General features: G+C 41.0%; 1 protein-coding gene across 1 annotated transcript; it reads right to left on the reverse strand.

The window, feature by feature from the left end:
- Positions 1–8,409: 8,409 nt before the first annotated feature.
- On the reverse strand, positions 8,410–54,626 carry Stam (signal transducing adaptor molecule). The gene is made up of 14 exons (XM_032884261.1): positions 54,362–54,626; positions 41,288–41,372; positions 30,585–30,660; positions 30,404–30,499; positions 28,889–29,035; positions 25,979–26,069; positions 25,372–25,564; positions 23,294–23,388; positions 19,984–20,078; positions 17,038–17,125; positions 16,566–16,620; positions 15,684–15,825; positions 14,099–14,274; positions 8,410–10,211 (listed from the first exon to the last, which is right to left on the reverse strand). Exons 1-14 carry the CDS (start codon positions 54,399–54,401, stop codon positions 9,956–9,958), a joined length of 1,635 nt encoding a protein of 544 aa, XP_032740152.1. The 5' UTR covers positions 54,402–54,626; the 3' UTR covers positions 8,410–9,955.
- Positions 54,627–64,046: the final 9,420 nt, after the last annotated feature.

The raw sequence follows: 64,046 nt of genomic DNA on the forward strand, positions 1-64,046 counted from the left end.
CACTTGGCCCAGGTCAAGAGGCTTGCAACACCCTTTCACTCCAAGGGTATTCAATATGTATGGCTTCCATGGGCTTATATGTTAAACTTTTCAATGCAAGAAGTCATGTTTTTCTGGTAAATTGTGTGTGTGTGTGTGTGTGTGTGTGTGTGTGTGTGTGTGTGTGTGTGTGTGTGTGTTTCTGTATTTTTCCCGATTCTAAGTTAGACTAAGGGCAGAGTGGGAGCTAGCTTACCATGGTGCTTCTAAGCCACATGTTGATTCACGAAGTTATTGTGAGCAGCTGAGCAGCTTCCATTATAAACATGGGTGCACAGATATATCAACTGCGTGCTGACTTGATTTTTCTGGAGGGATGGAGATATATAGATATATATATCTCCATATCCAGGAGTGTAAGAGTTGGATTAAATGGTACTGCTATTTTGAATTTACTAGGAACCTCCATATTGGTTTCCATAGTGGCTGGATCAATTTATATTCCCAACTAGAAATGGAGAAAGACTCCTTCTGCCCTGCCACACTTTTAACACTTGATATGACTCTCATAGCCATTCTGCCTGAGGTAAAATGCAACCAAGTCACTGTTCATAACAGTCATGAAAGCTATGGAATCAGCCAGGTGTCCACTGACCAGAGGCCAGTCAACACATGAATGGATAAACATTCTATAGAGACGTCTGTCCAATTAAGAATATAAACATGTTGTTTGCAGGAAAATGAGTTTCTGGAAAGTATGGTAACGCAAAATAAGCTAGACGCAGAACATCATGTTTTCTCTCATGTGTGTAGAAACCCAAAAGTAGAGCTTAGCTGTCAAGGTTTCTTTGGCTCAAGCTTCGTACTCCAATCACATAAGACAGGCTGCCAATCATTCACAATCATCAAATGGACCAAGTAATGAGTGTGATGTGAAACTTCCAAATAAGGCAGGTGGATACGTCTCTGGGAGCCAACAAGGACAGCCGGCCCATCTAGATTATGCCTAGTGGGTATTGGAGATGGGGCATCATGAACTGTTGGTGAGCATTGGGGGATGGACTGCTGGCAAGCCAGTTTGGACTGGAAATGCATCTTTTCATGAAGTACCTATGGTGTATACATTCCTCACATCATTTAGGAGTGCTACACTTTGCTCATACCTGGATTCTACACAACGGACTGCAGCCTGGTGCCTTCACCTCTAGGTTTTGTAATTTGCCTCCATACTGTGAATACATTCCTAACATTCCTGACAGGAAACAAACAGGGATGAGCTTTACTTTGTTTCAGAGGACACAGTTTGAGAGGACACAGTTCCTCATGGTGGGTGGCTTGATGGCACAGGAGCACAAGGGAGCTGCTTGTTTTGTGACAGCCGGCAAGGAGTAGAGAAATTCGAACAATGCAGGGCAAGTCCTGACCCCTAGCACCCCACTTCCTCCAACTAGACCTGACAGAAGCACAACCTCCCGAAATAGCCACGAGAGAGCAATTTATTCAAACATGTGAGCTTGTATGTGATTGTCACACATTCCAAGCATAGCAACATCATTACTAAACATCCAAAACTATACTGAAAACAACGTGCTTCAGGAACACCAGATCCAGAGACTTTTGTAAAAACATCTCAGTGTATACTATGTAAGATTTGGGGTAGATTACTTTCAGTACTAATGTTCTACTAACCTAATGACATGGGTTCAAACTGTCTGCAGATATGCAACTATGAAAATACATTTCTTTAGACTGTTAATAAACCTTGAAAATCCTGTGCTCATCGTTCTAGTCAACCAAATGAAGAACAGTTACAAAATTAAAGTAACAGCATAACAAACATTCTTATACCTGACTAAGCAGGAACCAAAAAAACCTAATTTTCTGATTTTCTTCTGTTCAATCCTTTTGGTGGGGGGGGACAGTACTTATGGGTATTATTTCTCCAAGACTATAGACAAAACAAAAAGTAATTCTTTGAGCTGTCCATGTTCTAACTAAACATTTATTATCTGCTAAGAGGAAAGAACATTTTCAATCACAGAGGTTATTTGTAATCCATATCGGTTACTTAAACAGATAAAGGACATTGTCCCAAAGTAGTAAATATGTGGGAAGGAGGCACTCCTTCTGGCCCCACATGACCTTTGGGGTCAGTATTGCTGTTGTATTTGGTTAAAACCATGCTTGTTCCAGGAAGCCAACACATGTTGGGACTGTATGAACAAAATGCAAATCTGCATTTGCTTATCCATGACTTCAACACGTGGGAAACCACAGCTATCATTAGAGTCCATGAAACACGCCTATAACACACTTTGAACCCTTACCAGTGACCTCTGATCCAGGAGGGCTTAGTCATATTCACCCCTAGCTGGGTCACTTCTCTCCTCTCGGCTGACTTCTCCCACATAAAGCACAGCTGTGACCCTTGCTGTGCTCATTTCCATGGCACAGGTCTGCTCTTTCCAGGGGTAGAGTGCTGTATTTGTTGTTGGTGTCATCTATTTCCACCTGAGCCATTTAACACGTGTGAGTCTGACCTGGTTCACTCACTGCTCATGTTTTTGAATACTGTGTTTCTAGCTTAATTTCACTAAAAATCCTCAGGGTCTTTTTATTGTGTCATTGTCCCTACAACAGTGACTTTTAGGACACACGGTGTGCACTACAGCAGAATGCACTGCATCATCAACCATTCAACACAACTGTAGGAATCAAAAGGCAATCCACGATATCTTGCTGCCAGAAAGGACCACCACTGTCTAAGTTCCTCTTCAGATGGTTGTAACCATTCTAGGGAGCACTGTATGTTTCTCAGAAGACAGCTCTGGAATTAACCAGGAGAAACTAAGGAGGTACATATAGCACTTGATTTGTAAGTCACAAATAAGTAAAAAGGGAATACTTAAAATAACATTAAGAAGACACCAAATACACTGTGCATAGAGCTACTCAACTTTAATTTAGTGGTTTGTCTTAGTCAAGAATGGGCATCAGCATTGCAGCCCTCCGGATGCTCAATCCTTGGGATGCTGGCATCTGACAGAGCATGTCTCTGTCATGTCTCTGGAACGTAGCTTCTTTCACTCATCGCCCTTTTGGGGGGTTGGTTTTTAAAACAATTTTACCATTTTGAGTTATACATAAAACTAATGTGAACTGAATATTTCATTTAAATTTTCCCACAAACAAAATAAACATAATCACATTTCAATATTCCTCAGAAAGTTTAAGGTGGTATTTCTTTGTATCACAAAGGTACAAATCGGTATAAATCATTATAAACGCTAGATGAACATCAGAAACAGAATTTGCTCGCATCGTGTACTCGTCCATTTTATCTACCCTCAGCAAACAGTGAAACCTGGATCTACTGCCTAAGAGAGGTCTGTTCATTAGATAGCTCCTCCACTTCAAATGCGTGAGATCAACTTGAGAGAATCCATGGGGAGAATCCCCTTATCTCACCATTTCAATTTGTATTTGGCAACTACATAAATAAAAGATGGCCCTGCATTTATATTGATAATAAAATATCTAAATTTTATTAGAGTATGAGTTGTTTTTAAAGAAAAAGAAGCAAATGCAAAGCCAGTATTTACTGTGACACAGACGTATTTCGCCATTGAAAGGGGAAAAAAGGGTATTTCACTTATTCTGGCGCCATTTCTGAAAGATGTTATAATGAGAAAAGGAAAAAAGGGGGTGAGGTGGGGTGCTGGCCTAGGGATGGAATGATGAGGCACAAGTTCAAGGCCAGCCTGGGTTACAAAATCTTCCCCAAATCAACAGCTTACCAAGAGAAAACATGCATGCCGGCGCACGCAAATATGCACGTACACGTATATTCTTTTTTTTTTTTTTTTGGTTTTTTTTTTTGGAGCTGGGGATCGAACCCAGGGCCTTGCGCTTCCTAGGCAAGCGCTCTACCACTGAGCTAAATCCCCAACCCCTATGCACGTATATTCTGTACTTGAAGTAAGCCATTTGTTTATCTAATCTCCTAAAGTCAAGCATAAATATATTTTATCCTTACAATTATTTTATGTACCTATAATAATAAAACAGTTTTAAAAAGATGACAAGAACATAGACAAGAGTTGTGGGGGGGTGGCGGGGGGAGGAGAGTAATGGAGAATGACTATGACCAAGGTACAAACATGCAAGTATGACAATGTCACAAAAGAACCCCAGTATTTTGTTTTGTTTTGTTTTTTCTCTTTTTTTTTTGTTTTGTTTTGTTTTGTTTTTTCTCTTTTTTTGGAGCTGGGGACCGAACCCAGGGCCTTGCGCTTGCTAGGCAAGCGCTCTACCACTGAGCTAAATCCCCAACCCCAGAACCCCAGTATTTTGTATGATTATTGTGAGACACGAATGACACCAGCTAACATAATAGATAACGTTATGTAGTAGTAACTTGGGACTAAATGAGACAGACTGGTATTTTTCTTGGCTATTTAGGATGGTACCTTTTACCTCTCTAGAATATTTTCAAGACATTCTTAACCAGCACCAAGGACAAAAACTACAATGTCATAGTACTGCAGTATCTGAGCAGTTTGCTTGCCAATGAGAAGATACAAGAGTTATAACAAAAAGATTCACTGCCTCCAGTTTGCTTAAGGACCAAAATACCACACCATACAGTAGAACTCAGAGAACAGTAAAACCTCAGTCTCATGATTGATATCTATATATAGAGATATACTATATATGTATCTATATCTATATCTTTATATATTTATATCCCAACTTCTTACTCCCATCTCCAATGCAAAATACTATCACTATCATCAAGCACTTCCTTCCTAAGAAATCTTTAGGACAACTGACAGATTTATAATGAAAGTTAATTCCATGATTTTACCTTGTGCTATGCAATTATATGTGTGAACATGTTATTAAGAAGCCTCTTAAAGGCAAATTTGTATATGTTTACTTCTTCAGTTTTAGCAACTCCTTTGGACATGTGTTCATTAGTTTTTCAGTAATTTTGGTTTGGAGAAAAAAAAGTAGTCATATCTCATATGTTTTGTATAATTTTCCATCTGGGATGCGACCTACCTTGCAGATACGATAGACCATCTCCAGTATCTATCATGTTTGTCTTTAAGACACACAGTAGTCTAGGATCAGGGCCCGTCCATCCTTCTCAGAAACAATACATTAGCAGTATTTGATAAACCCCATCAACCAGCTGAGGTAGGACTGGTCCAACAGTGATCACTGCTGCATCTTGCGTGTCTCTAACGTGAAACTCCGCTTTACTCAGTCCGACTCCAATCTGGCAGTCAGATGGGGGAAATTAACAACTCTCATTTTAAAAGAAAGAAATAATTGCCCTTTCAGCATCTTGGTATTGTATTGACAAGAGGTAAGGAGAAATCTTTACAAGCAAACCAAATGTACCTGAAACTATAGTCCTTCTACAGTATAGCACTTCTGGAATTACCTCCACGCTCCCCACCCTGAATGGACGTGTGAATCACTGAGACAAGCTCACTTTGGTGAGAATAGGGGAAAGCAGCTAATTGTTTTTAACAATTTCTTAAAACAAAACTGCAGTGCCCTCTTCTGGCCTCAGTGACCACAGATTAATCAGTTAAATGCAGCAGATAAAAACTGCAAGGGAAACCAAGTTTATTTGTATGTGTAGTTTCTGAAACAAGCCTAAAAATTAGTCTCACTACTTTCATGCACGTCTGTGTGGTCTACACGCAGTCCACACACCCACACCCACACCCACACTCGTCCCTATGCGTACTCAAGTGAAGCCAGACAACATCAATCAAGTGTACTGCTCTATCATGCAGTGCTGTGTCATGCCCTTAAGACCTGGTCTCACACTGAAACTGGACATAAGCAGGTTTGATCCTGCTCATGCAACGTCTCATAGTTCTGCTACATCTAGTGTTTATATGGGTGCTAGTGATCTCAACTCAGGTCCTCGGGCTTGTGTGACAAATGCTCTTACCTGCCAAGACATCTTCTAGCCTGTAGTTCCATTACTTCTGGAAACAGTCATGTGGGTTCTGATTTACGTATCTCTTAGGCAGAAGAGTCACTTTAATGAGAACGGATGTTCGGATTTGAGTGGTGGATTATGAAATGCATATGAAAGTGCGGAAAGTGTAAAATCCAGCAGAAGCTGTGCAGCTTCTGTTCTGAATGCCTATTCTAACTGAAAGAATGTGGTTGCATAATCTTTTTTTCTGGTTAATCTTAGTGTGTGCTTTTTATTCACAATTTTTAGTATAAAAATAAAATAAGAATTTTCATTGAGCATAAAAAATTAAGTTAAAGGTTAATACAAAGAAAGAAAGAAAAGACCCAGAATATAGGAAATTCTATGATATATTCTGAATCTTAAAGAGCCAACGTAAGAGTAGAAAAAGATGGTAATGGGGATTAATCTAGATTAATCTAGCAGAGTAAGGGGACATTATACAAGTGGCATGTGTTCCTGGAAATGTATCCTCGACTTAAGAGAGAGAGAGTGAGGAGACAGAGAGAGAGAGAGAGAGAGAGAGAGAGAGAGAGAGAGAGAGAGTGTGTGTAAATATGTGTCTATTTAAGACAGTCTGGAGGACAGTTGATGGTTATAACATCTGAAGAATCCTGTCAGCTTTCCGGGACGACAGTGGTTTAGGTTGTATGGGAGGCTGCTCTTACCTTTACAGGAAGCATCAAGTAGTCAGGCACAGGGTTCCTACCCACAGCATGTTTATCCATTCAGAAGTAGGTGTGTGTGTGCACACGTAAATCTACATCCAAGTACACATGCACATCAATGTGCGTAAAGGATGGAGCAAGTGTGAGTAACTGGTGAATTTAGACGAAGAATATCTTGTGTGGCTGATGTTTGCAGGCTTCAAACTTCTCTGAGCAGACAGCTGTCACTCAACGGCAGCCACAACGGCAGCCAACTTGGCGGTTCCTACTCCCCTTCCAAGGAAAGATCACTGAAAGTAAGACCTTAGAGAGTGAAAACCAAGGCTAGCTCCTTTATGTAGTCTTTATACTAAGAGATACGAGCAGCTATCAAGCCAGACAAACCAAAGACAACAAAAATTAAAAACCTAACAAATTGATGGGAAAAGACAAATGACTCAAAATTTTCACCCTCAGTTTTGTTATTAACCTAGAAAGGAGCTGTACAGGAAGCTATTATTATTACAATACAATGGGTAAGTAAAACAAAGTAATAAGTAAAAAAATAAAACAATGATTGTACCGTATGTGTGAAAATGCGCCCAATCGTACCGATGAGCCTCTTACTAGACAGTAATTTCTGCAGTTTGTTAGGGCTGCACGGGGTACAGGACATTCATCTAAGGCAAACTTCAGCTTGGGACAAAGACTATTTTCAGGTTCCATGAGGCAGACGTCATGCTGATTTATTGACCACTTTGAGTATTAAAGGGAAAGAGGGAAAAAAAATGTCCCAGAAGTAACTAAGGAAGAAGTAAGAAAGACGGACATGTCTGGGGACATATCAGAAAATGTCCCTAGTCAAGCAGGGGTGACAGGGAACAGTCAGGAAGGTGGCAGGGTCAGAGAGTTTATAAAACCCTATCAGCACCCAGCACAGACCACAACTACTGACCTGGCACTGACATACCATCACACCCAACACTGCACGGGGACCGCAGCACAGGACTCTGCGGCATTCTGTCTCCTTTAGGACTGTTTTATAAAAACACTTCTCAAACCGTACAAAGGAATAAACCAAACATTTCCTTCACAGATGTTTACTCTATAGAGGCGTTTTTAAAAACAGTCTGGTTATCAAATTATGGATGGCTGTCAGTGATAGTCTGGTGTTGCTGTTTGGTTTTTGAGACCTTGTTTCGCTCACTATGTAGTCTGGCTGGCCTCGAACTCACAGATCCGACTGCATTCTCCTCCTGAGAGCTGGGATTAAACACGTGCAGCAGCAGCAGCAGCAGCAGCAGCAGCAGCAGCAGAGTCAGCGTCGTCGTCATCCCCAGCAAAGATTTCCTTGAAGTGCAACTTGCACAGGACTTAGAACAGAACTAGTAGCACTCCCCATTAGCCCCGGCTTCCACCCTTGTCATGCCCCTGAAGTCGACAGGTCAGTGCTTTGGTGACCCGAGTGAAGTCACGAGCGGAATCCACACCAGGCACACTCATTCACCTCTCTAAATGCTTGGCAGTCTGATGTGTGACAAGAAAGAGTTATGCACTGTAACGTGGTGGCTTCTCTTTTCTCATCTCACCCCTGAGGACTTAGAGAGTAAGATGCATATAGAGATTATTTTGTTGGTATTTTTTTTAACATGAAGGTATCAAAATTAAAATGGGAATAGAGTTGTAAACAGGAACGTATAAAAATATGAGGAAAATACAGTATGACTTAAAGAAAAGTATATCACGTATACCATAATATTTAACTTGGAACAAAAATGATTATAATCTAACTGCTTATGAGGTTTTATTTAAAAACTTAAAATGTGACAGCTGAATTAAAATCTAAACATTACTATTTGATGGTGACACACTTTAAACTCAAGTAAACTTACGAGTGAAGGAGCTGTAGATATGAACTGAGTTAGTCACCCTCAGACTATTTGCCAAAGCGGAAGGCATTTGTCAGAAGGAGGACAAGTCAGCAACGCAAAGCTAACATGCACTCACAAGAGGGACGCTCAGTTCTAGTGAGCATGATACGCAAATTCTAGGTTATTTAAATAACAGTATAGCACAACCAGGGGAATTGTAAATATTTATGACTAAAATGTCAATGGAATTTTTATATGAATTACAATAATTCATTAAAATTACTCCTAAATAAGCAAAAATAATTCTATTAGAACTTCAAGTGAGACAAAGAGGGAAAAACTTAGACTCCAGTTTGTAGCAACAATAAATATATACACTATTAAACAAAATCAGAATATAAATTACTTTGAAACACCTATTTATATCCATTTTAATGAGAATTAAAAGATACAATGTGTCAACGACATTAAAAAAAAAACAAAAAACTAGTGGGGTAAGACAGGAGAATCAGATCTTGTTTATAGCCTACGCGTTACAAGAGACTTTGACATTGTAGTGTTAGTTCATCGCTCCCCACTGAACGATCCCCGTGTGCATCGTCTCTGTCTTTGGTGTCACTGCTACCAATAAACACAGTACACGGCTTTAAAACCTAATCACACTCAACTAGGAAAAAGTAAATCAACGTCACCTTTTTCAAAATAAAATACAAGGACTAATTTTTGTCTCATGGTCCACAATACCTGGAACATCATGCCAAAATATAAAAGGTTAAAGGGAACATTATTCTCCTCTAATTGCACCAAAAATGTGGCTACTGTATGCTGGTGTGATGACAACCAGTGGGCAGAAGCTACACAAAGATATAACGTACATGTTTTGTTCACAATTAGTAAAAGAAAGGTTCAATTTAATGTGACACGATAACAGGACAATGCCTTCAGGTCAATGTGCTACAAGTTGCTTCTCTTGTAGCTTAAAAAGATAGTGTACTTATCTTAAATTTACACAAAACATTAGCAAACAGAGTTGTTCATGATTAAAATAAAACAATGTAAATTAATTTAACAGTGTTAAATATATTCACATGATCACCATTGTAATTCAAATGGTCACTAATGAAGTTACACGTCAATATATGTACATAACATTTGCCACAGCAGTTTTTGATCATTTGAGTGTTGCAGACCAGGTAATTTTACAAGACAATAATCTTGTAACAATTCTTCATATTATGAAAGGAAATAAATGTTGTAAGTAGTTTCATTCCTCGGGGGAGGGGCATTCCTCTAAAAAGTCAGTGCAGATTGAAGCAGTTCTACCTTCTTGAGTCTTTGAACTTGACCAAGATAGACTCTCACAGCTGAGGGAAACAAATCTCAGGATGGTAATGAATTTCCTAACACTGTCAGTGGCACTCAGCAGAGATACGCCACCCAGAGAGCATCAAGTCCTATAGCAGAGCCTTCTGAGAATATGCTTGCTGTGGCTGAGGTGGCTGTTGGCTGCCTCCTGTGTGAGGCAGGGTCGATGACGTTAAGGTATAGTTTGACACCTGGGACATGTTAGGTCCTGGATTCTGGTAGATGGTGACATCAGCAGGCACAGGCACTGCAGTGACAGCGACAGCGGCAGCAGCAGCAGGAGGAGGACTGTATATTGAAGCCTGGCTGGGATACGAATTTCCTTGAACAGAACTAACCATTGCACTGCAGAGGGAGGAAAACACTGAATTAGCTAAATAATGAATTATGTATCCAATTCAGAGATGAACAGGAAAATTATTAAACAGTTCATCTGACAATTTATTAAATAAGTGCAAAGTATCAAACACTGTTATTTAAGCACTGGGATGCTATCAAGAAAGAAAATGAGTAGCTATCATTACAGAGCTTACATTCTGGTGGGAGAAAAAAAGATAGCTAATAAATTTAAAGGATGCCAATGCTTAAAATCTCAGTAAAGAAAAACAGGGATCGGCAAATACCAGAAGTCTGGTAACCAGATTCTCGCTTATGTAGGGTGTTAGAGGGAGGCCTTTCAGACAAGGCTTCATGCAAGGAAAGGTCTTGAGAAAGCAGAGGAACTCCATCAACAGTCTAGGAAAGGCACACAGTAGGCTAAAAGAAAAAAAAAAAAAAAAGAAGCCTTTGAGGTTTTGTAATGCCATGTTCAAAGAACAAAAAGGAGGCCAAGGCATTCATACAACGTGCCCAGAAAGCACATGTGGTATAAGAGATAAAGGAGCTGTTAGGAGGGCTACAGAAGGTCCAACAAGTTCCTTAGAAGCCACAGGGTTGTGCATGTGAGTCAAGTGAAACAAGCACTGGGTGGTGTCTGAGGAGAAAGGTAATGAGATAGGACTTATATTTTTGACAGGCTCACATGGGAACAGGAACAGATGTGAGAGCTGGCAAGTGCCCAGAGCCATAGTGGAGACAGGAGAGAAGGGTCACACCCTACTTTGAAAAAAGAGCCATTGAAATTTGATAATGGACCAAGTAGTTTAGTATGCCTGGTTTTGTAACTGATAAAAATAACTGGAATGACCACTTACTAAAAGGAGAAAACTACACTTGGGACTACAGCTGACTGGAACAAGAGAGGCATGGGCAGGCAGAGCCAACAGTTTTGGACACCTCAAGTGAGATGTCCAGAAGACACGTAAGAAAACACGTGCAACCTGGTGTCCCAGGGGAGACAGGAGTGGAAACAGACACTAAGAGTCCTCATTCAGAAACACGGGGCTGAATGAAGTCCTCCGAAAGTGATGAAGAGAGCGGAGCAGTGCATGAGAGTGCTCCACTCTCTGACGTCAGGAACAGAAAGGTGGACCCGGCAATGGCACGTGAGGAGCAGTAACCAGAAGAGAAAGCCTGACCGAGCCTGAGCCGGCCTGACCAGGAACACGCACCAAGAACGAACAGGAAAGAGACTCACTGTAAGGAGGTGGGCCTGGGGCTTGAGCAGAGGGTCTGGACGTCGGCACATCCTGACAGAATCATCTCAATGGATAGTGAGTGAAAGCATGGCTGCCTGTTATCTCCCTAAAGGTTTAGGCTAAGGACATCCTACACACCCCCACCCTGGCCACACCTACCCCTACCTGGAACTGTAACTGGCTGTTCTGGTTGGCGCCTGTGTCTAATGTGCCCGGCCTGCATGCAGTGGAACACTGACGTCACCTCGAAGGGAACACCTGTCCCTTCCGTACTTTCTGTGAGGTACGTCCTTAAATGTCTGGCCTTCTTGGCTGGTCTCCTCTCTGTTCTCTGGTTAGTTCTTGGCGCGACGTCATTTTGTCTAGGACACCCCTGCTGTCCTTCGTCTCTATTGCTCTTGGGTACCAGCAGATTCAACGACGTGCTCTCCTACCAGTTTCCTTGGGTGGCTCCCTTCCTGTGTCTATGCCTATAAGACTACAGCAGTTTCAAGAGCCAGGACCCTTTTTACAGCCATCTCTTAGGACATGACTTACAGCAGGAGCTCAGTGACTGATGAGAAAGCGCCAGTGCCCACAATTCCAAAGTCTACATTAGGACAGAGGTGAGGCAACGGCTTTCAATCCCTTGAAAGACTCCGAGGTAATCTGAGAATTGATATATATTTGTACATGTATAAAAACAAGTATCTGCTTAGGAGAAGAAATAATTGCAAGTGCGGGCAGAGGAAATGGAGGATCTGGAAAGGAAAATGAAGGAAACCAAGGCCTGGTGTGAGTCAGGAGTGCTGTGTATGTGAGCTTTCGGCTGTAATTCAAGGCCATGCAGATTTTCACCAATTCACTGGCAGGTTGTCCCGGCCCTGGAAGGTTATTTCCTTTTTGTCTTTTTAAAAATTTTTATACACTTTAATTAAAATAAAATTATATCTCTGTCCCTCTTTCCTCCCACCAACCCCTCCTATGGACCTCTCTCTCAAGTTGATAGCTTCCTTTTCTCTGACTATTGTTATATACGTGTGTGTGTGTGTGTGTGTGTGTGTGTGTGTAGGCACAAATACATAAATACAGCCTACTCAGGAGTGCGCTTTTGTTCTTTGTTTGCGCATGGTTTAGGGCTGACACCTCTGTGTAAAGAAGCAACAGGGAATGCACGAGAGCCTGTTTTCTCTTCCTCTTCACACAGCTTTAATCCGAGAAGCAAGCACTTTACAGACATCTGTCCCCAGGACATACGGAAGGAAGGCGCTCACTCAAGAGCCAGTACGCAGGTAATGTTCTAAGCTACCTACCGTGGGGACAGTATTTTGAGAAGAGAGAAAGGATGAAGCCACCATAACTTACAGATCTATTATCACTGATTTGGTTTGAACAGATGTTTAAGGATTTAATGAGAAATGAGATATAAAATGGCGGTAGAACACTGGCTTCACATACAAGGTTCTAGGCTTGATCCTAGCACTGTGAAAATGTGAGGCTGGGGGGTGGACATGGACAAAAGCAGCTTCTTTAGACTATGAGCTTTTCTATTTGACATGGGCTAGTCAAGAAAGGTCTCACTAAGAGAAGGGAGGAACTGACATAGGTAAGTACTTCCAAAGTCAGGGGAAAAGGGTAGATATTTTTGTACGCCATTAGTACAGTTACTGAGGGGTTAAAGTAGATGGCAGGATCAGAAAGAAACACCACAGAGACACTGGTGAGGAGGACCGAAGAATGAATGGACCAATCTGAGTTGATGAGAACTGCAGTAATTGGATAAACTCATTTATAAGGACAAAAAAACTGTGCAGCCATGGTGATTAGGTAAGAAATGATTAGAATCCAACTGTAAGTGTATTATGGTATTTCTCTGAAAGACTTGGACATGGTAAATAATTACATATTAGTTGTCGTGGTAGACAATGCAGAGGAGAGAGAAGCAGTCTGTGTGAACGGCAGGGGTTAGCCTCAGCTGACTCTGGGAGGAGATGAGGAGTGGAGCGTACGAGACAGCAGGCACTGGACAGAATATTTAGCCCCGAGCACACTAATGCTCTGCAGCCACCACCACCATTCCAAATGCTGCACTGGGAGAAAGGAAGCTAAATCTCAGTGTCTGGCCTCAGGCCTGGTTCTGGATCTTAGCTAAGTGGGACCTTAGTTTGCATATCAGTTTCCCATTAACAAAATGGAGTGCCAATGTTACCTCTCATAGCTATTACAGAGGGTCAGTTGGTTAGCGTGTGTTAAACAGAAGCACAGCACTTGGTCCGTGCATGCAGTATCAGGCTTCTTCTTCACTATCTTCCTTGAAGTCATGTTAACATCTGAGACATCACAACATAACAATGTCCTTAAAAGCTCACCCACTCTTTGTGGATGGGCACGCCAATAGCGAGGTACACACAGGACATTACTGACACTGCTGCTTTCTGAATGTGCCTGTGTTACCCAGAAACACTATGCTGGTGAGCTCGTGAAAGCCTTCCCTTACTTGCCTCAAGGAAAAGACTTTGCCCGCATTCTTACAACGCTCACTCTACATAAACAGGGCAGTCTGAACAGAGATGCCTACCTCCTGTTTTTCTTATCCAGATTTATGATCACAGACCACTGTAACCAATAAAAAAAAATTTAACGTTAACCCTAAACAACCATCAATAATGAAATTACTTCGGGTAAGAAGCCTGGGCCTGCTGATTAGGAAGGGCTGGGGTTGCAGAGGGAGGAACTGCTCCTTGGCTGATGGAAGCCAGCTGCTCCGGGGGAAGGCTGTAGCTCTGGAGATGGGTCATCTGGCCACTCCCTGCAACCAGATAGGCTCCGCTCTGAGCAGGCCCTGGGTATACCTACAAGAGACGACACGGACACACTCCATTAGACAAGTGTAATGTATACTCCAAAGTTACTCAGCAGAGGCATTCAGTTACGAAAACAGGGATACTGTTCTTTAGAACTTCCTTTAAAAGTAGCTTCTATCAATTGGAATTTTATAAAAGGCACTTTATATGTTTGCATGAATGTGGATGCATGTATGCATATGTTGGAGCATGTGGGCCAAGGGTCAAGTGTCTTCCTGGATTATTTCCCACCAAATCTATTCAACCAGGGTCTCTTACTGAACCCAAAGCTCACCTATTTGGCCACTATAGCTGGCCAACCTGCTCTGGGGATCCCTTCTGGATCTCCCTGTGCTGGGATTAGCTACCATGCCCAACTAGCATTTACAAGAGAGCTAGGAATCCAAACTCCGGCCTGGCAAGCACTTTATGCTCTGAGCCATCTTCCTAGTCCGAAGTGTTATTTTTACGGATTATATGAGCAGACTTTACTTTCATATAGAAGCATCCCTATTGCCAATTCCTATATCCAAAAGCTGTTCTTTCTGATGTTGAAATACATTTTACACTAACATAATTTCTACACTCAACTTATGATGTACTTTCCATGTTGGTCTTTTAAGAGCATTTGTTAAATTCCCATTTGTTTGTTTGTCTGCAAGTTTATTTGGGGGTGGGGGCTGTGGTTGTGGGGGTATGGAGACGAGAGGATCTGGAAGGAGTTGGGGAAGGGAAACCATGATCAGATTGTATGAAAAATAGTTTTTTCAATTTGTCTCTCCCCTTCTTCCTTCCTCCTCTCAGAAATGTATTTTGTTTTATAGCCCTAGACTATATTCATAATTCACATTTCTAAACTGCAACGGAAAGAACGGAGAACGCACTAACTTCCTAGGGTTAAGGTGCAGTGTCTGTGGTAAGCACTCAATTCTATAGGCTTAGAATGCAGTCTGCACAAAGCAGAAACAAACGGGGCAGCTGTGAGGCAAATGGAGTGGCTGTGTGCACTTCATACAAACAGGCAGCTAGATTTGCTTGTCAATCCCCATATCTAAGCTGTTCCTCCTGTGGATGCTGGGTTAAATTTAAAAAGACAGAGTCCCTTTTCTCTGAGGTCAGTTCCCAGCACCCACATCACACACTTCAAAACGTTGTAAATCCAGCTCCAGGAAATCCAACGTCTTCTTCTGGCAACCAAGGGGAATAGTACACACATGTAGTACATAGTACACACATGTAGTATACACTAGCAAGCACAGATACATATGCACACATTTTAGAAAAACTCAAGATGTTCCAAATAATGTCAACTACATTCAAGGATTTGCACAATGCCCGTCAGCTTTACAAAGCATACCTGGGGAGCAGGCCCGGCAGAGGCCTGCACATAGTCCTGCTGACTCTGGGACTTTGCATACCTGGGGAGCGGACTGCACGTAATACTGCTGACTCTGTGACTTGGCGTACACAGAGTACACGGGGTCTTCATTCATTAGCTTCGTATACAGTGAGAGAGCCTCCATCACCTTCACATTCAGTTCTGAGAGTTCTGAGTGTTTTCTGAAACATTACACAGAATTTGGTTGTTAAATGATACATTGCTCTAATTATGACTCATCAAAATAACAAAGAGTAATCAACAGGTAAGGCAGAAAGGCCTTCTGCTCACCCCTGAGGCAACAAAAACTGTTTCAGGTTAGGATTCCCTGCTGGAGTCCTTGACTTTACCTGAGACGTCTAGATTTCCTCATTTATCAACAGCCAGCCAGCCTGTGGGCTCTGACAATGCTGCCTATGTGAGCATGATTAGAGAGCAAAGAGGAAGACACTGAAGGCCTCTGGGAAGCCTGCTTTTCAAGAACAGGCAAATGAAGCCAAATCCTCACTCCTGGCAGAGTAAACTGCATAAAGACTGGTTCTTTGAAGCACTGTCTGTGTATGTGGTCCATGTAACAGCTTCATGCACATGGAGGGCCTGAGACAGTGTGGATGTCTGTCGTCTACAGCTCGCTACCTTTCGTTTTAAGACAGAGGAAGCTGAAGCTCATCCAGAGCCCGTGGCTGGCAGCGGACTCAGGGACCTGTACCACACCTTTCTTTCTCCTGCCGCACCTCCTCGGTTGGGTTTACAGACAAGCACCACAGCCTGCTTCTTACGTGGGCTTAAGGATCCAAACTCAGGTCCTCGGCAGTTGTATGGGAGCCATCTCCGCAGTCTGCAGCACCTTTTTAAAAGGTGGTTTACTAAAATGGTTTCAAAGAGAAAGATACACAATCTAAATAGAGCTCAAGTTCCTTACCTATCGATGTCCTCCAGCTTTTCATCAATGAGAGGTCCCATCTGGTGACACATCGCTAAGGTGACAATTTTTGAAGAAATAAGAAAACACAACAAAAGAAAGTAAACTTCTGAAAAATATTCATATAAAGAAATGAAAAGCTTAATGTGAAGTAATAAAAATTATCAATTATCCTTCATCAATACAACTTAAAATATTTTCTTAAAATATAAAATGGTGACAATTTAAAATACTGACTTCAAAATACTTTTTTCATTGTACAAGATTAAGATGTTGAATAAAATAATTTGTATAATAAGGCTTTTTCAACTTCTACACAAGATTTAAACAGCACATGACAGGTGAAAAAGGAACAGGAAGAATGTGTAATGTTCCATTTCTAAGATTACTCTCAAAGCCCATTCTGGAGCAGTAGAGGAAGAAAGGTCTCAGTTTACTCTCTGCTTGTAATGTAGACAGAAAATGAGGTTACCTTCAAGATGAAGTAGCTCTGGTAAGTCTGGCTGATTATCGCTGGGATCTGTACTTTGCAACATCTGTAGCAACTGGTCCATTTTATCCTACAGAAGTTAAATGGTTAATGTCGAAAGCAGCCAATCTCTATGAAACCTTATGCTCTCCTAACTCAGTCGTGGCCAGATGATTCTCACAATTCAGAGTGAGGAAGGCTAATTTCCCGTTTATGCTTTCAGCATCTTATGTATTCCTTTAGTACCATGAGAAACACTATCCTCAGGTCTTTTTCAAACTGTCCTAATTAGAACAGGACCATCCACAGGAACTCACAGAGTGTAACCTCTCCAATTTCTTACGTCACGTTCAGGAATGTCACTTTGCTTTGGAGCGGCTGTAGTTTAGCCACACAGCAGTCAGGACGTCCCTCAGAACGGCCTGCTATGCTAATAGCTTAGTCTGACTTCTCTCTGGCAGTGAGGATGACAGCTGTTCCTCTAAGGACTGACTCTGTTCTCTTCCCATCAACATTTCAGTTTCTCATAAAAGAAAAGAAATTTGTACTTTATTCCTTTTTGTTGGAAATGATAGCTAGATTATATCCACTTACTTGAGTCTATTTCAAAATCCTTTAATACTTAGGATGGAAAGAACTAAAAAAGACCGTTGCATAAAAACACCACGCATTATATAAGATGTAGCTTTTCATTTGCCAAATTCTATGAACATTATTACAAACTTCTGAGACATTTTCTACACAGTAATGCTATTATACATAGGTATAGGGCTAATATATTAAAAACTACAAATTCAAAGTAAGACTGCTATGTCAAACAAAGACTGTTTAAGAGATGAATTAATTGTCAGATTGGAAGCAGAGGAAATCTCCTCTCTGGGCAAATTAATTCTGTATTTTAAAATGGATACTCTTTCGGGTAAAAGATTCACATTAATTTAAGACATTTAAAAAGACAGTAGAAACAGTTGTCTCTTGTTAACACAACATGCTTTCTCCATGGCCACAGCCGAGTACTCATTCAATTCCCTCTGTGAGGCAATCTGGCCGAGCAGAACACTCCCTGAACTAGCCAGATTCCGTAGTCTTAGCACTCTTCCACTCTCTTGCTTCTCTCAAACAGAAAGCAGCAGCACCATTTAGACCAGGCTGGAGCTATGGCTCAACAGACCACTTGCCTGCCATGTACTAGACTTTGGGTTCTATCTCTAGGACTGCAAAACAAACAACCGTTCTTTAAATCAGTAATTCTAAACTGATTTTCTCCTTAATATCATTATACTATCTCCTACAAAACGTTACCTAACTGTACTTTAAAGTCTTCTAGAAGACTATGTCAAACCTCTTTGCAATAAAATGTGTGAAGTGTAGCAATACTCTTGTGTGTAAAATTCATCTGTATGCATTCATGATTTCTACCAGTATATAAATGGGCTGAGGTAAGAAAGCTCGAATTTAAGAAGCGGAAACGAGTCAGGATTCATGGTCATTCACATCCCTACTTGATGACGCTATAGATGAAACTGATGGGAACTTGTTTACATAGTTCAAGCTCCTAGCCTTATCATTAAACATCGCTTTTAGGGGCTGAAGAGCTGACTCAGCAGTTGCGAACACTGCAGCTCTTCCCGAGGACTCCCAGTGCCCATACGGCAGCTTGCAACACCCTGTTCTTCCAATTCTGGGGAAACCCAATGCCCTTTCTAGCCACTTATATACCAGGCATATAAGTAGTACACAGACATGAATCCAGGCAAAATATCCATACAAGTGAAGTAAAATAAAATTTTAAAAATTTAAAAATTATATTTAATAATCTACTAGCTGGCAATTCACTGTACTCATTTTTTTATTATTACAAAATGTATGAAACCATTGGAATTGTGCTACCCAGTCATTACCAGCACCAATATGTGGAACTGCCCCTAGAGCTCAGTGCGCTGCAGCAAGCTCAGGATGGGCACAGGATGAGGCTTTTATTGTAGAGTGGAGAAAGTGTAAAAGAGAAGAGAAAGAAATGGGAAGTGATGGTAGGAGTGTTCTCATGCACACCAACTGCAAGACTTAGTACAAGAAATGAAGTCCAGAAAAGGCTGTTGTACACTGGTCTCTACCAGGAGCCAGAAATTACGCACAGGACTCCACAGTCTATTTGGTAACTTCAGCACAAAGGCATCACAAAGTACATAAAAGAGTCTAGTGGGACTTCAAATTTCATCTGCTGGGACAGCATCCTGCATGGCTTGCTAACTCCATCATTCATACTTTACTGTAAAGTAAATTTTAGTGGATTAATATTTAGTTTTTACTGATCCAATACAATATTGATACTGTGATTCAAAACAATACTATTAATATGTGGGAATAAAATTTAATAGCTGTTGAATACATGGAAAAGCAAGTATTTTCACCGAGCAGTAACAAAACTAGAAAATCTCCCTTCTGTTCAACAATTTCACAGCAGTTATTAACATGAAAAAGACACAGATCCTTCAGTCTGGAAGTTCCAGTCCTGGATATCTTAGCTAAGAAAGTTAAACTAAATGTTAAGAAGAAAACAAACGAAACCCTCACTAGAATACTCTTTGTGACAGCAATTAAAACTGGAAACTGCCTAGGTGCCTAATAATTAGATGCAGCAATGTAAATCCATGGAATCCATAAAATACGAGACAGGAATGCATACTCATTCTTACCTTATTACCCCTTCTTCCTCTCTCCATGGCACTGGAGATCAATGCAGAGTCCCACACATGCTACACAAATGTTCAACTACTGAGCTATATCCTCAACCCTTCCTTAGCAGAATAAAAATTAACATTTTTGTACGGCAGACGAGAAGCCCGAGAAGCTGTGGCGACGACGCTCGCTTGGTCTTCTCTAACATTCTCAGAACAAGTGACTCGGCTTCCACGCAAAGGGCCTGCCGCTGTGAACAAGAGCACGCACCTCGTCAATGAAGGCCGGTTCCGGTTCTGGTTCTGGTTCTATTGTCTCTATCTGAACATCGTCACTGAATTGTACCGTCTTCTTCTCTGTCTTAACTGAAAAGAGAGATAAAAATTATATTCCCCTCAAAATAGACCTAAAAGTTTAAGTCCTTAATAGAGAATATGGACTTTGGAGACTATAGAAGGAATAACTGAGCTGCAGACAGCTTAGACAACAGGGAACAGAACTTGATAAAACTGTCTAGATTTTCTAATTCCCTCCTGCAAAACTCTTTCCTATCAGAGATGTTACTAAAACTAAGTTATGTTTCTGAAATTAAAAATTACCTACTTCAGAATTAAAAGTTTAATACTCACATATGTAAGTTCTATAATTTAAAGCAATTGTTTTTAAATGACCAGACAATTCAAAAGAAATATTGCCTTTGATAGAAAAACCATGTCACGGCAGTATAGTGAACTGGAAAATCATTACGTCCCCTGGCAAGGCACCGGGTTTTGTACGCAGAGAGTAGCATCACGGCTCATGGAAAAACTGTGTACATGACCTCAGCAGGAATCTGCACTGGCCAGCACATAAGCCTGACTTTCTAGGTTCATTGTTCTTACAAGTGAAATGTGACCAATAAGATTCGGCGAACTGGCCATATGCACATATTTCTCTTGCTCACCAAAGCTTAAATGTAGCTAAAAATATAAGACTATGTTCATATGGTAACCTCCAAGTAACACAAAAAAGACAGTTCTAGAGAAGGAAATACTAGGAATAAAGATGAAAATGGAGACGTCACAGTAGAAGACCTATGGACAGAAATAATACTCATTATGTAACTCAGTGATGAGATATAATTTTGATCAAACAGTAAATTTGCTCTGATGACTTTCCAAACAATCCTATATAGAGTGATTATGTTAAGAAAGTAGTTTAGAAAGATTAAAGTCTCTTGGACAAAAGAAAACTAACAACTGGAACAGCCGGATCTGATTGTCAACTGCTCTTGTCTTTTAGTCCTACAACTGGAATCTGGCTTGTGGCTTTGAAAAGAAGTTGTTATGTATTATGGGCTTGGGTATTGTCTCTTCAGTCGCAAAGGTAAGAAACGCATTCATTACATTCAAGTCACCATAAAGCAAAATTCTACATAGCATAAAAACAGTCTGGCTGATTCATTTCCCCACAGGGAAAGCAGACATCTGCTACAGACATTCCGCTCGCTATGTTGCACTATTAACAAGTAGAAAACTGAAACAGCTCTGTATTCATTGCTGTTACCCGAAAGCAAACACATGGCAGACTTCACAGAACCAGTAAGACATGAGTTTGCAATCCCCTTTATCATAGGAACTAATCCTGAATGTGTATGATATGCTATTCACACACAGTGGCATATTTTCACAATATCATGTCTCCCAAATCACACAAATGAGGCCTATGTGTGCATGTGACAGGTCAAGTGAGACTGGCTTCTGTTTCCTATAAAAGAATGATGCTACCCATATTCTGCTAGCATATTCTTTGAGGCCTATGACTGAATTATGTAAGTTCTGATTTTCCTGTTTCTCTTACACTGTCCTGAGTAAAGCATATAAAAATCAGAAAACTCATAGTAAAGCAGCATTGTCAGATGAAAGACAAAGATTAAATGACTGCCTATCAGACATACGATCTTGGCTCTCATCTTGAACAGAAGTCCAAAGAAGTTCTAAGCTTGCCAAGAGCTGACACTAAAAAAAGCCCAAAATACAACAAAAACCTCCAGCAGACCCGATTATTAAAAAACATGACACATTATGCAAGGCCATTCAAATCGGCTTATAATAGGCTTTTTAATATACTTTTAAAATCTATGCACACATGTCCATCTGTGTGTCAGAGTGTGCATGTAAGTGCAGGTACCCTAGACGGGCAAAGACATTTGATCCCCTGGAGTTATAGATAGTTGTAAACCATTCAAAGTGGGCACTGGGAAACAAACTTGGGTCCTCTGTGTTCTTAACCACCAATGTATCTTTCCAGTCCAAGTTTATACAATATTTAGTTTTCAATGACGTTTTAGTTCTAACAATAGAAAACTGAATAAAAGATGGGTATCAAGATCTGCCTCAAAAGCTGATGAGGACAACTCGGTACAGGTCTGCAGTTTCAGACTTGGGAGTAAACAGGAAAAGCGTTCTTCTTCACTGCTAACACGCATATTCATGGCACATAGTCTGGGAATGTGTACATAGTATATATTGGGCTTGAGATTCAATAGCAGGTGCAAACAGCTAAGACAAAGATCCCTCCTTCAATTCTTTGTCAGCTAAAGAGGAACTACACACCTTGTGGCATTTAACTAATTTTGAATCCTTCTGCCTATTATTACAGAAAGAAAAGGTGAGATAGCCTGGCAGATAAGAACAGCTTAGCAATTTATAAATAAAAGTTCAAAAGTTCTTTTACGATCTTGAACCTTTCAGTCACTAACAGAAATCTTCCCATACTTAACATGTTTTTCTGCTTTCCTAAGAAACAGAGTATTTTGATTTTCCCATTTCTCTGATGATTCTTAACATGAAGATTTATCACAGCACAGCTACCTACGGACTCTATAGTCAGGACACAGCACTGTTCAAGGGCCTGGCAATGCTATCTTCTACTTATGTTACAGCTGCCATTACCACTGCTTTTCTCTATGATCACACTTGTCTTCTTTGCAATTTAGCAAGGATTTGAAATCAAACACAAAGTCTCTGTGTGATTAAGATTTTTACCTGGCTTCTGCAGATTTTACCATACTTCTGACAGAGGTGGCCATTATGTGGCTTACAGGCTCTACTGAAAAAATCTAAGACGCCAGAAAATGGCCCCACATTTGGAAAGCACTGTACTTGCCACCCTTCATTGGCTGATAAGAAAGAATTCACAGTGCACATGAGCCCACAACACTTCTTCATGTGTCTGTGTCTTGGATGGCACCTACTCTGTCAGATATAAACCAAAGTCGGGCAGTGTACACAGGATTTTAATTCTTACATTATTTCTGTCTTGGATTTTTATTTGATTTATTTGGTTTATATAAACAAGGTGTCAGAAAGTAGCTCTTCTGAGGCCTTCACTTGGCCGTGTGGCATCACTCCTCCACATGCTGGACCTGCGGGAGTGTTAGGATTACAAGCATGACCACGATGTGCACCTTGGAATTTCATTGTTAAAAACACCTAGAGACAAAACCACCTAAGTCATTTGCCTATAAAGCTGAGTTTACTCAACTTTCACCAAGAATATGGATTTTCTATCATCCACCAACAGACTGAAAAGTACTTACTCATTTCCGGTTCAGCAGTAAGATCTGCAGTTACAAAATTAGAAGGAAAAAGCCCCATGCCTTGATGCGTTTCACCTTTCCACCAGTTAGGATCACTGTGACAAACAGAGAAAGCATGTTTCATCATGAAGAAGGACTTACTCCTGTACTCCTAGTACTTATCCTGCATTATCACCAGACTGGAATCCTGCAACAATTGAGTAAAGGAGAGAGCAGCCTATCCTCTCTGTGAGGAGCTCCAACGACACCATCAGTTAGTGTGAGGGTCTAATGCAAAAAGGGAATGAGCCCCTCCAACAGAAGCTTTTAAAGCCACAGTCCTCTCCCCCAGTCAGTAAATCCTCTGAGAAGCCAATAAAAAAGCTATGAACAGTGTAGTATTAGAATTTGCCATGCATTCCTGATACTATTATGGTCTTGTATGGATTCCTAACAATACAGCAGACACTCAAATGCTGGTTTTTAATTGTCTTACATTTTGTTGCTGTTCTCATAAGGACCTGAAAAATGTTTCAGTTTGTCAAATCATATGTGTAATGTTCATATGTAAGCCTTCACATGTCAATCTCTACTGAGCTCCTGGCTATAGGCAGCCTCCCCTCCCCCGCCCCCCAGGGGTTTTAATTTTCTCAGAATAAAATAGTCTATTCAGCCTTTAATGCTCGGGGTGTGCATTACCCATTTTTCTCATTCCCAGTTTTGACACATGTTAACAGAGTAAGTCAAACAGGGTAGAGAAATGTTTAATAGTGTTTACTCCCTTCAGAATGTTTTAAATAGTGCGGATCCGAGGCATTTATCTTTCCAACATAAACAGGTTGCATCATTCTCAACTTCAAAACATAAGAACCTGAACAAACAAATGAAAACCAAACTATAAACTCTTTCCCTGCAAAGGGGCCGTTAGGCTTAAAGCCATGCCTGTCAGGTAGTCACTTGGGCACCTACGTAAGAGCACTTCCTAATATGACGCGTGCTTAGCCAAATCTGCACTCCTTCAACACTACTCCTGCGTGCACCCACTGAGAACTGCTTTCTCCTCCCACAGATACCTACAGAAGTTGACGCTACCCGCAGTACAAACATGAAACTAAACTGTCCCCAGTGCCTACTGCAGAAAAAGCCAGCACGAGTTTAATGAACGCTTTTCCAAAGAATGAACGACCAAGTGCAATGTCAGCTAACCAGGTCAGGTTCTACATAGCCTTGGCTTCCTCATGAAAATACTAACGGTCTGAATGTCCATCTTCCTCAAGTCCCCGCACCGCATCTTGTCAGTGTCAGAAGGGAAGCTTTGGAAGGTGATTAACTCATGGAGGCAGAACTTTCTTGAACGGAACTGGTGACCTTATAGAAGAGATTCCTGGCCTTTTCTTCGCTCCTGCTGTCACATGTGAATGCGGTGAGCACATAGTTGACTGATCAGAAAGGACCCTCGCCATGCACCAAGTCTGCTAGAGCTTGGCCTTTCAGTCTCAGAACTCAGAGAAGTAAATTTCTGTTGTTTAAATACTATAGCAATAAAATTTTTAAAAAGCCTATAAAAATAACCTTTATCAATCCAAATTCATTTTTAAATTACACTTACAAATTCTAACTTCATGATTCACTTCACATAAACATCATATGGATAAACTCTAAGAAGCTGACACTGTGTAGTTCTACCATGGCACCACAGCATAAGGTTATTGTGTCTTATGGATACACGGCTCTGCATGGACACTTACAGCACAGCATAAGGTTATTGTGTCTTATGGATACACGGTTCTGCGTGGACACTTACAGCAGATCATGAATCCTTTCAAATTAATCCACCATATTTTCTAAAACTCTAACCTTTTAAAAAATTTAACAATTTACTGGATGAAACAAAACAGCACAGGTTTCCAAAACGAAAACTATTTCAGTATCATAAATTAGGGGGAAATTATATATAAAATGAGCCTTTATAGTATGAGGCGAGCAAGTTAACCATCATCTAAAACGTCTAGTCAATACTTTGATCATGTTTGATAGTCACATTCAATGAGGTATAAAGCCAGGCCATGTGACTCTGTCTTCACAGGAGTGACTCTCACCTGTCGTCAAGCACTGTGATGATCTCTCCGGCTTTAAAGGTGAGCTCATTGTCCTCTGCAGCCTCAAAGTCATACACGGCGCGGACTTTCCTGCCTTCATGTTGGTGGTTAGTGAGGAGACTGGATGTGCTTGGGTACAACGTGGAGAGGGGGGCTGCCTGCTGCCTTTGCTCCTTGAGCGACAACTCAATAGCTGCAAACCGTGAGAGGTTAAACCCCAAAGGTTAAAGCGGCCAACAATGCACTGAAGTGTTATTCTTCCACAGTCTAGCAGGAGACACGGCACCCACACACGGTAACAACGATACACCGGAAGTGTTATTCTTCCACAGTCTAGCAGGAGACCATGGCACACCCACACACGGTACCAAACAGTCAGCAGTTCTACACATTCACTCGGTACTGAAAAAACAAACTTTTTAAGTATTTATGGCATTTTAACTGAAAAAGTACAATTAAAGTTATTCTAGGTAATACAAAGACTCCATTCAAAACATAGAGCAGCTCGCTTTACCTGAAGACATTGCTTTATCTGTAAATAGCTAAGAAACACCCTTCAGTCAGAGACCTGTCTTCTTCCCTCCCCTTCCGGGATTCACAAACTCACCTTTGGCTAAATCTTCTTCTTCCTTTTTGGTAGCCACAGTGCCAGGGTCCTTGGCTACCAGAGCCGGGCTTGCTTTCGCTTGTTCTGCAGCCTAACACACACAAAAAAGGGCGTGGGCGGGCGTCATTCTCAAACCGTCTTACGTGTCCATCAAACCAAAAATCTCCCAAGAACCCTCTCGTTCCTCTGCTACAGATTTCTCAAGAAGAAAGCCCATGCAATCGGAAAGACTTTCTATTTGAAAGAGGAAGGAGCATCAGAAATAAAAAGTAAAAGTCTACTGGAGTAGACCACCTGCATTCTCCAGATCAATACAAAGACAATAAACTAAAAATACGTATGTAAGACAGAAAAAAAATGAAAACAAAAATAGTATTTATAATTTTAAAAAATTCTAGAACCAAAAGAGGAGTTGTGAGAGGAAATCAGAGAACTATTTTAAAAACAGCTTTGGAAATTTTTAATACAAATTTAATAGTTGTATTTTACTGTTTGTTTCAGGTGAAAAGGCAGAAAGTAATCTCTTTGTGCTAATATTTATAAATAACAATATAGTTAGTCTTAGAACTACATTTTATTAATGAAAATACACGCTCCTCTGGCAGTGTGCTAATGCTTACCATTAATTATATTGTAAACAAAACAATGTGAGGATAAAAACGTGGGCGAAGTCACAGGTATGGAATCGGAAGCTTGGAAAGCTCATGGCCTTCATGGCCTTGTGGAATTTGCATACCATCATCACAGATCAGAATGTGGCCTATCCTGCTAACCTCCGGTTCAGTCTCCAGTGCCCAGAAGCTGACAGTGGCTGCTGAGCAGAATGCACACTACAGCTAGTATACCTAGGGCCTGCATGTGCTTCTAGTCAGAGAGCTCCCTTGGTTCATTACGCTCCATCACTCTGTTGTCATTGATCCCTACTGAGTCCCAACAACCAGTCAATCAGTAGCTAAGAATCACTTGCTCAAGCCCCCAGTTAAGTACCCTTGTTAACCTCTGGTACCTAAACAAGGATTTGAACAAGGTAGTATAAGATGGGTGACTAAAATTACAAGTTAAGGATCAAGGCAAATGTGGATTCAAATTCCACATGTCCCATACTAGCCATATGCTATCAGGTGTCCCTAGCCTTACAGCGCTCTTCATACAACATGCTCAGGGGCCTGGGCTAGCATGTACAGCTTCTAAAGCCAGATGAGAAGAGGGTCATTCTGGGTTCAAAGCAGAAGGATACCACTGAGGCTTTTCCACATTTGGGGTAACTTCTAAGCACAAGTGCATCCAGTCGATGCTCTCAGAAAACAAGAGTAGGTGGTGTAAAATCTCTGGACTGAATTATCCAGTCTGTGGTGTCCTTCCTCTGGTGACTCTCAAAATCAGTTCTTCACATGCAAAACGAAGGGACTGCATTAGGAAGCCCTGAAGCTGCTCCCATAACTATCTAAGAATCTACATAATGGCGGAGGCTCCATGTCAAGCACATCCCTAGGTCTCCTTCTCTCACAAGGGCAATCCCATCTACACTGAGTTGTTTACACTCGCACTAGGCTGGGCTCCAGAGCAGAGATCTCAGTGCTGTGTGCACACGGGAAAGCGTCTTAGTAACGGAGACAGTGAGTCCACAGGAGTCATGGCATCTCAAAGGCTGCAGTCCTGATAATCCTTCCAGTGATCCTGATGATAATGGTCAATGGATCACAGTCTGAGTAACAACTTCTAGAACAAGTACAGAAAATGCAATTCTAAGTCTGTTCTGTATGTCCCTCCAGTGCATTCACTCTGTGATAGACATTGCTTCTCTCTCGTGCCAAAAATTTATAGCAGCTGTGATTGTTCTGCATAAAATCAAACATTAGTTTTAAATTTTCAAAATTACTAATAAAATCTGGCTATTAATTATGAATGAATACTAAGATGTATTACCATAGACTTAGTTTAAAAACCCATTTTTTAAAGCAAAAAGAAAATAATCCACACACTTCCTTTCTCTCATATTCATATATATATATATATATTTCTCTAGGCCTTCACATCTAAAGAACACTCAGATTGGCCTGGAGAAAAATCTAGACAATTGTATATGATTTAATATAACTGCTTAAAGCAGTCAACAGTCAGAAGGTATGCTCTTCATGGAAAGGCTGGTTTGTTCATAGTCTCATATAATTTGCTAGAGCTTGTCCAATCCAAAAGCAGGAAATGAGAACACACTACTCTGCGCTTTAGTCAGTCTGCGTCGGTTAAACGCCCCTAAGGATGGCTACAGAATAGAAAAGACTGTAAAAGCCCGCTGATTTTTTTCCTATAAGACACAAACCAGAAACCCACTGCATAACAGACACAGGGGTGTGTGAGAGGAAAGTTAACCCCGCAGCAGTCAGACTTTTTAGAAAGCAGAAGACTCAGGCTCTACTTAGCTCTTCATAACAAACAAACAAACAAACAAACGAACGAACAGTCATTTATTTCATTTGCTTTTTTTCCCACTGACCACTCCATATTTCCTCATTTTAAATAAAGGCACTCATACACTTCTCAATAAAAAGACACACAGATTTTTAAGCTATCATTCTTTGTAGATAAGTACTAGCATTAACAAACAGCATTAATGAGATTGTCCATTGCTATCTGAGCCAATGCCATTTTGTCAGAGTCAAACTGGATAAAGAAGTTAAACTGTAAGACACTGAAGCCATTGCTTTCTGAAGGAGAGGAGGTGGTGGGAAAGGCACACTAGTCTTCTACTTCAGCTTGTTGGGGGGGGGGACAGGGAGGGGTCTCTAAATAAAATGTTATCAGCAAACCACACTATAGCACTAAAAGCTAACTATAAATGAGAAAAACATCAACAGACATAGCTACTTTAGAAGAAAAATTAAACTGTAACATACATAACTTCACAAATACCTGAGAGCCGATGGCTGGGAATGTTACACCCTGTTCCTTGAGGTTCTTAATCATTGCCGATATCAGACTAAGCTGTGGGTCATTCTTAAATTCATCTGTCCATTCAACCATAAGAGCCTTTAATTTTTCACATACTTTAGGATGGCCCTAAGGAGCGAGAAAGAAAAAATAATGATAAAGCACCAGTTTTCTGGTACAGTTTTGAAATATATTTCTTTTCTATTGCAACAGACTATATACGTGAAAATAAAACATCTATAAATTAAGATTACTTTCTTACCATAAAAAAAAGAAAAATATTATTGCCTATATATCACTTAACTGATACATTAAATGTGTAATAATTATTTTGGAGATCAGAATGACAGGACTTTTCAGTATGATTTACAATTTTACATGCTTTATACATTGGTACAACAAAGAATAATTATGTATTTCCATTGCTATTTATATTTTTAAAAAACTGCAAAGCGAATATAAATCACTAACAAGTGCTAACATGAGCTAATATCCCTGAAACTGAGTGCTTCTTAGTTTAGAATCACAACCAGCCCAGTCTTGGCTTGGGGGCAGTCCCCAGAAAGAACGTCTCTGCCACCACATTAGGGGGGACTCCATCTAAAGGTCTGGCCCAACAGAATAGTAATACAGGAGGAAAACCCAGTGATGGCCAGTCACATAGTATCCCTGATCACGTAAGACAAAGACTTAATAGGACCTTAAATTCTAGCAGTTCCCTCTGAAGGAGTCTACATTAGGGAAATGCCTTTGTGGATACAAAAATGGTAAATAATAATAATAATAATAATAATAATAATAATAATAATGAAGAAGAAAATACTTAAAGTAGAGTGGTATTTCATTAAATAATGGAGAGACTTGAAGCAATTCCACTATAATCAGGAACAAGACAAGGCTGCCCACTGTCTCCCTTCCTACTCAATATAGTACTCGAAGTTCTACCCAGAGCAATAAGACAAATAAGCAAAGGAGATCAAGGAGATACAAATTGGCAAAGAAGTTGTCAAAATTGGCAGATGACATGATAGTATACATAAGCAACCCCAAAATTCTACCAGAGAATTTCTACAGCTGATAACAACTTCAGCAAAGTGGCCAGTTAAAAAATTAACTCAAACAAATCAGTAGTCTTCCTTTATACAAATGATAAACGGGCTGAGGAAGAAAATAGGGAAACAACACTCTTCGCAAGTCACAAATAATATAAAATATCTTGGGGTAATTCTAACCAGGAATGTATCTTTTCTTATCAAATGAAAATATAGAAATCCTAAACCTACTACAATGTGGCTTGCAGAAGAACCAATGTAAAATTTCATGTAGTCTTTTCAAGTAAACACAGTTCTCATAATCTAGGAACACACACACACACACACACACACACACACACACACACACACACGATCTTTGGAATTTAACATGGGAAAAACTTAACAATAAAAACCACAAAGAAAGAACGAAGACGTCCTTGTATCTGGACATAAGGTTCCTTACCTTATTTAACACATTGCTTACTTCGCTAGCAAAATCCCTTGAACACACTTCTAAGTGAAAAATTTTGCCACAGTTTGATACACATGCTCCTAGAAGCTGTAAGGACAGAGTGAGAAATTAAAAGGGTTCCGTGCTGAAAGGTAATGAAGTAGTGCTGCTGACTTAAAACGAAGCTACTTACAGTTAAAGCCTGCATAGCAACATGGGGGTCTTTATGGTTCACTCTTCTCATAATAGAACGAAGACAATCTTTAGGTCTAAAAAACGACAAGTTTAACAGTTAATAATACGTCTAGCCCCCTGCACTTAGTGTGTAAAGGGAAGCTAGTGCCCAACGGTTTGACTGTTACAATGTGCCAGTTCCCTAAGCTCTCGTGTTCTTGCTTAGCAGACACAGGTGAGGCATTTCAAGCGATTTCTGCAATAAGAACTGAGGAAAATGGAAGGCTAAGACATCTCAAGTCTGACAAAATAAACGCAGCAAGATTTATATTCCCACTATAAAAAATTACAAAACTAGAAAATACACATTGAGAAATGTTGCCCCGTAGTTTGGGTAGTGACAGGAGCTCCTGGCCCACGCAGAGCCAGCTTGACCTGCTCTACACGACTGTGAGTGAGGGAAAGGTGATGATCAAAAGCAGACAGGTCCAAGGAGATGCAACAGGAATCGGTGAAGTATTGCAATCAGGCAAGGAGAATAATTGTGGCGTTCCTCGGAAAGAGCGCTGTAGCCTATGTCTCATTACAGTAGTGCAGGAGTGGTCATGGCCTTCCTCATGAGGACAAGTGCAGAAAGGGATAAGAGGTGTGACCTCCTAGAAAGAAGCACCGTGTCATGGAAAGGAACCTCAGGAGCTGTGACACAAGAAACACACTGAAGCTTTTTGTACCTGGGCTAAATGGCCAATTTTCCACTCAAAGCTGCTGATAACGACTGTGTCACAAACTCAGTGACCTACCAAAAAAGAATTTTAGGCTAACTACCTCATAACAGAGACAGATATCATCAGGCATCCAGACCAACATTTAATACTTGGAGTTTAATTATGGACGGCAGTTCTGGTGATGGAGCAATGACAGGACAGATGGCCTTTGCTTTCCGTCTCAGAGGTGCTGGACTGACCCTGTAGGACATGTATGATGCAGGGAAGCACTCTATCACTGAGATACAGCCCCATTCTACATTTGCATTTACTTTCTATTCTATATTTCTCTGCCTCATCTTTTCTCTCAATCCATTATTTATAAAACTACTGTAAATAAAAATAAGCAGATGTGTGTGTAGGTCAATGACAGAGTGCCTAGCAAGCCCTGAGTTTGACCCCCATCACTGCAAACTAATCAGTTAATACATATGGAGGTATTTGGGGACATAAGACCAGGCAGTAATAAATACTAATTCGCAAAAAGAAAACAAGTCAGATAAGCCAAGTTTGTTTCAACTTTCTGCCTCCAGATGCTTTTCACACTTTTACTTAAAACAGTTTCTAGATTTCAGAACAAGGAAGGTGATTCTGAAAATAAGAGTACATCACTGACTCAAGCAGAAATGTATTAAAACCAGGAAGCCTATGAAATCTAGAAATCATGGGATGGAATAGAAAGAATTCTAGAATTTGAGAGATGATCTAGTCCACAGGGCACCTGCCACACATGCATGAAGCCCTGAGCTCAATGACCCAGCCAGCCTAGCAAATGTGCTCAACTCTGGATTCAGTAAGGACCTGTCTTAGAAAACAAGGTAGAAAATGCCTAGAGAAGATACCCAACACCAACTTCTGGCCTCCACAGACATGCCCACATTTATGCATCATATATATGTGAACACACATGTACAATGCACACACAAACTATAAAAGATTAAAGAATTATCTTAAATAAATTAGATTTCTCAATCTGCTACAATGTGAGCTGCTTCACTCTGACCCTAGCATGATGAACTGAAACTATGAAATTATGAACCTATGAAATTAGAAATGGGGTTGTTGCTATGAGTTTGCTGATATGATTCAGAACTCCAGAACAGATCTGTGGGAGAAATTTGAAAAAGCTTACAGATACAAGAGAGCTCTGCAGTGCTGTCAGCAGAGCTCACTGGCGAGCTCAGGTGCGAGCTCAGAATGCTAGCAGAATACAGACAGCACAGGCTGTGCTCAAGAGGCTTCACAGAGGACTAAGGACTCCACAGAGTATGCAGTCAGAGGCCATTTGTGTTACACTCTGGCAAAGAACTTGCTACATTTTGTCTTGTTCTGAGGCTTTACGGAAGGCTGAACTTCAAAGGGTGGAGTACTTAATCTGCTTGAGGATATTTCAAGCCAGGCCACCATTCAGGCTGTAGCATGATTACTGGCCCTTTTAGCCAAATTTACATAGAAACACGACAGAAAGGCCTGGAAAGTTTGCAGTTTGCTCAGAAAGGAACTGTGAGCAAAGTTGAGGCCAGAAAGCTATGGTTACTGAAGAGAGACAAATACCCTACACCATCAGTACAGTAGGAGAGCTACTTAATGGACTCTGAAGAAGTCACGCCCTAGTTCTAGGGCATCCGGCTCCCAGAAAGCAGTACAGTGAACCTCACCAGATACATGCACTCTGTGCCTATGGCCTAGGGGATCCAATCACTCCGTTAGCTGGCGACATTCCTTGGCATGGTTCACATTGGTGCTAGCTTTGCAAAGAACTAAATCTGAGAATTATATGGTCACAGGAGCTTCCCTCCAGATTTCAAAGAACTGCTTGAGAAGCCAGGGAAAGGGCCAAGAGTCCTGCAGCACTAAGACTATAATTCGTGCATCTGTGACAATGGGAACGGAATGAGAGCAATGTAGATCCTAGGAAGTAAAAAATGCTGGGAATGTGGGTTACCCACATGCAGTAAGTGAAGTCAACCCAAGGGAGAGGCCATGGAGGCAGTAAAGCAAAGGCCACGGGTGAGGCTTACCACTGAATGGGAGAAAATAGTTTCTAGTTATACATCTGACACAAGATTAGTAAACAGAATATACAAGAAATTCAGAAAAACTAAACATTAAGAAAACAAACAAGCTGATTAAAATGCAGTATGAAACTAAATAAAGAGTTCTCATGAGAAGAAATGCACGAGTACTAAACACTTCATATTTTTTAAACTATCCTTAGCAATGCAGGAAATACAGAGTACAACTACCTTAAAAATTCCACTTCGCCCCAGTCAGAACACCAAGAAAAATGGCAACATTATGGCAGCATAGAGCATCCTTTTACACTGTTGGTAGAAATGTAAAATAGTGCACCGCTTTGAAAAACCTGGAGGGTCCTCACTAAACTAGAAATAACATTACCGTGGCTCAGTCACACCACTCCTGGGCATATAACCAAAGAAATCTGTGTGCTATTACAGAGTCACTTGTCCACACACATTCACCACTACTGCCCTCTTATCAAGCAAGGCATTGGCATCAGCCTAGACGCCCACCAATTAGTGGATCGAAAAGTGTAGTACATATGTACAATGAGTTCTATTTAGCTGTAAAGAAAAAGTAAAATTTGAATTTTCCAAGAATAAGGATAAAACTGGCACTTGGGGGAGGGGTACTGAGTAAGGTAATTCACACCCAGAAAGACAGATGTCACATGTCTCTGTCCTAAATGATCCTAGCTTCAAGTTTCGGGGTTTTGTTGTTTGACCCTAAGCCATAAAACTAGACAAAGGTCAGGGTTGGGGTACAGAAAGGACCTTAGGGAGAAGGAAAACACGGGTAAAAGTGAAAGTGCAGAGGGGAATTGATTGAGATAGAGTTAAAGACAGAGGGAGAGGATGGAGAAACTAAGGACAAAAACAAATAAAAACATACAGGGGTATGAAAAAGGCCATATAAAAACTACAATCTTCTGACCCAATTAAAAAACAATGTGTGGAAGGGGGTACCCTGCATGGCAAGATACTAAACAAGAACCCTAGTGCTAATGTGGGAACTCTCCATAAGAGCAGTTGGTCATTGAGGACCCAGAGGCTCCAAGACAATCCCGTCTTTCCACCTGGGTGCCCACCAGAGCAGGACGTACTTGTTTAAGACATTATATATACTGTTTGGTTGCAAGACATAGAGAAATGAAGCTGAGTTAGACACCTTCCCTGCTTACTGGCTTTCAAACTGTAGGAAGGCACTACACAGGCTACCGGGCAAAGAAGGAAACTACCAGCAGCCTTACTCAGCAGTTAACCCCACATACTTCAACATTAAGCTATCAAGCAAGATGTGTCCACATGCATAAGAGTGGCACAACTGTTATGTGGGGTTGACTGGATCTGAGGCCCACTACAGAAGAGAGAGCTCATGAGGGCAATTACTACTGATGTTACTTTAAGCTAAATGGACATAATGTTAAACTGCCTTCTAAATACCTCAATTATACCCTTAGACAAAGGCTACTCTCAACCCTAATGAGAGAAGCCTACAGAGACTCAAGACGCTGAGGGTAAGTAACAGAGGAGGGCTCAGCCCTTAACAATTCATTTCTCATCTTCTAGACACGAATAAGATCGTGAACTCACAACACAGTTACATGCACTGGACTGCATGAAAAGCCTTCTCAGTACTCTGCTGTGAATGGAAGACAGACCCACAGGGCTTTGGCCCTTACTGTTCAATTGTAGGGTATTGGTCAGACTCTAGGAAAGCTGTCTTCAGCTGTGTCCCCACTGATGAACCACCAGGCCCTATGGATAGTTCTAATCTCACGTCCACAGACACAGTCCTATTCAAGCCCTGTTCTAACAACACAGAATGACAAGATGGGGTGTGGGCATGTGGAGGTGAGAACAATCAGAGTACATTACACACATGTAGGAAATTAGCAAAGAAAAAATTTAATGAATAAAAGAATGGGGGAAGTAATAAAGCCAATTGTAAAGTGCACACAGGGACAGAAGAGCAGAAACAGGTGGGAAAATCAGAGAGGGTTTATAGGACACAAGTGGGAAAAGGGGAAGCAAGAGGGAAGGTCTTAGCTGGGAAGGGGTAGGAAGACCAATCTGGAGGAAGGAAGTATAAATTTGAAAATACTGTAAGGAAACATTTTATATTTATTTAGTTGTTGTGTGTGTGTGTGTGTGTGTGTGTGTGTGTGTGTGTTTGTGAATCTTAAGTTATGCCACTTGAGCTAACAATGTTCCCCCAAAGAACCGTGGACCACCTAACAAAACCCCACCACCCAGCATGAGAAACCTCCTTTTGAGTTAATGGTCAGGGAGTCCAAGAGTTGCCTAAAACAATACAGGATGCTGTAGTTGCTCTTGGTTGACCCCAGAGGTTGAAAGTAAGTCCCTATAATTGCTGAAGAGACCATGTACTTTGGACACTGGGCCTAGAAGATTCAATCTGGAACTTGCCTAAAAGTTTCCTCCTTGAGGAATAGCTTTCTTAGTACTAGAAGGTTCTATGCAAATTACCACGGGAGGGAGGCAAGCAATAGTCCTACCCACCTGTAATGTCTATGAACCACAACAATCACCAGTATGGCAAGATATCCTAACGGTGCAATACTGGCACTCGAAAACCAGGGAAACCAAAAGCTCTCTGGCTGAAGACACACTCAACGGAAAATCATGCTCATTACTGGACACCTAAACAACTACATATGGTAATTAGATGATGCAGCTTAGAGAACCACTACCACGACTTTACCAGACCAGCATAATTCCTAACTGCATTCCAAACACTTATCTTATGCACAGAGCTAAGTACAGCTCTCCTTCCTCATCAAGCTTCTCTTTGTAACAAAGAGACTATCAAAGAAGACTCTAACTGGTAAAAACGCAGAGAAGAACTGGTAGTGGACTGCCTAGCCCCAACTGATGGGTACAATTCATCCACTCAAGGATCAGGGAACCTTGAGGAAGAGAGGGAGATAAGATTGTTTAAAAAAGAAATCAGAGGACCAGGAAGTCTGCTGTGAGGCTGTGTCTCTTAGAAAAGGCAGTTCCTTATATACTTATCTTAATACTATGATTACCTAAACAAAACCCAAACAATGAAAGCACCAACCGACATGCTTACATGGAAGGAGGAAACTTCACATGACCCAACTCCTAGTTCAAAAATACTACGGGCAACTAGGCAATTCCGGAGAGAGGGAGAGAATTAGCTTTTTCCAGGAAAGACCCCCTTAACTGGTTATCCAATTACAAGTGCTTGGCTCTGAGATCATATGCATACAGGCAATGTTAACAAAGTAAGCAGGTTGTACATGCGTGCGTGCATGTGTGTGCAAAGCAACAATAATGAGAGGGAAAGAAACCATGACTTTGGTCTGTTTGGAAAGGAGCAAGGCAGGAACATGCAAGAGGTTGGAAGAAGAAATGGGAAGGGTGAAAATGATGTAATTACATTTTAATCAATTTAAAAAGTTATGAAAAGAAAGCAATGAGAAAGACTAGTCTTACCAACTATTAAAACATATTACAAAGCTTTATTAATCCACAAGTAATACACACATAGTAGACAAAGTATCAATGAGACTAAAGAGAAAATTCAAAAGTATCCAAACCCAGATCGCAATGTACTATAATGAAGTATAATGTAGTATTTCAAATCAGAAGGAAGTAAAATGGGACTATTCAGTATATGGTACTGCGGTGTCTGGTAACGGGTCACTGGCTATCAGCACTATTGATGTTGACTACAAAAAAAGTTGGAGTAAGTCCTCAGGGTGCTTAATAAATATCAAACCAGACCAAGGACCTCAATATAAAAGATGAAACAATATAGTGACTACAGATGGTTTTTAACAACTAATTAAATGAACAACTAATAAATCTAACACACAAAAGAAACTACTCTGAAACTTCTCTTGTTTTCTAACAGAGGCTGTCCAGTTCATCACATGACCTAGCTGGCATCCTTCACTACTGACTCATACACTGGCACTGCAGCCAGAGAATCATGTGAGTAACGAAAATTCATAAGTATTTTTCAAAACATCAAGTTTTAAGTTTAATATAATCAAATTGATTTATCTTTATCAAAAAAATCACATAGGCTACCTAAACAAGTGGGGGTGTGTGTGCATAAATGTATCAAGATTGATACAGTTATTTAAGGTTATTAACTTCTATTCATTAGTGTATAAACTTTGTCAAATGTTATGCTCATAATTAAAATTGATATTAAATTAGAATGTTTTTATTAGTCCAATACTAATAGATATCTTTAAAAAATACATCTCTATGAATGACTGGCTGTGTTAGAGAACTAAGCGTAGTGTACATTACAGAACAGTGTATACGAAATGTGTATAGTATGTGAATGAAGAACAGATATTTATACTTGTGTAAAAACACAATGAAAAACTATAGAGGAGAATGTGTTTTACCTACATGAGGTGGGCCTAAGAGACAGGGATAGGAGGAAAGATTTGTCAGTTCTCCTTTTGTAGGCAGGAATTATGGTATACACTTAACAATCCCAGCACTTGAGGCTGAGGCAGGAGGATGAAGAGTAGGTCATTCTGTATCCCAGTTTATTATTTTCCTAAAAGGAAACTTAATGGGATAGAGAAACAGTTCATCAGTAAGATCCCCAGCTATGCAAGGCACTGTGGCAACAGAGTAAGACATGACCACAACGGAGCAGAACATGTGACGTTCTACTCTGGCTTCTGCATGTGAGCAGGTATCCATCTCACACAAGACACAAACATACACACACATAAAACTTTCACTGAAAAAAGTTTAATTTTCTATTACAGACTTGATCTGGTATCGTATAAACTGTTCCTATAATGTTAATCCTTTGTGCATGTATCTGGCTTACAATTCTAGAGTCACACAAAAATGTTAAGCTCTAAAATAATTTAATACACTTAGATTTCTTTATAACAATTCAATAGATAAAATAATGCATATATATTAAATTAAATGGGGAAAGTATCCCATAAAAGTAAAATTGCCTTATGGCTAGGGAAGTCAGCATGGGACCATATGTTGACCAATTCCTGCAATTAGAATATGAAGGGACTGTAATAAAGCAGAAACACATGTATATACATAAATACAAAACATTATATACGCACATTCACAAATCCACTCATTCATTTATCATTGTGTAAGTGAGGAAGACCCAGATAGAACTCTCTATGTTATGTGGTCTGGCTTTGAATGCCACCATTCTTCCTGTCTCTGCCTTTTGACTACTGGAATTACTTACTCATAGGAGCCACCAACTCTGGCTCCCAAAACAGTCTTACGTTAGCCAGGTAGAGAAACACACGCATTATTTTTAGACCTCAATAATACTGGACCAGTACCTCCAATATTATTTAGATTTCCAAACCATTAATAACAAGATGTCTCATGTATACAAGCAAATAAATGCTTGGAAAACAATGGTTTACAATGGTTCTCAACTGGTGGGGTTGGACCTATTTGGGGGTTGTATATCAGATATTTACAATTCATAACAGCAGCAAAAATTACAGTTATGAAATAGCAAGGAAAAATAATTTTAGGTTTGGGGGTCATCACAACATAAAGAACCATAGTAAAGGGTCATAGCATTAGGAAGGTTGAGAACTACTGGTTTAGAAGAACTACAGATCACTAACTCTTCAAGGAGGAAAAAGGGATGAAAGGAGAGAAGGGAGAGGAAAACAGAAAATACAAAGGAATAAGATCAAGGGAATAAGAGAGCCATCCCTCATCAAGACAGAACTGCTTCCTAAGTAAATACCTCGATTTTAGTATAACCAATTCAAATCTCCAAACAGCAACTCAAATGTTAATGATGCCCTTTGAAAACGCATACGGGTTGATTTTTTTTCTTTTTAAATGAGCATGTACTTCAACCAACTGGTACTGAATAAAACACAATGCAGACAAAAGCACTCATAGCTAAAATGAGTAAATTTCAAATATATAAGAAAAAAATGTCTCATGAATATGGCTGGTCAATATTAATATACTGAAAAACAACAACAAAAAAGTAACTTCCCCATAATTACACACCACACAAAATTTCAAGTTGATTTTTAACTAGAAAATAAGAAAATTTCTGATAATGAAAGTGTACAAGATTTAGATACAAAAGAGAAAACAGGCTAATGTACCACTGCATACAACACATATATTCTACTTGCACTTCTACTGCTATGACAAAGTAACCTCCAACCCCACCCCCCCCCCCCCAGCAACTTAGAGGGAAAAGGTTTTTTAGTTTACAAGTCTAGGTCACAGCCCATCATCAAAAAGACAGACATCAGGACAGAAACGGAAGGTAAACAGAGAAATATTAATTTATACATGCTCTCTTTAAAATAGTTCAGGCCACACCGTCACCCTCACGCTGCGTGCTCGGACTCTTCCCTGGTTAATGAAGACAATCCCCACAGAGCGCACACGTGGCCGACCAATGTAGACCGCCCTCCACCACTGACCTCCCTCCTCAGGTGAGCACACTGTGATAAGCTGGCAATTAAGGCTAAGCATTCATCACAAGGAGGAATGTTCCAAATAAAGTGGGCCAAATGAAAACTGAAGAAGAAATGTCCAACTGACACACAGCAGTTATTCAAATTTCAGTTAAATTAATGAGCTAGACCAGAGAACACAGTCTTAATACAAAGATAAAAAAATCGAAGTAGCAGAGAGCCCAGTGTTTCCATGGGTAAAATGTTGCCATGCGAGCCTGAGGAACTGAGTTCAATCCCTGGTACCCATGTAAAGAAAGGGGAATGGAGAGAACTGACTCCTCAAAGTTGTCTTCTCAAGTCCATGTATAAGTTGTGGTGTGCATGTACCCATGTACGCGTGTACACACATACACGCACAGACACACACAACTAAAATTCAGTTTAAATTTAGAAAATTTTAAGTGACTAGACAGAGGACATATTCCAGACAATCTTGGGGACCAAATCAAAACAAACCAGAGGCTGAAAGAAGGCTCTGGAGTAAAGGTACAGACTGACCCTGGCTATAAACTTCCTGTCTAGCCAGGCTTACAGGTTATGGAATCCTTGAAAGAGACTATAAGGACTGCATGGCAGAGCCAAGCAAAGGCTAGGACTATAGGATGACCACCGGAAGGATGAGGCGCAAACCGGACAGGCCTTCTGAAGGACTCCTATGTGAGTGAGACAATGCAATCTGTGTGTCAAACATGCAAATGATACTGCTCTGAGCTGAATGGTGTTGGACCAGAAGCTGAAGAAATCATTTATATACACATCAGTTAATCCACTCTGAAGTGTTTGGAAAGATTATCCTTTAATCGACATTTATCAGTTGACGATGTGAAGAATTCAAATATAATGAAGAAGTAACCAAGAAATAACAGTGATCTGGCATGAGTGAAAAGATGGATTTCAAAAAGAAAAGCACACGACAAGTGAGTACCAAAGCTCCAGCTTCCCAACAGCCCTGCCACCCTCAAGGCCACAGTGTATAGTAACTGTTTCTCTCAGGACCGAGACACATTCTGACTAGAAGCAGCTTAAGGGCTTATCCTGGCTACCATTCTTATGGTCTGGAAGATGCAGTGAGAGGAACACGAGGCAGCTGATTACACTGTATCTGAACTCAGGAAGCAGAGGGACAGGGTGTAGGGCCAGAGATAATCAATCCCTCAAGGAACATTCCCAGTAACCCATTCCTCCAACAGGGCTCCACCTCCAAGAGGTTCTAGAGCAGTCCCAAACAGCACCAACTGGAGGCTAAGGGTTCAAACACAGGGTGTGAGAGGATTATTTCACAGTCAAACCACAAGAGAGGGTACTCTAAACAGGACAATTCTTCAAACCTTTATAGTAAAACACTCTCTTTTTAAACTAATTTAGAACTGTAACATACTTTACTTTTCTAATTTTTCTTAATTATAAGGAGGATGAATCTTGAACACTCACCCTGTGCGAGATTGGCCAACCTTATCACAAATATCCAAGATGAGGCCCCAGTCCTCAGCAGTATTCAACTCACTGGTTGCTTTCTCTGTAGATCATAAAAGAATATTGTTATAAAATGTTATCACATTCAAATCACCAAGCTGTAACACAATTAAATCTCAGCATCAAACCCAAACAGTTGCCAAACTATTATTAATCAGATTTTATAGGCTTAATCTATCAGAAATCTTCCCTAGTCACACCTCAGTTGTTCTTCACTTCACTTGAAAGCCATTATCTTTCTTCGTTCAAACCTATCTCTATGTGCAAACAGACTACAGAAAGAAATATTTTTGTTTTCAGAAAATTCTTAGCCTTACCTGGCATTAAAAGAGACATGGACTAAGCACTGACACATACACGCACACCCATTCACATGCACAATAAAAATCAGGCAAAAACTTGATATATTATTAAAGACGTCAAGAGACAGGCAGATTGATTTTTAAAAAAAACAAAGGCAACATAAACATAGCAAGCTTTCTTAGCAGCAAAAGTTTTCCAGCAATACAGATATATAGGGTGGTATATATAGAAGGCATAAGAAAGGAGAACAAAGATAGGAATACTAAGCCTTAAGAACAAGGTTGTTTTATACTACTGAGTCACAAGGAACTTTGCTCTCGAAGTCAAAGAGCACAGAGAGAACTTAAAGGAATGGATGCCAGTAGAGTGACAGTACACCTCTAATTCTAACACTTAGCAGGCAGACGTAGGTGGATCTCAGTGTCCACGGCCTATCTGGTCTACACAGGAAATTCCTGGCCAGTCAGAGCTACATAGGTAAGACTCTCTCAAAAGAAAAAATAAACTGCAAAGAAGAGTGAATAGAAGCTGATTAAAATGTACGTTGGTCACTACTTGCCTTCCTCATGCAAGAGAGCTAGCAACTACCAGTAAGAGAAAGAGTGGAAGTTTGCTTTCTGGAGACCATACAAAACTTTTCTGGACTAGTAGACACCAGAATAGTAGAGATGGGGACAAAAAATGAAGGAAGTATTAATTCTCGACATAGCATGTAAGGAGAAAGGTGCCATCCCTCCACCCAACCAAACAAAAAGCTGGGTGAACTGAAAACGTGGCTCTTTCGAGATCAATCTTTCAGGAAAGGGAACTTACTGCCAATTGCTGATCCCAAAACTACAAAGATAGCAAATGGAAAGAACTCTAATGTAGCACACTCATCCATCTCCATAAGAACCAATGGTGAGCCGGAGGACCCACCCATACAACAGACTGATGGAGGCTCAGCGAGGACAAGTACCCAAGCCAGGGAATCGAAACCTCAGGGGTAAAATCACCAGTCCACACCTCTGTCATCTCTAACTGTCCGAATTACACAGTGAATGTATTTAAATGCACACACGCACGCAAGGAGAAATAAAGCCATTATGAAAAACCTCAGAGAATTCAGTTCTTAATACAACCCGTTCTTAAGAAAAATTAAGATCAACATTTTACTAATAACTAATCAAATTAGTTTTACCAGAGATTAACTCCCTTGAGGTAGGAAAATCCCTAACTTTGGCCTCCTCAGGCCCTCCACTAGAAGGAAGAGGAGCATCCTCTAGTAGCTAGAGTTCACCCTAGCTACCCTACCTCACATAATGGGGCATTCATGACGTTTATGAACCACAGCACAGGCTCCTTAATATACTTACCACAATGCCGCACCTCTCTGACTCACTGCTCAGGCCCATGCAAAGATCTCTAAAGGTCTCGAGTAGTTCCTATTCTCTAGTACATAATGTTGGGATTTTAGCAAAATTTTACAAGTCATACTAAAAGACAAAAAGACCTGAAAAGACAAGTGAGCTTCAGACTCCAACTGATGGATGGTAGAATGCTAGATTTAACAGTCTTTGAATTTTGAAACTATGTTTAATACGTAAGAACAGCCTATAAGAACAAGACAATAGAAGCAGATAAAAGTTAAGAAGGAATAAAAATGGTTATTTAAAACTAGAAATTATAGATAGGAGGGTTAATGAAATTTCTGTCAGTGAAGTGCTTTGACATGCATTCTTAAGGACTTGAGTTTGAGCCACAGTGCACACATTACATCATGTAATCATGATGATAATAACGATAAGCTAGGCACGGTGGTGCACACTTGTAATCCCAGTACTGAGGACACACATGGGTCTGAACCATAATACGCAAGTACTAAAAATACAAATCATACAGTGTTTGCTCAGACCATAATAGCATTAAGCGAGTAAGGAATTACTGAAGAATCCTAAGTACATGGAGAAAATACTTGATTTAATTAATTTGTCTTATTGTATATGTGCATGTGTATGTATGTGGGAGGTGGAGGACAACTTGCAAAGTCAGTGCTATGCTAATGCTACATAGATCCTGGAGCTCCAACTCAAGTCTCAGACTTGAAAGCGAACACTAAGCCATCTCACTGGCCCTAGGTTGGTTTGTTGTTGTTGTTGTTGTTGCTTGTTCATGTTCATTTTTGTTTGTAGGGGTAGGGAGTGTGGGCTTGTTGGAGTAGGTGTGTCCTTGCTGGGGGAGGTGTGTTACTGGGGTAGGCTTTGAGGTTGGAAAAACCCAGTCTCCCCCAACTCTCCCCAAACCCACCACCCTTGTGTATCAGGATGTAGCTCTCAGCTACACTTCTCCAGTACCATGCCTGCCTGCTGCCATGCTCCCTGCCTGATGGTAATGGACTAACCTAACCCCCTGAAGCTGTAAGCAAGCCCCCCCCCACCCCGATTAAATGCTTTCTTTTCAAAAATTGCCTTAGTCATGACATCGCTTCTCTGAAGTGAGAAGTTTGGTTTCTTTTAAAAAACCACAGACATATTATGAGAAAGTGATTTTGTTTTAATCCCAGGTGTGGCAATGTGGGGCTGCTACAGACTGTCTGCAGCGGCTGACTGTGATTTGCCTCTTGCTCTGGCTGGGGTGTGATTTTGCCAGCTGCAGATAGTTTCTTGGGACTGTGTGATGTTTGAAATTCCGGAACTGTCAGAAGATATATGAATGCTAGGGCCCTAAGAGGTGGTGGGTCTGAAGTGGGGCTGCTGGTAGGTTGGTTGATGGTCACAATTTGTTAAGCAGTCATGCACAAAGAAGAAATTGGCTATCCTGACAGTAAAGACCAAACTTGCCCCAAGAAACTCAAAGCCTCTAATCAGTAGGAAGAAGTCTAATGATAATGTCTCCCCATTTCTAACCCCTGACTTTATTTAGGAATCTCCTAGAGATAATACTCAAGTTAGGTAACAGCATTACTTGTAAACTATGAATAAATTCTTTCCATAGTTACAAATGCAAAAACTCCCAGCAATATGAACAAACTGAATTTAATAATGTTTAGAAAAATCACATACTTTGACCAAGTGAGGTTTATTCTAATTATGCAGGACTGGTTAAACTTAAAGGCTATTATCTTCTGCAACATGATTAGAAGACTTCTTTAGACTGGAGGGGATGCCACACACCTTTAACCCCACTTGGGGAACAACGGCAGGTGGATCTCTGAGTTTGAAGCCAACTAGCTCTACAGATTGAGTTCCAGGATAGCCAGGCTACACAGAGAAACTTAAAAAGACTTCTTTATGTGCTCTGCTCAGCTCAATAGGAAAGACTAAAACAAAATGTGGAGGCTGAGGAAGAGACTCCACAGCAAACCGACCACCAGAAAAATTTCCTAAGATGAAGTTCACGGTCAAGACCTAAATGTATTATCAGCATTTCCAGTATGTGCTTGATTTTTATTTACTTATATTTTTTAAGTATTAACCAGGGCGGTCAGCCAAGGATTATCAGCTGAGAGTGTTCTAACATGAAAGTGAAGAAAACACACACAAAAAAAAAAAAGTCGGAAAAAAAAGAAAAGATGGGAAAAAAAGGTTAAACAGAAGCTATGTTCAAAGGTCAAAGCTGCATACATGCACAAAGTAACTAGTTCTGACCACAACACTGTAATAAAGTAATGTGATACCATCATGATCTTCAACAACAGATTTCATTTTTAGCCTGGCACAGACCAACCAATAACACTAAGATTCTTATTTGTAGTGCTGGGCTTACTTAGGTTAACAACGAAACCCCTGGCTTCCTTCTCCCCAGCAGTCTGCTAAGTCAAGAACACTCCCGGCTCAACAGGTAAAGGAGGTGTCGGCAAGTGTAACAGCACAAGATTCTTTGCAGGCTTACAAAATGATCCATACCAGAGCTGTCAGCGTCATAGCATTGCTCAAGTTAGTCTCTAGCCCTGGACATCTAGAATAAACACCTTGCAACAAAGGCATCAGCCCGCAGGTGCTAGTACACACAGTACCTCTGCCTCACTGTCTCTATCACCACTGAGGTCTTGTAACAACAACATACATACATACATACATACATACATACATACATACATACATACATACATTCATGGGACTGGTTAATCTAGTAGCCTCCTCAGTTCAGCCCCTAATGGAGACTGCACAGTAGTCTTTAACACACCAGTCACGTAATTTCATGAAACAAGCAGTCATGGGATTTTAGAGGGCAGGCTCACTTTAGAATATAAACAAACAGCTCACTTTTGCAGGAACTAATCCAGGTTCCATAAGAACTACATCCATCTCTTCCAATAACGCAATTACTTCCCTCTAAGCTCCACCTTTTAAAGGGCCCATCACTACTTCACATTGCCACAGTGGGCACCAAATATCCAGTTCATGAACCTGAAGGGCATACTCAAACTACAATACTGATGCATAATCTTTTAATATGGAAAATAACAAAAGCAAGTTATTCATTAATATGTAAGAATAGACAAATTTCAAAACATTTTTGATTTCACTCTTAGGCTCAGAAAATGATACCTCAAAGCAAAGGCCTCATATGCAATTTTTTTCCTGCACCTCAGTCTTTCCTATCCCTCATTCTGTCATGATCGAAGCCATAAAATGACATTTCTTCTTTCCAAGGCTGCATTATAGAAACTAAAAGCCATTCTTCCCACAGCTGTAAATACTAGGATTACTCTAATCTTTCTCTGCCTGTCTGTCTAGGTGCTGGCCGTAAACTTAAGACCAACATCCCAGAGGTGTCCTGCCTCACACTCAGAGGAACTGCTACAGCAGAGAGGAGAAACATCTGAACTAGGTCTTGGTAGATTGTTCCACTCTCTCTATTACCATTAACTCACTGTTTTTCTGTCCAACCACCTTTCTACATAGCTGGGCAAATATCGAATTTTAGCATAAAAATGAACAGAACACCCCAGATGTCTGAAACTTCAGTAACACAGCTCCCATGTCAAGAAAAACTACTATCACATCAGTTTATTATCTCTTGTTAAACTGCCTTGAGCTCTTTTTAAGCAGCCCTAGGACTCACTAGAGTGCAGGTTAGCCCTGAACGTGTAATCCTCCTGCTTCCCCCATCCTAATGACCGTGCCCAGCTTAATCTGTTTTGATATAAGGGATACAAACTATGATACTATCTTAGAAATAGGATCACATATCCCTTCTCTACATTGCTAAGTTGATTTTTACAGAAAATTATAAAATCTAAGTATATATTCCAGAAAATAAAATGGATTTCTAGTCCATTCAGGTCATATCTGAAGCAGCTAACAACTACAGTAACAAAGGAGTTAACAGAGAGAGCCCTAATACAAAACAGGAAAGGGGTCTCAAAATGTTAATGATCGGCATAATTTAAAAGAAAAGTAAAGAGCAGTGGGGAAGAAAGAAAAAAAAAATCAAAGGATGTTGGACATGAGAAACCAAAAAGAAATGGAAAGGTCTTTCTTTCTACTTAAGGAATAAAGCATAAAGTAATAAAAACAGAAAAGGACAGTGATGAATACAGGCTAGCTGGTGAACAGACCACTTTGTAAAAAGCTGAAATAATAAGACCCAACTACAGAACAAGCTCCAGGCATCCAGGGCTACGCTGAGAAATTTTGTCTCAAAAACAAACACACACTCCAATAATGCCCTAAACTAGTCATATCATTTTTGATGCTTCCTTAAGATCAAATAGTAGTATAATTCTCCTCAGCTCTTAAAAAAATTATTTTCTAAATCAGAAGAATATAAATTACCAACAGCAACTCAATATGGTTTTATATAGAGCAAATGAACCAAAACCTATTAATTTCTAAGCTAAAACCAGGAGGTGGGGGAAACACAAGTCACACACATAAATAAACACACACATACATACAAACACACACACACACACACACACACACACACACACACACACACACACACATCCATACTTGCTTCTAAAGAATTCAAAACTTATGATTTGTTTTTCCCCTGAGACAGGATTTTTCTGTGTAACAGCCTTAGCTGTCCTGGAGCTCAGCTCTGTAGACCAGACTGGCCCTGATTGCACAGAGATCCCTCTGCCCCTACTTCTTCTGAGTACTGTGATTAAAGGCACAGGCCACGACAGCCGGGCCTATTTTATCTTTAGATTATCTCTGCAGTTGTAGTGGTTTGAATGAAAATGGCCCGGACAGGCTCATTGGAAGTGGTACCACTACAAAGTGTGGTCTTGTTGGATGGAAGTATGTCACTGGTGGTTGGTTTGAGGTCGCCATGTTCAAACTAGGCCCAGCCTCAGTCTCTCTCTCTCTCTCTCTCTCTCTCTCTCTCTCTCTCTCTCTCTCTCTCTCTCTCTCTCTCTCTCTCTCTCTCTGCTACCCACCAACCCAGTTGTAGAACTCTCAGCTACTGTCCAATACCAAGTCTGCCTCCCACTGCCATGCTTCCTGCCATGGCAATAAGGGACTAAACCTTTGAACTGTAAACAAGCTCCAATTTATGCTTTTCTCTCTAAGAGTTGCTATGACCATGGTGTCTCTTCACAGTAACTGATCAGTAAGACAACAGTCATAAAGAGAAGAGGAAGGATTTTCTAAAAGCTACTCAGTAGAATCACATGTTAATGCTTCAAATGAGTTTTAGTCTTAACAGAACTTTTTACTGATAAGCAGGTATGGTGGTTTGAATATATTTGGCCCAGGATGACACTATTGGAGGTGTGGCCTTGTTGAAGTAGGTGTGGCCTTGTTGGAGGAAGTGTCACTGTGGGGGTGGGCTTTGAGACCCTCCTCCTAGCTGCCTGGAAGATGGTCCTCTCCTGGCTGCCTTTGGATCAAAATATAAAACTCTCAGCTCCTTCTGCAGCACCATGTCTGCCTGGATGCTGCCATGCTTCCTGCCTTGATGATAACGGAGTGAACCTCTGAACCTGTAAGCCAGGCCCACATAAATGCTGTCCTTATAAGAGTTGCCTTTGCCATAGTGCCTCTTCACAGCAATGGAACCTAAGTAAGAAGGCAGGTATTTCTGATTTTCTAAAATGTGACTGTTGAAAACGTGAGGAAGTAAAGAAATGGGACAGGATGACTACCCATAACATCTTGCAGAAAAAGGATTGAAATTCTTCAGCTTCAAGATATTGTTTAAAACTGAGCAATGGAGGCTTGAGACTTGGTGTTAAAGTATGCTTATGATTCAGATACTGGGCTCAATCCTCAACATTCAAAGGCGAAGACCCAAGCTAGTGAAGAGAACGCTATTTAAGGCCACAGAGAGATCTATCTGACCAAACACAGTTGCATAAAAACAGTAAGGAGTAGAAATGTTTAGGAACGAGATGGAGGGCTGGAGAAATGGCTCAGTGGTTAAGTACACTGTCTAATCTTCCAGATGACCCAGGTTCAATTCCCAGCACTCACATGGCAGCTCAGTCTGTAACTCCATTCAGTCTGTAACCCTCACACATACAGGCAACAGGCAAAATGCCAACGCACACGACAGAAGGAAAAGAAGGAGGGAGGGAGGAAAGGGAAGGCTGCAGAATAAAAGAGAAGCCAGGTCAAACACAGAAGACCTCCACAACTATAATCCCAATATTTAGATACAGAGGCAAGAGTATTGCTTCAAACAACAGCCTGCTTTACATAAAGCTTTTTGGCCTGTCAAGTTTTCACATGAAGGCACAGGGGAGCCAGAAAATTTGAGTTGTTATAAGTCATCATGAGTTCATACTAGATGTAGATGTAGGATTACATTGACATTCTTAAAACACAACCATCAAACATCACTAGAGAAAGAGGAAAACAATTAGAAGCTTCTGTACTAATCTAATTACCTCCCCGGGTGCAGAAATGGAAGATGGATTCAAAGCGATTAAGATAAAACATATACACTATACCAGTATCCTAAAAGACACGGTGGCTTTGTCTATTACCGTCAACAGTACATCTTTGTGGTCAGGAATGTAGAAAAGTACAACCACGAAGTCAAGATGTCACACAGGCTACTGACCTATATAACAAATAACGACTGATGTCTACTCAAAAAAACAATGGGAAAATGTTAATAAAGTCTCAATACAGTTTTGAACATGCTGAAGTTGAGGTGTACAAAACATATCCAATACCAGTAAAGAATTAGAATATCAAGTATTTTGACAATCCTGATAGCAACCTGAGATAGTTTTATAACTACTTACAACACTAGAAAATGAATTCAAAGGGGTTTGATCTTATTTAATACAAAATTCTAAAGGGGCATTGAAGGTCAAAGTCAAGAGCTCAGGACAATGGTTCTCAACCTGTGGGTCTTGAACCCCTGGCAAACCTCCATCTCCAAAACATTTATATTATGATTCGTAACAGCAGCAAAACTACAGTTATGAAGTAGCATTGAAAATAATTTTATGGTTGTGGGGTCACTAAAATACAAATGATTTCATTAAAGCGTTGGAGCATTAGGAAGGTTGAGAACCACTGCTTTAGGAGAAAACTCATCGGACTGTGGTTTATGATGCTGACTGGACTAAGCAAAATAAGTAAAAAGTACACATAGTGGATGGATTAGCAGAATTCATGACATGAACTGGTCAAACAGTTTGACAAGGAATACATACTTTTTGAAAATTACTTAGTTTGTTTGCTTTTAGGTAAGGCCTTGCCATATATAATACCTTTAGCTGACCTGGAACTTACTAGGTAGACCAGGCTGTCCTCCAAACAATAGAAGACCACCTGCCTCTGCCTCCAGAGAGCTGGGATTAAAGGTGTTGGCCACCAAACCTGGCTACATTACTATTTGCTCTAAATATTAAAAGCAGCATTTATCCGAGACAAAGGAATAATTCAAAGTCCTATCTTATTGGCACTAGGCTTGTTTTTGCACAACTCTCACTTAGCAGGCAAAGGCAGCACTTAGGAGGGAAAGTGAGGAACATCTCAAGTTCTAGACTAATCTTGAATACACAGTGAGACCCCATCTCAAGAAAACAAGATTAGGGACTGACTCCGGGTGTGGGCTCCCTAGCCAATGCAAGGCCCTGGATCAGATGGATCTCTAGCACGGGAGGGAAGTGGGGAGGGAGGGAGGGAGACCCACACTCTTTATGTTTTAAAAGTTACGAAGGCAGAGGTAGGCAGATCTCTGAGTTAAAGGCGAGTCTGATCTACAGAGCTAGTTCTAGGATAGCTCAGGCTATACAGTGAAACCCAGTCTCAGAAACCAAAAGTCAAGATAAATGAAACATTATAAAACAATCAAATAATGAAAAGAACAACTTGGAAAGGTAATTTCAAGTTTCTAATAGACTGATTTTTAAGTGGTAACAGAACACCAAACTGACAAACTAGAAAATTGTCAGTAATTTATTACTAGATAAATTATGGGTTTTAGGAATTGCCCCTAAGGTGCCAGAGACAAGAACAAAACGTTCTTTATGAAGTTCATGCCACACAAGGCCATCGATTGATGAACTTAATGGCAATACTGAATACTATCAAGAAAATGAGTAAGCAGTCGTGAGTAGAAAACAACTGATGGTTTGCTTTAAGAGACAGGAACCAGGAAAACCTCTTTTAGAAAGTGAACTTTGAACAGCATCCCTAAATGATGTGATGGACATCAAGACCTTAAAATGCCTAAGGGAACATTAACAGAAGCAAAGAAAATGGCCACAAAGCTACAGATGCAGAAATGTTTGCAAAGTTCAGATCCAAGAAGCTTGACATGAGAATAAATCCAAAGATTGCAAATCTTTAGATATTACATATAGAAAGTCACCAGAGATTTTTGAATAGGTAGGTGACCTTATCCAGTATTTCTTAAAGATTAATGGCTTTTATAAATGAAAGCTTATTAGAGGGACAAAAGAGAATGAAAAATCCTGCCAGTCTCTGAGGGGGCTGAGGTGACTGAATGTAATATGAGATAACAAGATTCTGGATAAAGTTAGGTAGTGCCAAAAGATCTCACTGACAGAATGGGTGGGAAGTATGAAAGAACCAACGTGACTCTTAGACATCAGAACTGACTAACAGGAAAGATTGATGACTCAATCTGAGACCGGCTAAAAGGACAGAATAAGAAGTGGGAAGGGAATAAACGGGTTTTTGACATGCTTGTTTCTAGACTCCTATCGAAATCCAGTGGACAAAATCTCTAACACCTACCAAGACTATCTAAACTTGGGAGTAGTTGGAATATGCAAAGCGTTTAAAGCTAAGAGACTAGCTGATTTAAATCCTACTTCACAAACATAAAAAAAAAAATTGTTTTCTAGGTGCTTTTCAAACACTGACTGATTCTCTTACCAACCCTGTAAGCTAAGAAACATTGCAATTCTTTTTTTGTTTGTTTTTATTTGATTTTTTTTTGCTTTTGCAAATATCTTTTTGAAGAAACATTATAATTCTTATGCTCCATATTTAAGGATAAGTAAACAAAGGTACAGAACATCTAACAACTAACTTAAAGCCACATTGCTAATAAGCGGCAAGCCTGAAACCTGAATTTAAGCAAATCACTCCAAATTCTACTAAACACTAAGTGTCATAAGACTCTAAGAGAACCAAGTTGTCAATGGAGAAGAGGTTTTACTACTGCTCAACATTTGGACAATGCAAAAAAAGAGGGGTGGGGACGGACACTAAAAAGCTAAGCAGAAATCCAGAAAAGGGTTGGTGGCCTACAAACCTATGGATAAAGCACAGAAGGAAAATTTAAGACATCAATAAAAACCTGGATGAGGAAAACTTACTGTTGGAATTGGTAAAAACAAATCAGTAGGGAGCTTGATGTACAAATTATCTTTATAATTCAAATTGAATTTAAAAATCATGTCTAACAGGCTTAACATATTTTCAACTCAACAAGCATTTATTCAAAGCCAACTATGTAGGAGCCATCAAACAAGGAGCAAAATAAAGTATACACTGATATACAATGTTTAATTTAGTAAAGACAAAAATGTTGAAATTTGTAGGAGATGGGAGAGGGTGAAAATCACCATATTTAAACCCGCTAGAGACATTAAATCATGTCTGAAGACTTCTCAAGTCATGACTGGCTGTGAGAGGTTATAGGCACCGAGTGAAGAGCAAATACAAAGTTAACACCCTTCACGTGTAGAGCATAACCTCCTTAAGGATTTTACCTATTCCAAACCGTCAATAGCGTTCCGACTTATCAACTCCAGGTTGCAGGAATCAGCAAATCATTCAGGTCCAACAAGTTGGACTCTAACTTGACTTAAAGCTTGAGGCTATATATGCACAAAGACAGATGAAATAACACAAACAAAGCAAAGGCAAGAAGGGGCCTGTGTTGGACTGGGCGGTGCAGTGGCAAGAACAGGTTTAACGTTAAGAAATCCACCTGAATCCACTGCAAACGTGGGTTCAAAAAAAAGCAGAAAGAACACATGTTAGGGGTTCCATTCCCAACACCACAAAAACAAGCAAGCCAGGAGAATGTAACTGTGATTGGTTAGCAGAAAGCAAGATTATGTAGGATCACTACAGGTGCTGGGAACAGAAGCAGCCAAGTATTGCTTTGCCCTAAAGACTGATGGAACAGATTGTAGACTGCCAAAGGGCCTCAGCGAGATGGGCTTCATGGTTGCGTCTCTTGTCAATGAACACTGTTCAGTAAGTACTGGTGCTAATAAGCACTTATTATACACAATTTCCCAGCTCATTACTTATTTAGCATTATTGATTATTCTATCCACAGCTCAGATTCAGGACTTTCAATTAAATCACAATGAACCAGGCAGGAAGTTGCAGTAATAGGATTTCCAGTTGGCAAAATTTACAATTCACCTCTAATACACAAAATTCATAAAGTAACTCTCACAAGTCATCCTTACATTCTTTTACGACAGTTATGGTTGAATTCAACCTATGGGACGGGATGGTATCGGTTCGCTTTCATTCTACACTATGGAGCCAGTGTAGTTCTACACGCGCGTTCAAAACATCCCCAAATTCTCTTTCAAGAAATTCAAATTTAAGCCAGAAAAATAGTTAGCCTGCTAAATGGGTACAATCGGTACCCAATACCAATTATTCAGACACCAAAAATTTAGTATTTCAGACCCCCTTCCTAGAATCAAAATCCTCTTCCACACTTCCCCAAAGGCAAAGGCCCAGTCTGAAAAAGACATCCCGATGGCTCATGACTTCAATGGCGTTTCAGTTGTTGCCAAGAGATCTTCATCCTCTTCAACATTTCAACCTACCCATACGTAACCAGACCTCTGTCCGCCAGGGACCGTTATAAGGGCTATTAAAAAGCCCTTTAATAACCTTACCTAAAACATTTTGCCAGTTCCTGACGCTTTTCCATTGGGCCAGACAAACACTTTGGCGACACAGCTTATAATCAATCTGCTCAAGCCCTTCGCACTTCTCCCAGAAGCCAAGCTCCAGCGGCAGATGGCTTCGTCGTCTGTTCCTCCCGAGGCAACCCTTTACCCCAAATCCCTTAAGCGGTCCCGTCAAAGCTCCCCCTCCCCAAGTCCCTTACCAAGGCCCATTGGAGAGGTTCTAAGTCCCATTTCTTTCAAAGAGGATGCGCCAAGCGCTCAACCTTCTCCCAACTCTGAACCAAGGGGCCCCGGGAGAGAAGAACGTGGGCTCGGCCTTGGGAATTCAGAATGAACGAACGTAGGGAGTGGGTGGGCGGCGTGGGCTTGTGGTCTCGGGGGTTGAGGGACTCACAGGGGACGGTGAAAACACTTACCAACATCCTGGTCGAAGGGGTTGGTGGCAAAGAGAGGCATGTCCGCTGCGTGCCGAGGTGTCCCCAGGGACTGCCCCTCGACACCGCGGCACTCGAGATGTGACGGAGAAAGGAGGCCCCTCAGGTACAAAAACACTAAGGGAGATTGCCAGTGCAGGGTCCTTCTCAGCCCCTCCTCTCACCCACCCCCAGCAACAGAGGAGGAGGCGGCGGCGGCGGCGGCAACAGCGGAGAAGCTGGACAGGCCCCCGCGCGGGGCGTGTCGGGAATCTAGGCGACTTGAGGGCTGCCTGAACCGTGCTCGCTCCAAATCTGACCAGAACCAGACCCACGCGAGGAGCCGCCTCTGTCGCTTCCTCTGCTGAGCTCTCGCGTACGCGTGGGGTTAACGGCTGTGTCCTCAGCTTTCCCATTCCCCGGGCGTCTCTGGAGGATGGGGTCCTTCAGGCGCACCGAGGCCGACTAAGAACCTCTGGAGTGAATCAGAGTCTGGGAAAGGGAGAGGGTTCAGTTTGGGTCCAGCCAAGCCCTTAATTTTTAACTCCTTGGGTTTACTGGATGGGTTGTTGTTGTGATTTTGTAATCCCTTCTAGAAGATCAGACAGTCCTTTGGGTTATCCAAGTAAAATGTGGAGCGCGCTGGTCTGAGGGGTCAAAGGAAGTCGCTGGGATTGGAGTCATGTGAGCTGGTGGAACTGGCTGGAATCCCTAGGAGGGGAGTGTCAAGGCGCGCAGCCTCTGGAGAGGCTGAGGTAACGCTGGCTCCTGACCCAGCCTGAGATCAGAGGGAAGCTTTCTGGGTGTCGGCTCCGACTGACTAAACGTGCTGTCACTGGGTCGCTGGAGTGACTGGAAGATTAGACCTTCGCGGCCCGAGCGAGATAAGCACCCACACCCAGCAGCAGAAATAAAAAACAACCATGAAAAATGGAGTCAGACATTGATGGCAACTTACGATGTTGACTTGGTGATCTTATTTATACCTGTGAATGTAACGCACGCCCCCCCAACACACACACACACACACACACACACACACGCCCTCAACATCATGTGAAATCTAAAGAATCATCTCTTGAGAATATTACATAAAGTTAGCAAGCCAGTCTTGCACAATGAGATTATGTAAAATGTGCCCGAATAGGGACTCTTAAAAATGAAGCTTACAGATACATGTCAACAAGATTTGTATATCAGTAGTGACAGTTTGCTTACCAAACAATTGAGGCCGAATTTTGAAGAGGAGCAAACTAAAGCATCAATTAATGTTTTCAGTCAATTAAAAAAATAAAAGAATCAAAGGGAAACAAGTTTGCCTGACGGGATATAAATTAACAGCATTCTTAAGAGAAACAATGGGGAGTATATAGTGAGCTTTTGGAAATGTGCCTTTGGTTCCAGGAATTCTGATTTTTAAAAGTTACATAAAGACAGTCTTTAAAAAAATCAAGATATTAATGGCAGCGTTGTTTACAGTATCAACGAACTGATGACCACTAAAATGTCCGACACTCAAGAGACTGGGCACACTCCTCTCAATGTCTGTTTCCTCGTTTATAAGAAACGGAAATAAACTATTGAAGATTAAATAAATTATGAGAAGCAAATCCCCTGTAGTAGTGTCTAGCACATAGTGAGCACTCAAGTGCAATCAATAGTTATAATCGTACTGCTCAAATAGAGTGTCCGATATCAAAAGTATTTAGCCATTGGAAGTAACACTGTAGATCTGTATTTGCATTGGTACACATCTGAGTACATGAAAATCTAAAAGGTGGTAAAGACTAAGGATGTGGCTCAGTGATGGAGAACTTGTTTAGCATGCAAAAGGCTTTGAGTTCTGTCCTTAGCACCGAAACAACAACAACAACAACAACAAAAGCCTACAACTGCATATGAAATGAATTTAAATTCTGACAACAGTCTGGATGAAAATATGAATGACACGATTATCTCTGGATAATGTTTTGCTTACGCATTTTATGTTTTCCAAGTAGTTTAATGATGAACATGTTTTTTTTCTTTCAAAAGGGTGGGATTAAAATATAAAGACACAACAAATGTCATATGTTAAAGCCACCATTTTCTTAACAGTTGGAAGTGCTTGTGAGAAGTTGTGAGTCCTTATAAAATCTTCCTGCTGTCCGTATGGAAAGCAGAGTATCAGCTCTCAATAGACTTTCTCTTGACTTCTGTTCTGACAGAATTAGGTGTCGACTTATCCATTTAAAGTGAGGGACCTGTGCCTTGGGTACCTTATCATAATTGCCCTGGCTCAGAGCCAGATGGTTATGAAAACATATTTGGGCATGATCATACTCCAGTAATGAAATGTAATTGTTGTTAGCAAAACCACTACTTTTCAAGTTTTAATCATCAGTATGTGAAAATTGGAATAGCATACATATACATGGTATTGATAACATTAACAATGCTTTCTGACCTAGAAGAATGACTTTGCTATTAGGCACCTTTATGATGTAATATGCTATTGAATAGAGGTTTTAAAAATAAGAAATGTTATACGTACAAGAAAAGCCAAATATAAAACGTGGCATGGGTTTGTATTTTGGAGTTAACTTGTCATATGACCTAAAATACTGAAATTACTGAATAGTTTTATTTTTAATAACAGTTCCTTAAAAGACATTTTAGAGACTTCATTTCATGTTAAAATGTTTGTGTGATGTTTAATAAATTCCACAGTTTATTTTGAAATGTTATATCCCTTTAATCGATTTGATTTTTAAAACCGTTCTATATTATAAACAAAGATACCTGTGTGTAAAATGGAGTAGGTCCAGGAAAAGTTTCTGTTGCTATAATAACCCACGATTAACACACTCAACCTACCTATCTGCAAACCACTCTATATTACAGAGTGATTTTTCTATAAATGTGATATCATTCCTTCCCAACTCTCATATGATTCCCCAGTCAGCCAATGATTCAATAAACATGTAATAACTCCTTATATCTCTGAGGTACCTATATGCTGGAAATATTATAGGATACGTATCAGGAAGAGAGTCCTTAAGTTATTGCCCGATTATGGGTGTGCAAAGAGGCTCCTGCCTTCAAAGTTAATCCATTTTTTTTAAAAATAGAGCAAATGTAGAATTATTAAGAAAAAGTGAGAAAGAATGGGAGTGGGAGGTGCTCCAAGAGAGGAATCCCTAACCTTAGAACTACTATTTACACCCTTAACGCATTGGCCCTGATTGACCCTTTACTTCATATACTCTAGCTTTTTTCTGAACTATGACAGCTGTCCGGATGTCCCATATCTTCCATATCCTCAAACAGACAACTTTTACCACTCTTGTTTTATTTAGAAATCTCTGGACCTTCTCTGAATCCCCACGTAGTTACCGCTGATAAAAGCCTTTTCTAATTCAGTACACAATGGATAACGACACATCATAAATTCTTGCTAATTAATTGATTGAGTGGTCACTTCTACCATAGCACTCAGTGGGGTGATATTTGTTCCAGATATTGATTTCTACGTAGCACATTCTAAGGGTAGCCTCTTAGTGTGAGAATGATCATTTATTTTGCTAACGCATCAAAAGTTTGGTCAGACCTCACCACGAACAGCTTGCCTGTCCTCCACACGGCGTCAACAGGACTGGTACAGTGCCTGCGATCATTACAGCTCATTTTCAATATTTAACGAAGTTGCTCAGAGTGTGTCTGGCAATGGATGCTGGAAGTTGGCTGAGTCATTGAGGCTGTCTGCCACACCAACTGCACAGAGCACGCTGTGTATCTGCTTGGCTTCTCCCAGCATACTGAATGGACGTAAGTTAGAACGTTTCAGGAGACAAGAAGAGGAAGCTTCCAATGCCTTAAGGTATGGACCGGGAGGTGGGGATAGCATCACTTCAATCATACTCCATTGTAGCCACAGTGTCTACACTCAAGGACAGAGAACAAAATTTACTTTTTGGTGAAATTAGTTTCAATGAATAGGGGGGCATGTTTAAATGCTACGACAATAGTGTATCCTCTGGTTAAGCATTCTGCTTTGGATTATTATCTGTATGCATTGGCTTTTCATAGTTGGTTGTTCCATGGTGTTTATTAAATGGGATAAATGCAATCAGCCACCATTAAAATGGCATATACTGCTGTTACTGGCCATAAGGACGTAAGGAAATCGGTACTTCCTTTACTGTAAGCAAAAGGAAACTGGGCAGGGGGATCATGTGTATGGGATAGATATGAAATGTGGCTCCAAGGCTCATGTAACCCCCTCTGGTGATGCTGTTGAGGACGATCAGATCATGAGGATAACAACCTCATCAACGGACAATGTTCACACTGAACAGGAAGTGAGGTCTGGTTGGAGATAGCATAGTCTAGTTCAAAATCCCGTCTTTATCTCTAGCTCGGCCACCGTGAAGTGGCAGCTTTGGGTTCTTCTTCTCACAGCCCATGAACAATAGAGCCAGCTAGCGGTGGGCTGAGGCCCCTGAGGGTGTGAACTAAAAAAACATATCTTTCCTCCTTCAAGGTTGCTTATTTGAGGCACTTTGTCCCAGAGACGGAAAAAGTCAGTCTTAAGTTTACGGCTGATTTCCAACATAAGCTAATAGCAGTATAAAACAAATGGGGAGGAAGCAGGAAGTGTGCGTTGAGCCACATAACAGCCAAGGACTTCCTGCTGGCCCACAACTGTTTTTCTGAACTGAAGCAGAGAACCCAAATGGTCAGAATGTAACTGTGATGGTTTGAATACGTTTGGCCATGGAGTGGCACTATTAGGAGGTGTGGCCTTGTTGGAGTAGGTGTGGCCTTGTTGGAGTAGGTGTGGCCTTGTTGGAGTGGGTGTGGCCTTGTTGGAGTGGGTGTGGCCTTGTTGGAGTGGGTGTAGCACTGTGTATGTAGGCTTTAATACCCTTGTCCTCACCCAGTCTTCTAGCAACTTTGAAGTGAAGCTGTGTAGGTTTCTCAGCTCCTCCTGCCCCACACCTGCCTGGATGCTGCCATGTCCCCACCTTGATGATAATGGACTGGACCTCTGAACCTGTAAGCCAGCCCCAATGAAATGTTGTCCTTGTAAGAGTACCTTGATCTGGTGTCTGCTCACAGCAGTAAAACCCTAAGGTAGCACTGAAGAGAAAAAAATCAGAATGGGGGAAGCCAAGAGACGAGTGCACAGCTTAGAGGTTTCGTCCCATGCTTACTCCCTCCTCCTTCTTTTGACATCATATATCTTTGCAAGAGCTGGTGGCAAAACAGAATCACACATTCAGCGGTAGGATAGCAAAAGACAGGAAGTATCTGAGTCCCACTCTCTCCTCTGCAGGATCCTAGTGACCCAAAGATCTCCTGGTAGGGACCTACTTGCTAACATTTCCACCACCTCCCAATAATGTTAGGACAAAGCTCAGGCCTTTATCACACATTGATATGGGGGGGAGGGGGGTGACACATGGCCCAAACCCCAAAGATGCAGTACCCCAAAGATGCAATATTTAAAAGTGGAAGCCTTTATAATGTCCAGGGGTCAACAAAAAAATTTACTGGACATATGACAGAAAATGGGAATTAAACAAAACAGTCAGAAGAAACAGACCCCAAAATGAAAGGATGTCTCAAATATTGTAGGGATGTTTTAAAATCATGTGCTCCAGACTTTACAGAAAATGAAGTATGATGAAGAGAGAAGAAAAATAAAGGGTATCAAAAGGGAGCAAATGAAAAGCCTAGAAATGGAAACAATAAGAGAAAACGTAAATGAGGTGTAGTTAACAAAAAAGTACAATAATGCAAATCAAAGCAGCCTGAAAACAATGACCAGAACCTCAATTATCTGTAGAAATGACAACAATTACAACAACAACAGAAACCAAGACAGTGTGCCATGTGTGAAGTTTGGGGGGCGGGGGGAATAAGTAAAACACGGTGTCTCATGCCTGTAATCCCAGCGTTTGGGAGGGCTAGCCAGAGAATTATTTTGCCGTTGAGGACAGCCTGGGCTAAAGAATAAAATCCAGGCTTCAAAAGAACAAAACAAAACAAAAACAAAAACAAAAAAACACACAAAAAAGAGCAGGGCATGGTGGTGCATGCCTTGAATCCCAGCACGCACTCAGGAGGCAGAGGCAGGTGAATCTCTGAGTTCAAAGCCAACCTGCTCTACAGAGTAAGTTCCAGGACAGCCGGGCGATAGGGAGAGACCCTTTCTTGCAAAACCACAAACAAACAACAACCAGAAGAAGAGGAGGGGAGGAGGGGGAGGAGGGGAGGGGGGGAGGGGGAGGGGGGAAGGGGAGGAGGGGGGGAGGGGGGGGGGGGGAGGAGGGGGGGGGAGGAGGGGGGGGGGGGGGAGGGGGGAGGAGGAGGAAGAATGGAGAGAAGAAGAAGAAGAAGAAGAGGAAGAGGAAGAGGAAGAGGAAAGAGAGAGGAAGAGAAGAAGAAGAAGAAGAAGAAGAAGAAGAAGAAGAAGAAGAAGAAGAAGAAGAAGAAGAAGAAGAAGAAGAAGAAGAAGAGAAAGAAAAAGAAAACAAACAAAGAAAAACCTAGGTGTGGTGGTGCACACCGTTAATTCCAGCACTGGAGAAGCAGAGGCAGGCAGATCTCTGATTTCAACACCAAATTGAGTTCCAGGAGCCAAAACAGCTCTACAGAATAACCCTATCTGGGATTAGAGAAGGGAAGGGGGCCAGAGAGATGGCTCAGTGATAAAGAGCACTGGCTGTTTTTCCAGCATTCTGGCGCTCGAGTCCCAGCACACACAGGACAGCTCACAACTGTCTGGACCTCTAGTTATAGGGTATCTAGCGCCCTCACGTAGACATACATGCAGGCAAACACTAAAGCACATAAAGATAAATATTTAAAAATGTTTAAGTAAAGCACAGAAGTGGCAGGAGACTTTGAAGTCTTGAGCGCCTGGGTCACCGTTACAGTATCTAACAAAGTAAAATAATGTCTAATCAGTCAGAAGTTACCAGACCACAGGAACTCACTTTCAATACAAGAATATTCCATGGAGCGTGGGTTGGGGAAATAACTCGGTTGCTAAGGTACAAGCATGAGAATCTGCATTCATTCCCCCAAACCTCCATAGAGAGCAGGCCTAGCAACACATGCTTGGGATCCCAGCACTGGGGATGTAGAGGCACGGAGATCCCTGAACTTCTGTTTTGATCATGGAGATGTTTTCAGGCTTGGCATGGTGATGCAGGACTTTAATCCTAACACTCAGTGGGCAGATCCAGATCTTTGTGAGTCCAAGGCAAGCCTAGATTACATGGTTAAAGGCGCGCGTGCATGGACGCGCGCGCGCGCGCACACACACACACACACACACACACACACACACACACACACACACACACACACAGGCACACGCTGAGCACTTGTCTTTTACTGTCTATTGTAATGCTAAGTGCTGGACCCCAAGACCTGGTGTCTGCACATAGCTCCCGGGACCCTGGCCCCAAGTTAATTCTGATTGGTGAATAAAGATGCCGGCAGCTAATAGCTGGGAAGAGGAGATGTAGGTGGGGTTGAGGTTTCACGTGCTTGCTGGAGAGAGGGCCATTAGGAGGGAGAGGAGAGAAGGTGCCTCCGTGGAAGAAGAAGAATGTGCAGGAGGGAGGAGAGCGGATATGGACTAAGGGCCAAAAGAGCTTGTCTCAGGGGGCTGCCGGATCAGATTAGGAGCAGCGCAGACGGAACGTATAAACAGTGAGCGGTAACTTGGGGTTATGGAAAGTAGAGGCTAGGAGGGTACGCAGCTGAGCAGCTACTGCACTGCCTAAGGCGTATGACAATGTAAAGACTGTGTGTGTCTTTCATCAGGGAACACAGATGGTCTATGGTGTGGAAGAAGCTCTGGGCTGGGATACTTAATATTTTTTATTACACACGCACACACACAGAGATGGGGGGATTCTAATGATGCATGGTCTGAAATAAGCAAAGTACAATGCCATATATGTATAAAGTGTCAACTAAATTTTAAAATAAAAATATTGACGCCTTCAGCAATAGGAACTTTTCACCCTCTGGGAGGCAAGCAAGGGCAAGAGACTCTATGGAAGTCTCTTGGATTCTGTTGACCAACTTGAAAGTTGGTTTCTCATATCTGGGGCTGGGGGTATTGTTAGATAGCCTATGGCTCTTTAAAGAGAACACTATCACTTTTAAAAATATATATGTCTCTATATATTTTAATATATACACATGCATTTTATATTTATACTTATATTTATATGTACATCACATATTTAGTTTATGATATATTTAAATATATTTTATATAAAAATATTTTAAAATGTATGTGCTATATAAAATATATTAGATATATACACATATATTTAAAATGTATGTATGGGGGTGCCACATACCTTCAATTGCAGCATTCAGAGACAGAGGCAGGGGGGATATCTGAGTTTGAGGCCAGCTGGTCTACAGAGAAAGGTGCAGGAGATCCAGGTATAAACAGAGAAATCTTATCTCCAAAATCCAGTAATATAATATATATGTATATATGTAATGGTATAAGAAAATAAAAAGAAATACACCGAGTCCAGTCTGTGTTGCCCATATACTTGCTGAAGCATGGTCAAACTCTCAGTGGTCAGCCCCCTAAAGAAATCTGAGTCTGGGGCCTGAAGAGATGGCTCAGCAGTTGGGAAAACTGACTGCTCTTCTAGAGGACTCAGGTTCAATTGCCAGCACCCACATGGCAGCTCACGAGTATCTGTAACTCTAGGATCTAACCCCCTCACCCAGACACACAGACAGGAAAAACACCAATGCACAGAAGAAAAAAAAAATGAGTCCTTTCCCCGATGGCCCCACCCCCACCCAGACGCCATCAGCACTGAGGAGCTACAGGTCAGCATCACGGTCACGAATTTTAAGGGCTCTCTTCAGTGGCTTCCTATCTAGACTGTTTCTTTTTGCATGGGAGTGGGAGGTTGTCCCAAAAGACTTCAATGTCTCTGATTTCAACCGGGAGTCTGCAGTTATTGATACCACGGCAAAAGGAGCTACCTCGATCGTCGTCGGCGTGGATCGTAGACTTCCACATGGTTTCTGGTGACAGTCCAGACCACGGACATCCACTGGCATTCTGGTGTCAGCACAGACCACAGACAACGCAGCTCCCAGCCACAGCGCTATTCTCCTCTACAAAACTTCTTTCTCCACCCTGTGGTCCTGTTCTCCTGGGTTCTGCACTTAGAACGGGTTATATATTGACATCTGAAGATTCGGACCTAAAAAACCGCCGATGAGCATGAACATGAGATTTTCCTCTCGGACCTGTGCCGGCTCATGCAATATATTTTCTAGTTCCAGCCACTAACCTGCAAATTTCATTTTTCCTTTTAAAAATAGATATTAATAATTAACTAAAATATAACAAAATAAAATAAAAACTCATCGGAACAGTACAAAGCGAACAGAAGGAAAAGAACTCGAGCAAAGGCACAAGAAAGAGACCTACTCATTCACAAATACAAAACTGGAAACCATAATATACACACAAAGGAAGGAGGGAGACAGGGAGGGAGAGAGGGAGGAAGGGAGGAAAGGAGGGAGAGGAGAGGGAGAGAGAGAAAGAAGGAGAGAGGAGAGAGAGAGAGAGAGAGAGAGAGAGAGAGAGTAAATATACAAATAAAATAAAAAAAGATAAAGTTAATGGTGGTACAGAACTTGT

The sequence above is a fragment of the Rattus rattus genome, chromosome 14, assembly GCF_011064425.1.
Source record: "Rattus rattus isolate New Zealand chromosome 14, Rrattus_CSIRO_v1, whole genome shotgun sequence".
Taxonomy (NCBI): domain Eukaryota; kingdom Metazoa; phylum Chordata; class Mammalia; order Rodentia; family Muridae; genus Rattus; species Rattus rattus.

Excerpts from the sequence above, each read along its gene's own strand:
- Stam (XM_032884261.1), bottom strand. The coding sequence starts at position 54,401 with ATGCCTCTCTTTGCCACCAACCCCTTCGACCAGGATGTTG. Across the intron at positions 29,036-30,403 it reads TAAGCAATGTGTTAAATAAG|GGCCATCCTAAAGTATGTGA; the intron begins GTAAGGAACCTT and ends CTCGCTCCTTAG. Across the intron at positions 26,070-28,888 it reads TCCCAGCCATCGGCTCTCAG|GCTGCAGAACAAGCGAAAGC; the intron begins GTATTTGTGAAG and ends TGTGTGTGTTAG.